A 62,431-nucleotide genomic window follows, 5' to 3' on the forward strand; every position below is an offset into this window, starting at 1 on the left:
TGTCCTTCCCAGGCCCCCTGCTCTGGCAGCTGGCACCGTTGAGCCACTGCCCTTGCCGCCCACCCCCTTCACACTCTCCCCCCCAGATGGCAGCAGGCCGGAGGTCTGCTGGGACGTGGCCACGGTGCAAGGGGAGCCCGGCCCTGAAGCTCTCTTCTTCTGGCCTCCCCAGGGGCCGTGGCCCGGCCTCCCTGGCGCAGGCCCCCCTGCAGGTTCCCGTCCTCCTGGAGATGGGACACACGGCTATTTTTGGGGTAGCGCGTGGAAGGGGACAGAGGCGGCTGGGGATCCGGCTGCCTCCCTGAGCGCGGCAGGTCACCGACGGTCGGCAACGGTCCCCGAGGCGGCGGGGCGGCCGGACCGCATTCCAGGCCTTCCTCCTGTCTGGGGGAAGCCTTGGCGGCACGTTGCCGAAGCCCCGCCAGGTGCTTGGCAGAGCCACCGCTCCAGGAGCCGCCGCCATTTCCCAAGGCCAACAGCTTTTCCCTTCTCAGGTCCTGCTGCCCTTCATGGCATCCCAGGAAGTGGCTAGGCGCCAGAGGGCTGTGGGGAGGGTTCTCTGCCTGAGCCAGCTCTGGATGTCCTCTTTGATGCTGGAGGTAAGGCGTCTGTGGCGCAGGCCACCTCTCGGCACCCCTCGCCCCTCCCCGGTGCCCCAGAGTAGCCGGTAGCTCTGGGCTGCCTGCGAGGGAAGCCTGGGCGCAGGGCAGGGGATTCGGTAAGGCTCAGCCGTGCGCCAGCCTCTTTGCCCCTCTCCCTGGGAGCTGCTCTCTCCCGTGCCTTTTCTCTCGGGAGCCAGCTCCGTCCCGGGCTGTGGGAGCATTTTGCAGGCCCGGCTCCAGCAGCCCTCCCTCCCTCCCCTGGGCTGCTGCCCAGCGGCTTCAGCGTGGAAGGCCTGCGGGGCGCTCAGGCCCTTCCCCTCCCCACTGCCACTGCCCGCTCCCGGCCCCCTGGCCCCAGGGCTCCTGCTGCAGCCCCGCAGGCGCTCCCTTGCCTTGCCTTCCCAGCACTTCCCTTGCCTTGCCTTGCCTTCCCATCACTTCCCTTGCCTTGCCTTGCCTTGCCTTGCCTTGCCTTCCCAGCACTTGCCTTGCCTTGCCTTGCCTTGCCTTCCCAGCACTTCCCTTGCCTTGCCTTGCCTTGCCTTCCCATCACTTCCCTTGCCTTCCCTTGCCTTGCCTTCCCTTGCTTTCCCTTGCGGGGCCCGCTCTCGGAGGCGAGGGCTTTCGTCCCATCGGCCCTGCTACCGCTCCTTCCTCTCTCCCACAGGCCGTGCCCTTCAGAAAAGGCAACTTCTTCCTCTTCAAAGAGAAGCCTGTGCAATTCCTGGGGCAGCTGATGGGGCACGTCACTCTGTCCTGTGCCGAGGAGGACCAGGGGATCTGCTGCGTGGCTGCGGAGGCGCTCAGTGCCTTGCACAGCTTCATTCTGCTGCGACAGGGTGAGAGATGCTGGGGCCTTCCAGCCACACGGGCCCAGGCGAGGCGCCGCACCGCCTCAGCCCCCCTCCTCTGCTAGAGGAAGGAGCAGCCAACTCCTGCGAGGCTGGAGCAGGGGAGCAGCCGTGCTGCGCCAAGCCCAGGGCCCAGGCAGCCCGCCTCGGAGGGGCGGCTTGGGGCCTGTCCCGAGAACCCTTGGGCTGGAGAGCCTGCGGCAGCAGCCTCCCGGGCTTCTCTCCTCCTCCCGAGCAGGCAGCCAGACCCAGCTCTCGTGCCCTTCGGCAGCCTAAGAGGGAGGCTTTCCCCTCCTCCCCCTGGAAGTGGGCCCACCACCATGGCTCTGGCTCCCCACGGAACGGAGAGCCGGGCGCAGAGCTCTCCCTCACACCCTCGCCTGCCGCCTCCAGCTCACCCTGTGTCTCCCCTCCTGCCCAGGCTGCCAGGCAGCACGGGAGGATCGAGAGCTACCAACGCAGCGGGAAAGCGCCAGCACTTTTTGGCCCAAGGAGCCCGCTGACGAGACGACGGTAACGAGCTTCTCCCTCACTTCTCTCCTTGCTCGGGCGAACTGGTGCGTCAGCCGTCGCGGGGAACGGCATGGCCTCCCGCCCGTCGGGCTGCGGGGTCCCGCCGCCTCTCCGCAGGGAGGAGCTTTCCCGAGGCTTTAACCCAGCATCAGTGCAGCAGCTCCAGCTGTCCCGGCCACCGCGAGCTCCGGTGGCCGGCAGAGCTAGCGCACCGTGACCTCGCCGCCCCGTGCCCCTCCTTCAGCCCACAGGGCAGCTCCCTCTCCTCTCCACACGCCCCATGGCTGCAAGCCCTCCGGAGCAGCCCCTGCTGCTGGCCCTTGTCCTGGGGCAGGAGGCCAGCGCCGCCCCCGCTTTCTCGCTCCAGAGCCACCCCCGCTGCTCAGCCGTGCCCCGCCAGCAGGGCACTCACTGCGACACCTCTTCCCTCCCTCCCTCAGGTGTTTGGGAGCTTCCTCCTCCCGAAGGAGAGGAGCGACTGCCTCCTGACAGTCTTGAGGAACATGGCGCACCCCAGGGTCTCTGACACCCAGACGGTTGCCAACGTGCTGGAGGTGGTCTTGAGACGCTCGTGCTCGGAGCTGACGGAGGTAGGCAGCGTGCGGCCGGATCGCCCTGTGCGCCTGCCCTGCGGGGGCCGTTTCCGCCGCCCCGAGTCCCGGGCTCGGGAGCGCCCGACGGGCGGCCTTTGAGGCCAGCAAGGAGCGACGGGAGGGAAGCGGTTCTCGGTGGCAGCCGGGCCCGTGGCTGCGCTGCACCCCGCTGCACCCCGCTGCCTCCGCCAGGTGGAAGAGATCACGCAGGCCATCTACAAGCAGCTGGCGCACCTCAGCCAGGAGCCGCTCCAGGACATCCTGAGGATGACCCTCGTCCAGGTGGCGCACCTGAGCCCTTTGGAGGTGACCGACAGCCTGCTGCGGGCTTCCCCGCACTGTGACGGGTAGGTGGCCAGTCAGCCTCGGGGGCAGCTCGGGACCTCTGGGGCCCGCCCAGGCAGAAGGGGGGGTGGCCGATGCGGCCCCCCTGACGGCGCGCTCGGTCTCTGCAGCACTGCCAGGGCCATGTGGAAGATCTTGGCCTCTGAGCCCTGCCTGGCGGACAGCGTGCTGAGGAGGCTGCTGCTCCTGCAGGAAGACGCCATCCAGCGCGACAACAGGCCATCCCAGGACGAATGCAGCCGCTGCCGTTTCCTGGCTGTGAGTGTCTGCGTGAGGCCTGCTCCCCGGCCCGGGGCTGCGTGCCCCTCTCCAGCCCGTCCCCCCCTCTCCGCCTGCCCCCAAACCCGGACCTCCCCAGGGGCGCCTGGGCCAGGGGCCTCGGGGCCACAGCCAGGCAGGGCAGCACGTGCTGCTCGGCCCCGCAGCACACGGGCAGGCAGCCTGCCCCTGCCTCTGCCGCCCTTGGCGGCTCTCCTCCCTCCTCGCCACCGCCGCCTGCCTGCTCGGCCGCCGGGAAGCCCGGGGCGGGGGGGCTGCCTGGGCAGAGCAGGCTGTGGGGCTGGGGAGGGTGAGCCCCGGGCAGCCAGCAGGGCCCGTGGGGCCGGCTGGGCCGTTCCCTCTGGAGCACGAAGGCTCGGCTCGCGTGCCCGCACTACGAAAGGGAGCCGAGCCCCGAGAGCCCCCCACGGCTGAGCTCCGGGCCAGGCCGCCGAGCCGGGCTCTGCCCTGGCATCTATCTCCCTCAGCTCAGGGCAGCGCCTGAGGCCCCCAGCCCCAGGCAGTGCCGCGGGACATCTCTGCAGCGAGAGCGCTCCCTGGTTGTTTTCCGCAGGTAGCTAGTGCCATGCACGAGATCTTCCTGGTGCCCTCCAGCCGAGTCTGCATGAGCGTCCTTGTCGACGAGCTCTTCGTGGCTGTGGTCCTCCAGATGTCCTTCAACTTGAAGAGCCCGGGGTGGGGCTGCTGCATCACTGGCAGCCGCAGGAGGGAGGCCAACCTTCCTCCAGTCTGCCCCATCAGGTGCTCTGTCCCTGCTCCCTGGTCTCTGCCCCGGGCCCAGCGCTGGGGCTGGGGCTCCACGGGTGACCGTGGTTTGCTCTGTGTGCAGGAGCGTGGTGAGCACCATGCAAGCTCTGTTCCACTGCCTGGGCGGCGCCTCCCTGGCCAAAGACATCGGGAGGCAGGGGGCCTGGGACGCGCTCCTGAGCCCCGAGACCTACCCCACCGGTATCGCCGTGCTGACTAGGTGAGAGCCTTCTCGGTTGTCCTCGTCTCTCCCGGCGTTTCTACCCTCGGGCCGAAGGACCCCCCCGCAACAATCGCCTTCCTCGCGGCCGGTGGGGCACAAGCAGCCAAGGCAAGGCACGAAGGCAGCCTTGCCCCGTCTGGCCTGGCCTGGCCTGGCCTGGCCTGGCCTGGCCTGGGGGGAATGGCTGGGGCTGGCAGCGCAGCCCCAGAGAGGTTTGCCTGCCCAGCTGGCTGCCGCCAATGCCTTTTTTCCCCCCGGCCAGGGTGCTGCGGCGTGAAGCACCGGCCTGCTGCGCCTCCCTGTTCGCACAGGTGCTCAGAGGTCTCTGGGTCTACCAGGACATCGGCACCATGGCCGTCTTCGTCGAGGTGGGCCTGGTGGCGAGCGCTGCCTCTCTGAGGGCAGGCGGGGGGAAGCTGGGCTGCGGGCATGAGGCAGAGGGCAGAGGCAAGGCGGTGAGGGCCCTCTGCGGGCCCTCCTGCCTCCCGCTTGGGCTGTGACCAGCCCTGGTGCCTTGCCCCAAGCCAGCCGGGAGCTCTGCTGGCCGTGCCAGGCTCTCACTCCGCTGCCTGGTGCGTTTCAGCTCCTGGACGACGACGACTTTGAGCGCGTCGACGGCGCCACCCTCGACATCCTCTGGTTCCACCTGCGGAGCGAGAGCTTGGTGCTGCGCAGGATGGCAGTCGCGAGCCTCGCCACGCTGTCTGGGAGACCCAAGAAGGTGAGCAGGGGCAGCCGGGCACAGCGAGGGTCTCCGCCTGGGGCTGGGCTGCAGGTGGGGGTGCGTGCAGCAGCTTGCTCGGGCTGTGCCGCGAAGCGGGAGCGGTGGGAGCGAAGGGTGGCTGCTGCCCCGCCGTCCCCCATTGGGTGGCCCCGAGCGCTTCAGGCCAGGCCCCGGGCTGTGCCGCACACGGGCGGACGTCTGCCCGACCGGCGCCGCACCCTCTACACGCAGAGCGGGTCTGCCAGCTCGGTTTCTTTTTGCGGTCACAAAATGAGATTGCCTGTTTGGCGTAGGCGGTGACTCTGCAAGGCCTGCTGCCAGAGGTCGTGCAGCGACTGCAGGACGACGACTGCGGCATCAGGACGGCAGCCCTGACTGTCCTCAGGAACACGCTCTGCCTGGTGGACAGGCAGACGGCTGTCCCCATCGCGCTGCAGCTGCTCACGGTGCTCCTGCCGCTCTTCGAAAATGTAAGGCGGCGGGAGAGCAGAGGCTCGGTTAGCATGCCTGCAGGGGAGGGGGGCTCGCGTGCGTGGCCCAGGGCCCGTGCGTCCCTCTCCGCACGTGTTCTTCTCTTGCCGCAGAGTTCTTCTCCTTGCCCTCACCATGGGCTTGGAGGAGCCAGGACTGAGGTCCTCCCCTCCTCCTTCTCTCCTCCTAGGAGTCCAGCTCCGTGCGCGAGCACTCCGTCCTCCTCCACAGAGATGCGGCGGCTGTCGCAGTCGGCACCCACGCAAAGCAGGTGAGGAAGGAGGTGCGGAGGAGCCTGATGCCCCTGTTCTTCCACCTGCACGACAAGGACTACAGCGTAGCTCAGGTGGGCATTTCCAAGCACTTGGAATGTGCCTCAGTCGGGGCCCAACCTGCAGAGTCCCTGGGGAGGGCTCAGAGCCCCTCCCTGCCTGCGGCCGCAGAGCTGGCAGCAGCTGAGAAGGCGGGCAGGGGCTCTTCCTACCCCTGCCCTGCCTGACGCAGCAGAGCTTGGCAGCAGTGCGCAGCCACAAAGACCTATGCCCCAGAGCCCCCGTGGGCTTCCCAGCGTGCTGCAGGTGTCTAAGGCCAGGGGGTGGACCCCCAACCCTTGCCAGCCCCCCGCTCTCGCTCTGCCCAGGGACCGCCAGGTCCTGGCCCCTGGGCGGCGGTGCCATCTCCCCGTCTCCGGTGCTCTGCAGGCCTCTCGGGAAGCCCTCCTTGGAGCTGCCAAGCTCCTGAAGCGGAGGCAGCTCCGGAAGCTGCTGGAGACGGAGCAGACCTGGAGGGTTGCTGAGCGCCTGGTAAGGACGGCCCCGAAGCCCCACAGCCAGCCTGGAGAAGCCCCTCTCCCCCGGTGCCCAGCGCGTGGGGCTGGCAGCTGTGCCCCTGCGCCGCTTGCCGGCAGCGCACACGGGCTCCCTTTCCCCCCCCGGCGCCCAGGGGTGCCCCGCTGGGCCTTGGCGGCAGGGTGGCACCGCGGCACCCCGGGGAGCACCCTGTCCTCGGCTCCCTCCAAAGCCCAGCACCAGCCCGCTGCTGGCTGGATGTCGTGGGTGTCCGGGCACAGGAAGGTAGGGGAGGCCAGCCTGGGCCTCAGGGGAGGCTCTGCGCCAACCCGGTCCCCTCGTGCTCTCACCAGCTGGCGGAGAACAGCAGCAGAGCGGAGGAGTACCTGGACCAGAGCCTGCCGTACCTGCAGAGCCTGCAGGAGCCCTTGCGTAAGGCAGCCGTCAAGTTCCTTGGTGAGCCACGAGCCCGCCGAGGGTCCCTCCCTGCGCGCCGGTGGCTTAGCCCCAGCCACGGCTGCTGCCGAATCTGCCGGGCGGCTGCAGAGCCCCGACTGCCTGATGCGGGTCTGGGCGCCCGCGGGGCTCCCTGCCGCCCTCTCCCACTCCTGCCCACGCAGGGGGGGCTGGCGGGAGCCTCGTCAAGTCCCCGGCAGCCTTCTTGGGCTTCACGCTCAGGGGACCGCCCTGGGGTCAGCCTTGCCCAAGGGGAGGAGGGTGCGTGGCCAGTCCTGTGGGGCAGGTTGGGGGGAGCTGGGCCGCTGGGGTGGGCAGGCCAGTGGGATCTGTGAGGGGCTGTGTGTGCCTAGGGCTCGCTGGGCAGCGGCTGAGGGATGGGCCCCAGGAGAAGCTGCAGGTCATCCACGAGGGTGAGTGAGGGCAGTGGGGTGTCTGCGGGGGCTGGCAGGGAGCAGGAAAGACCCTGGGTAGGGAGCGCAAATCCCTGCCCCGGCCAGGGAGGGCTCTGCTCCCTGCGCGGGTGAGGGGTGGCGTGGACAGAGCCGGGGGAGATTTCAGGGGCACGTGGGGCAGCGGTGGGCAGCCCCTTCTGGCCGATGCCGGAGCCCCTGCCTCCCTGCAGGCCCTGGCCGATGCCGGTGCCCCTGCCTCCCTCCTGGCCCTGGCAAGAGCTGTGGGGGCTGGGGTGGCCCTGGCTGGAGGGGCTCCTTAGGTCCCCACAGATCCGGGCCCTGACCTCAGCTCCGTTCCTTTCTGTCCCAGCCCTTCAAGGCAAGGCGAACGACAGCAGCCCCTCAGTCTCTTCCCTGGCGCTTGAAACCCTGCGGATGCTGGGCGCTGCGGTGGAAGAGCCTCCCTCCGGATTCAGCCTGCGAGCGCTGCGCTACCGGCTCCGGAGGGCATGGAGGAGGATGACCCGCACCCTGGGAGATGGCTGGCTGTGCTGCCGGAGCTGTGTGCAGGGCTGAGCCCGGGGTGCTCTGCACGCTGGCTCCACCTGAGCAGCTGGAGCTGCCCGCTTGCCAGCAGCCCAGGGCCGTGCAGGACACACCACCGCACCCTGCGTTGCCCAGATTCTCCAGATCCCAGCCTGGATGGACGCCCGCGCTCCCCAGCACTCCCGTTTCATGGGGAAGGGAACAGGAGGGCCACGGCCCACGGCTTCCATGGACGTGCTGGCTGTGAAGCCGCAAGCAGCAGCCACGTGCAGCAGCGCTTTGGACTGCGACCCAGGAAGGAAACGCGCATCCTGCAGGGCGCAAGCAGAGCCCTGAGCGCAGCCGGCCTGCGTGTCTCCCTGCCATTGGTAAAAAGACCGTGGAACTTCACGTGCTGTTTGAGCTCTTCTCCGCCGTACCGACACCTCCCTGTCACCCCCCGGACACCCGTAGGGGACCTACTCCGCCAGCCCTGCAAGAGGCCCTGTGGAGCCCTGCTGCCTGCAAGTCCCCAGGGGAACCCTGCAGGTCCCCTGGGCACGTCTGTGGAGCTCTGCTGCCACCCAGGCAGATGGAGGGACCACACCGGGTCCCACTTGCACCCCTGGGCAGCCCTGCTGTCCCCAGGCCGCCACAAGAGCCCCAGCAGAGCCCGCACATGGCCCTGTGGAGCCAGGCTTCTCCCCAGACCCTGACAGCGTCCCGGTAGCACCTTGCATGGGGACTGGCAAGGACTGGGAGAGGCCCTGGGCTTCTCTGGAGGGTTTGCTTAGCCCCGTGCGTACACCTGCGAGGGCTGTGAGAAACCCTGAGCTTCTCTGGAGGGTCTGCTTAGCCCTACGTATGCCTGTGAGAGGTTCTGGAAAACCCTGGGCTTTTTTGGTGGGTCTGCTTGGCCCCACGCATATCCCTGCGAGGGCTGTGAGAGGCCCAGGGCTTCTCTGGAGGGTCTGGTTGGCCCTATGCGTGCCCTCGAGAGGGCTTGGGGCAATGCAGAGCTTCTCTGGAGTGTCTGCTTGGCCCCACGAGTGCGCTTGAGAGGGCTGTGACAGGCCCTGGGCTTCTTTTGTAGGGTCTGCTTGGCCCCACGCATGCCTCAGCGAGGGATTTCAGAAACCCTGGCCTGCTCTGAAGGGTTTGCTTGGCCCCACATGTACACCTGCGAGGCCTGTGAGAAACCCTGGGCTTCTTTGGAGGGTCTGCTTGACCTCATGCATGCCCCTGTGAGGGCTGTGAGAAACCCTGGGCTTCCCTGGAGGGTCTTCTTGGACCCATGCGTGCCTCTGTGAGGAATTTGAGAAACCCTGGGCTACTCCTGAGGGTCTGCTTAGCCCCACGCGTGCCTCTGAGAGGTCTTGGAGAGGCCCTGAGATTTTTGGTGGATCTGCTTCTCTCAACGTTTATCCCTGTGAGGGTTGTGAGCGCCTGAGCTTCTCTGGAGGGTCTGCTTCTCCCTGTGTGTGCCCCTGACAGGGTTTGGAGAGATCCTGGACTTCTCTGGAGGGTCTGTTGGGCCCCACGCGTGCCCTTTTGAGGGCCGTAACAGGCTCCGGGCTTCTCTGGAGGGTCTGCTTGGGCCCACGCGTGCCCCTGCTACGGCTGTGAGAGGCCCTGGCCTTCTGTGAAGGGTCTGCTTTTCCGTACGTGTGCCCCTGACAGGGTTTGAAGAAATCCTGGCCTTCCCTGGAGGGTCTGCTTGGCCCCACATGTGCCCTCGAGAGGGCTTGGATCAATGCAGAGCTTCTCTGGAGGGTCTGCTTGGCCCCATGCGTGCCTCTGTGAGGGATTTGAGAAACCGTGGGCTTCTGTGGAGGCTCTGCTTGTCCTCATGCTTGCCCTTGCGAGGGCTGTGAGAGCCCCTGGGCTTCTCTCTTCAGCAGCAGGTCCCTGACCAGGTCCCGGCCAAGCCTGCTAGCTGTGTACTTGTGGGAAATCGTGCATGTTGGTGCCAGTTGCTTCTCCACCTTCTTCTCACCAGAGTGGTATTGCCTCCCCAGGCACCCATGGGGTGCTCAACGTGTGGAGAGTGGGCTCTACCAGTGGGAGTGTGGGCAGGCGTGGAGGCCCCCAATACGAAACGGAGCCATAGTCAGCCATGCCTGTGGCCCGCCATGACAGCAGCCGCTCGATGTCAGACAATACCTTGCTGTCTATTGTCCCTGGGATGGGATGGGGCCCCCCAGGGGGATGGGATCTGGACCCTCAGGGGGACAGGGACAGGACCCTGCAGAGTCAGACTGCAGCTAGACACCATGAGTTCTCAGGAGCTGCAGCTCAGAGAAAGCCAACTGTTCCCAAAACACCTCCTCGAGAAGGCACGTCAAGCAGAGCTGGCGACTATCAGCAGGCTAGCAATTGCCCACAACGCTTCAATGGCAGGTGTAGGCCCAGCTGCTCCATTACTATCACCAGGCATTCTCATCCGCTTAAAATGCTTAGATTTTCAGTTCTTTTTACAATTACCGTGAAGTTCAGTTTTATCAGTGTTTAGGAAATTAGGAAATGCTCAGTGCTGGAAGCTCAGAGCAACGTGGCATCATTCTTTTCATTGCCATGTTTCGGCATGTCTGTTAAGACTAGTAATACTCAAATGTGATGAGCACTTGACAGGCATTGAGCCTGTTGCTACACCCCAGAAGCGTTACTGCCCGGACAACTAGACAATGTTCACACACATCTCTGGGGTGTACGGCAGAAGTGAGATGTTCAGAGGTCATCGCCTGTTTTCCCAAGTGCACGGGATTGAGGTCATTTTCTTTTCAGCAGCTCCTGTGTCGCTGTGGTTTAGACTTGTGACCGTAACAGTGCTGATAACGCACTGATGGTTTGGCTGCTGCTGAGCCGTGCACACAACCAGGCAGATGACCCCACCTACCCGAAGAGATATTCCATGCCACATCATACCGCCCTCAGCAGTCAAAAGGGAGGGGAGGGGTTTTCGGAAGGTTAGCCAGCTTTTGCTTGGCAAGTGGTTGGGCACAGGTCTACCCCATGGGTTGTGGTAGGTGCTCGCCTCTTGCCTTTGCATTACTTGCTTTCTTTTCTTTCTCTCTTCTTCCACTTCTCCTTTGCTTGTGAAACTGTTTTCATCCTGACTCACCAGGCTGCTCGCTTTTACCCTCCCTTTCCTCTTCCCCCAATCCAAGCCAGCTGTTGGGTGGAGCTTCGCAGTGCTGGGGTTAACCCTCAGCACCAAGGTCTTCTGCCTTCTGTCAGTCAACACTGGTAGTGAGCCACACTCACCTCTCCCGTTCAGCATCTTCCACCTGTGATAGCCATGTAGGAAATGACTGAAAATACTGGAGTGAAATTAATCAATGGTTTTTGAGGTGGGTGACTGTATTAATGGGGATGCAAGGAACTGTTAATTGGCTGATGAAGAATAGAAGGTGACACACCATCTAGAAGAGACACCACTTGTCTTGCCCGCAAGGAAGGGCTCCATTCTCTCTCCCCAAAACATCCTTCTTCCTCTTTTTTATTCAGGAGAGAATCAAACCTTACTCTCAAAAATGAGGGTCTGTTGTGGTTTAACCCCAGCCAGCAACTAAGGACCATGCAGCAGCTCACTCACTTCCCCCCCACCCAGTGGGATGGGGGAGAAAATCGGGAAAAGAAGTAAAACTCGTGGGTTTAGATAAGAACGGTTTAATAGAACAGAAAAGAAGAATCTAATAATGATAATGATAACACTAATAAAATGACAACAGCAATAATAAAAGGATTGGAATGTACAAATGATGCGCAGTGCAATTGCTCACCACCTACCAATCCATGCCAGTTAGTCCCCGAGCGGCGATCACCCCACCCCTACTCCCCCCAGTTTATATACTGGGTGTGATGCCACATGGTCTGGAATACCCCTTTGGCCAGTTTGGCTCAGCTGTCCTGGCTGTGTCCCCTCCAAACTTCTTGTGCCCCTCCAGCCTTCTTGCTGGCTGAGCATCAGAAGCTGAAAAATCCCTGACTTTAGACTAAACATTACTTAGCAACAAGTGGAGAGATCAGTGTGTTATCAACATTCTTCTCATACCTAGCTCAAAAACACAGCACTGTACCAGCGACTAGGAAGACAATTAACTCTACCCCAGCTGAAACCAGGACAGGGTCTTCATTCAGGGAAGGTTTAATCGGTCTGGAAGAATTCCAAAGGAGAGACAGTTTACAGAAATAAGACGTTCACACACACACACACCCCCACACACACACACCCCCGCCCCGTTTTCCTCGTTTGGCTTGCGGCTGTAGGCCGAGGCCTCTGGTATGCTGTGAGGCGAACGGCCTGGCAGGGGAACGGCCGGCCGCAGCAAAGGCAGACCGTCAGACCCCGCCTGAAGAGATCAAACCCCGCTTTTCTGTTCGCTTCCTTCACCTGCCCGGGGCTGCTCCGAGGCAGAGCAGAGCCTGCAGCGCGGCCGGGGTCCAGCCCGGGCCTGGCGGCGGAAGGGGCCCTCCCGTCACGGAAGGCCGGGCCCGCGGAGCATGCTGGGAGGCGCAGTCTCGCCGGGGCGGCGGGCCGGGCGGCCATCTTGTGCGTGGCAGCAGACCCGGCGGCGCGAAGCCCACGCCAGTCCCCGCCGTCTGTAGGGGGGAGCGGGCTTCCCGATGGGAGCGGGCGCTGCTCCCCGTCTCTGTCGGGGCCGGGCGCGGCCGAGGCCGTCCCCGTCGGCAACGAGATGGCATCGGAGACCCTCCCGCCATGGCGGCGCTCACATCACCCCCACCTCCGTCTCGACCTCCCTCCCGTCATGCACGGCGCGTCCCCGCCTAGCGCCGGTCAAGCGCTGAGCGCTGATTGGCCCCGCGGGGGGGGCCCGGCCGGAAGCGGAGAGATTTGAACGCTAACGGCCGCGCAGGCGGCGGCCGCCCAGCCAGTGAGTGCTGCTCTCCGCCGGTGCCCGCTCCCCCTCGGCGGCCGCGGCCTCTCGCCGGTGCCCTGACGGGCAGTGCCCGCTCTACGCTTCTCGCCGGGCCGCCCCGGCCGCCGGAGGGCCCCCGCCGCAGAGCTCCGGTGAACGGTGCTGGCGTTTCGTGCCGTCGGCCTCTGGGCCTCCCGAGTTGTTCGTTTAGTGAGTTTGCTGCTGGGGTTGTAGCAACTGGCACCTCCCCGGGCCACGGGAGCTGGCCCGGGCGGGTTCCGCCGGTCATGCTGGGAGTGGAAACGCGCGAACGCCTGCTCCCGCTTTCTCCTTGCAGGTGCTGAGAAGAATCGCCAGGTCTCTGTTCCTCTCAGAATGTCTGCAGATGACTATGAGGAAATTCTCAAGTACTATGAATTGCACGAAACAATTGGAACAGGTAGGCTTGGTCTGTGAATGCAAACAGGTGCGTGCGGTCTCTCTAACCACTCTAGTATTTATCCGAATGTGGATTAACTGTTACTGCAGAATCTACAGGTCACGCTTCAAGTGTGTATTTCGGGGGGCAGAGCTCTGAAAACGTAATTGGGAGTTGGTAGCAGTGATCGGTTCTTCCTCCAACGCAGACGCTGCACACTGTGTGCACTACGTACTCCACTGTAACTGTGAGATTATGGGCAACAAAGCATGTCATCGCGCTTTGCTCTAAATGTCTCTTTTTTTCAACTCCTAGGTGGGTTTGCAAAGGTAAAACTGGCACGACATCTTCTCACTGCTGAAAAAGTTGCAATAAAAATCATGGACAAAGCTGCTTTAGGGGTAAGCCAGAAGTTACTTGAAAGTATTTTAAAAGCTTAGAAAGTATTTAAAAGCTGTTCTTGTGGGATGCAACATGTTGAAAGGCTGCCTGCTTGTCCCGTTGGCCACGGACAGATGCTGTGGACTTGAAAGAATTTTAACAGAAGACCACAAATCTCGTGCCCTCTTGTGGAGAGGGCAACATTCTCTGGCTGTAAAATTGAGGAAATCAAAGATTATTACAGTAATTCAAACAGAATGCTGATGAGAATACTAACTATTTTACATCTGCTGCTCTGGGTTTTGCCAATCGATGTGCCAGAATGGTAGGGGGCTAATGGTAGGGCTGTTGTTGGATTGAATTTGAGCAGTTGAACTGTATGCTGTCATATGCATGCTGTGAAATTTTGCATTGCACAATACTCTGATGCTTACTGGGATGTATAGATCGTCAAAGTAGTCAGCAATTTCATAGCTTGCTGTTGTGGTCTCTTAGGATGACTTGCCTCGTGTTAAAATAGAAATTGATGCCATGAAGAACTTAAGTCACCAACATATTTGCCGGTTGTATCAGGTGATAGAGACATCCAAGAAAATATTCATGGTCTTAGAGGTAAGAAAAGGTGTTTCTGCCATGGCGAATAGTCCTGGTTTTAGCTGTCGTGGTAGATGATTACAGAGTTCAAATGAAACAATTCTTAAAAAGTGATCTCAATGATGAGTGTGTTCAAGATGCTGTAGTTTAAAAACGAAGGTGGTAATATGTTCTATGTCTTGCCTTCTTGTAAAAGCTGCCCTTTGCTGTTTACAGTACATGAAATAACTTTAATTCCTACCTTGCGCTTCAGTTATTTTAAAACAGCATCAGCAGGATGTGCAGGACCCTGGAACTGCCCCGTGGTTGTCACCTCCTGGGCAATTTGTATTGCCTGTGACATTAGGGTGATGTATTCGTTGCAACAGGTTAGGCAAGAGTCAGACTTATCAGCTTCTTTTGTCTGCCACAGTGCTGACCTAGGGCATGCCTAGGGGCACTTGCGTCCTACTGTGATAAAGCGGAGGGAATCATAGAATCATTTGGGTTGGAAAAGACCTTCAAGATCATTGATTCCAACCATCAACCATGCCCACTAAACCATGTCCTGAAGTGCCTTGTCTATGCGCTTTTTCAATACCTCCAGGGATGGTGACTCCACCACTTCCCTGGGCAGCCTGTTCCAATACCTGACAACCCTTTCAGTAAAGAAATTTTTCCTAATATCCAATCTAAACCTCTCCTGCTGCAACTTGAGGCCATTTCCTCTCATCCTATCTCCAGCCACCTGGCAGAAGAGACCAGCACCCACCTCGCTACAACCTTCTTTCAGGTAGTTGTAGAGAGCGATAAGGTCTCCCCTCAGCCTCCTTTTAGCCAGGCTAAACAACCCCAGTTCCCTCAGCTGCTCCTCATAAGACTTGTGGTCTAGACCCTTCACCAGCTCGGTTGCCCTTCTCTGGACATGCTCCAGCACCTCAATGTCTTTCCTGTAGTGAGGGGCCCAAAACTAAACACGGTACTCAAGGTGCGGCCTCACCAGTGCCGAGTACAGGGGAACAATCACCTCCCTGCTCCTGCTGGCCACACCATTTCTGACACAAGCCAGGATGCTGTTGGCCTTCTTGGCCACCTGGGCACACTGCTGGCTTATATTCAGCTGGCTGTCGACCAGCACCCCCAGGTCTTTTTTTGCCAGACGGCTTTCCAGCCACTCCTCCCGAAGCCTGTAGCACTGCATGGGGTTGTTGTGACCCAAGTGCAGGACCCAGCACTTGGCCTTGTTGAACCTCAAACAATTGGCCTTGGCCCAAATTGAATGGAAGAGTGTCCTCTAGTTGCTGTCCAGTGCTCTCGTTGTTTAGATTTTATTACTGTATTCTAAATGTATTCTCTTTTTCCTGTTTTCATGCAGTACTGTCCTGGAGGAGAGCTGTTTGATTACATAATTTCTAAGGACCGCCTTTCAGAAGAGGAAGCTCGTGTATTTTTTCGGCAAATTGTTTCAGCAATTGCTTATGTTCACAGCCAGGGATATGCCCACAGGGATCTCAAACCAGTAAGCCTGAATAGTGGTCATATTTGCACAAATAATAATGAACACCCACTTTTATTTCTCCATTAGGAACTGGAGTAAGTTATGCCTTCTCCATTCTCTTGTGCTTAGAGCTCTTTATCTAACATCTTCTGAAAGAGCATTACTTCTACTTGCTACTATGTTCTTCAGCTGAGCTGGATGTGACTGTATCTGAGGAAGGAGCTTCCTCTGAAAGAGAAGCAGAACAACATGCTCCAGCTGGGAGTGCAGACTTTGAACGTTGCTTAGGTGTTTTTGTTATCCCCTTTGTTTCAGCTTGCACCTGGAGAGAGTCTTTATGGCGCCAATCTGTTGCGCAAACTGTTTGGTGTCACTTTTTCCTTTGGGTGTGAAAACCAGCAGTTTGAACAAGTGGTGGCTAGTCAGAGGCTGTAGGGGGAGATGCATGCTACTGGACCCATCCTGTGGCTTTGCTGTTATTGCAGAGTTTAAGCATAGGTTTAGGGAATTGAAGACTTGAGTCCATTTCTCCTTGAAGGGTTTAGAAATTTGCATTTTTAGGGATGCTGACATCTCTGAGAAAACAAAATACTCAGTGCCTGAGTGTTTTCCTAGATGGCGATGGCTCATGAAGTCTTTGTCTCCAAGGAACTTCTCCCCAGATGAAGCATTGAATGTACCTTTTGGACGGAGTTGGCTTGTAGCTGGAGAGCTGATGGATTCATACGATCATGTGATAACTTGGGTGGGAAGTGACTTCTAGGGGCTTCTGCTTGAACATCCAGCTCAAAGCAGTGTCAGACCAAGTTTCTTGGGGCTTTATCCAGTCACATCTTTGACCTCTCCTGAAGATGAGGCAGTGCAATCTCTCTGGGAAATCTGTTCAGGTCTTCACTGTCCTTATGAGGAGAAAGGCTTTTCCTTATTTCCAGTCTGAATGTCGTTTGGTGCCTGTTGTCTGTCATTATCACATCATGCACTGCTGTGAAGAGACTAGGTCTATCTTCCAGCCCTCCTTGTAGGTATTAAAAGGCTGCCGTGAAGTCTCCACTGAAGCTTTCTTGTCTACAGGCTGAACGAATGTCTTTCCCTTAGCCTCTCTTCACTGAGCAAGTGCTCCAGCCCCCTGAGCAGACTGGTGGCCATCCACTGAGCTTACTTCAGTTTGGTGTCTTTCCTGTGCTGGGGGGTCAGAAACTAGATGCACTATTCTAGCTGTGCTGAGCAGAGGACTAGAATAACTTTCCCCAATCTACTAGCTGTGCTCCTTTTAATACAGCCCATGATATTGCTGGCTACCTTTTCTGGCAGAGCAGACTGCTGCCTCACATTCAGCTTGCTGTTTATCCCCCCCAGCCAGGCCCTTCTCAGCAGATAGCAACTAGTATTCCCCATCTGGAATATGGGATATATTTGTTAGCAACAGATCAAAATCTCCAGAGGAGAGCTTTGGGTAAATTCTAGCTGCTAATGACAAGAAGAAATAAAGTGAAAGAAAACGTGGTTTCTTGGATACTTAGGTTATAGAAGCATTCATTACCACTTTCTCTTTTACCAGGAAAATCTGCTGATTGACAAGGAACATAATTTGAAGCTGATAGACTTTGGACTTTGTGCAAAGCCAAAGGTAAGAGTATCAGTTGCTTTCACAGACTAGAGCTAAATCAGCTGCTGCACACACATAAAAAATGCATGTTTGACTTCAGAGTGCAATGCATAGACTTGCCCAAAGACCCTAAATTCAAGCTATTTGCATAGGTGTCATCCAATCACTAATTACTTGGTAGAGCCTTAACTGTGTGACAGCGCAGTTAACTGCATGTTATGGCCAGACTGTTAGACCGTTTTCTCCTCTTACACTTCATCTTTTATCATAATCTAAGGCAGAGATGATCTTATCTGTATAGCACTTGCTGTCACATAGAAAGGCCTATAATATAAAGCTAATGTTGGTGTGCGTTTTTCCCTAATAAGTTTTAGTGGTGTATGTCTTTTTTGAAAAGATTTGTATGTACGTGGAGATTGTGGATCGAATCAAATAGCTTATTCCAGTTACAGTTACAAATCCTCTGGTTCCATGTGCTTGTACTAAGTTGTTTCCTGAATTTAAAATTGGTTTCCGGGACCCCTTTTTGTTTGGCAGCTTAGCATGTGAGGTGGGTGCTGTTAAGAAACAATTTAATGGGAAGAAGGTCTTACTGAAGAGAGTTATTTGTCCTCAGGTAGTTTTACTTGGCTCACATTAGAACATCTTGCAGGCAGTCAAGACTATTAGACCATCATCTTCCGATCTGCTTAGAGCAAAGCCCAGGCAAGTAATAACATGGATTTAGTGTCTTTAGTGAGTCTTCATGAAGTTATTGCATTAAATATTGATACAAATAACCAGCTAGCCTCATGCCCAGTAGCTCTTGGATCATTTCTTCCCAACTTCCATCTCTCTTCTCTTTGCAGTCACAAAGGGAGGTATTCTTACCAGAGGAGGAGCTGCGGAAAGGACTGCTAGGGTAATGCATGAATGAGCAGCTTGGGATCTGAATGTTTATAGGATACTCATGGTCTTAGACAATTTTTGCCTAGTGAAGCCATACGTTACACCAAAGCAAAATATGAGGTGAATGTAGATGCACAGCAGAGGAAAATGAAGGCTCTGAGGCCTCCAATATGTCATTGCTGGAAGACTTAAGTTGTCTTAAACCCAATGCTTCTGTGTGATCGATATTCTGTGTTATTCTAGGGTGGCCTTGATTACCATCTGAACACATGCTGTGGAAGCCCAGCTTATGCAGCACCAGAGCTGATTCAGGGCAAAGCTTATATTGGCTCAGAGGTATGTAGCACAGTTTTGGGTTATGTTTCTTTCCCTGCTATGATGTATTTAAAGGTGGTGACATTCAGATATGCTCACTTGGTTTCTCTCTCGAATACCCCTGGATAACATTGCCTAGGTAGTTCTCAGAAGCTGCATGACTAGCCTCAACAGTCCCAGCCTGGAACAGCACATGGTGCTCTTGGCCACAAGTCATGTAGTTGGCTAGTTCATCTCTGACTAATCCTTCGCTCTCTCCATTTGTTGCTCCATATTTTAGTGCCCTATGAAAGAGTAACTTAAACTCCTTCCTTCTACTGCACATTCTTTCAAGCAACCATTTGTTCTGTTAATTATCTGACTCCTGTTGCAATTTTTTGTGCAGTCTCAGTATCTTGTGTGCTTTACCAGGCCTGCCTTTAGCTTGGAATTTGTGTATGAAAACTTGCTCTCTTTGTACCTCACAGTATAGTAAAATTTGAGAGAAGAAAAAATGTGGAGTTTATCCAGGTTTGATTCCATGTCTAGAACGTTAGGACCTGCTACTTGCCTTTGTCAAACCATCCAAAATGCTGTAATTGCAAGCCCCTCAAACTTCCTAAATTGCTGTGCTGTTGGATGGAGTCAGTCTTTGTACCACTGTCCTTGGCCTCTAACTCCTGCTTTCTTTTTTTTGTTTTTGTTTTCCATGAAGTCCAGTGTTTTTCAAGCCTCCTTTTTCTTATGTTCTAAGTGGGAATTACAGTATGAGGCAGTATGAGGCACATGGATCTTGTCATGCCTATACAAAGAGAAGAAGCAGTAGGGCTTTAGAGTTGATTGTAACTGTGCTGACAGCTGTTGTAATCCATAATATGTTACTGTATAAAATCCCTTGTGATGAGTTTGATTTCATTTTTTCCAGTGAGGTCCTTGTAGATCGAAGGTAATGCAGCAATTTGGTGACCTAAGGAGAAGATATTGGTTTTACTAGTGCTCTAGCTTGAGTGAATTGAAAATTGAATTTAAGTTGTGTGCTTTCACTTGGAATTTAAGAGTTCTGTCCAGAATTAAGGAGCTTACTTTTCATGAGTTGTATGTGGGCTTTGCCAAAGGGGGACAATATTACTTGTCTCTAAGCCATTTTAGACAGATCAGGTTTGTGAACTTCCACTCACTTTTATTTTTTAGGCAGATATTTGGAGCATGGGAGTACTGCTGTATGCTCTACTGTGTGGCTTTCTCCCCTTTGATGATGACAATGTCATGGTTATCTACAAGAAGATAATGGTAGGTATTGATGGTGCTAGAATACACTAGGAACGGACATTTCTAAGCATTATGAGGACCGTTGCTTTTCTGATGGCAGAACCTGTTGAGCTGTGCCTAGGGCAACAAGGCTTATCTGCTGAATTTTGTTACACTTTGCTACTTTTCCTATGAATATTTTGTGGATTTGTTTCCATCTTTGATCAGCCTTTGCAGTACTCTAGCTTGGTCCTATAATATGATAGGAAATTAAGTTTTAGGAGAGGTATTTTCTTGCTGGTGGGCTGAATTTTTGTGTCTGAGCCTTTGTCTGGCTTCTCCCTGTATTGTATGGAATAGAATTGCAAATACATAATTTGATTTACCAGAAATAGTGTTCTTAAAATGTCAGCTATTCTCATGTCTAGGAGAAGCAAGTTCTGCATCTGCTATTATGCTTTCCTCCTCCAAAATGAGGAGGAAATGTAAGACATCATAATCAATAGGAAAAGGTGAATAAATAATAAGTAATAGAATTCAGTAGTTTGTTCTGTGTCCCTGTAAACTCCTCCTGATGCAGCTAACCAGCTGCTGTTCTTCACCATACACGCGCCTCTACCAACCGCTTCTAAGCTGCCATAAAATTTATGTTGATAAAGCTTCCAGTAAGTGAGTGGGATGAGGCGTAACTGTGTTGGGTAAGGGCTTTGGCTTACTCTACCTCTTTCTCCTTCTCTCACCCAGATTCTGATATGTCTGAAAAAAAAAAACCAAACCCAAAAAACTCCTTGAGAGTGTTCAAGGACTACTCTGGTAGGAGGCAACTGACAGCTGATCTACACACAGAGTGTTTTCTGGGGTGCTTAACAAACAGAGCTCTATAAAGTGCAGAATTAGTTCATCAAATGGCATGGCTTTTTAGTCTAGAATTGGAGCAACTTGAGTACCTTGACATAAGATCTGTAGGAAGCTCAGTTTGAGTTGTTGTAAAGAACTTTTTTTAAAAAAAAAAAAGAGGGGGGGAAGCAATGGCTAACTGATCCAAAGAGATTGTGTGAAAGTGCTGATACTCAGGTGGGTCACCATTAAAATGATATTATCTTCCTACTTGCATAATCATAGAATATTTTGAGTTGGAAGGGACCCATGAGGATCCTCGACTCCAACTCCCTGCTCCTCACAGGACTACCTAAAACTTAACCATATGGTTAAGAGCATTGTCCAGATAACGTTAGCAAGCATGTGCAATTTCTCAGTAAAATCACTATGAAGAGGAATCAACTAGGTTGTCGATCAGACTTGAGCTGCCTTTCCCTCTCTGCTTGTGGTGTGAACTGTGTTGTCTACCCATAATGTTAGTATACATTAAGAACTTGTCCATTTGTAAGCATAGTTTTCTAGAATGACAGAAAATCCTTTATGCTGGTCACTACGCCGAGATGCAGGACCTGGTAAGTGATCTCACTATTTAAGGTATTCATTACCTTAAACTTGTCAATAGTTGAAACGTGAACAGAGAGCTTAGATGTGCAGTGGAGATCTTAAGATCATCAAAGATGATTTCTGCATAGTTATAGTTATCTAACATGCACAGGAGCTAGGACCTGAGTTGTTTGGACTGACAGAATGTTGGCCAGTGAAACTTAAGTGAACTGAGATGACCAAGTTGTAAAACTTAGTCTGGGTGCAATTGAAAACCAATAATGTTAAGATACAGGCTTGCTATTTCCACTCTGAATTTGTTTTAATTTAATGTGGTTGTGAACTGAAAATTGCTTGAAATGAAGGTACTTATGCACTATTGTGGAATTTAATTTCACACATTGTAGATCCTGAAATTTATTGTGATCTCGACTCGGAACTATTGTTCCAAGTCAATGTAATAATCTGCTGCTTGAATCTAATTAGGATTGTATGACTTATATGCAATGTTTCTTTTCCTGGAATGTTCCATGTCTCTTTATTTGGGAATAATTGAATAAATGCCTTTACTTTTTGAATGAAGAATCAAGCACATGGTGTAACTTCTGTAAAAAAAAAACCCAAAAACCAACAAACCCCAAACTTATTTCTGGTGTGATCTTAAGCATCTGGTAGTTATTGCAAGCTATTTACCTTCCAGCATTGCCCTCAGTCAAGTAGATGCTAATTCTGTTTTTCCTTGTCTCATGTTCTGTAGCAATGTATTAGAAACAAAATGCAGATTACATGTCTTACTTGACTTGGCTTAGTTTAAGAGTAAAGCTGCATTGTGAAACAGCCTACAAACTATTTATAAATAGTTCATTAATGCTATCTGTAAAGATGTAACTTAAGTTCTTTAACCCGTGATGTCAGAGTAATAGATACTCTGCTTAGAAATGTATTTTGCATATAGTACCAACTGTTTTGTTGGTGAATTTGGTTTGGTTTTTAGCTACTGTTGCACCTCAGATCTGAAAGCCATTTTCAAATTTATTCTAATCAAGATTTAAAAAAACCACCAGTAAATAATTTGGTTGAAAGAAACTTACCTGTTAGATCTGTAACTTTTTTCCTGTCTGCAATATGAATAGAGATCAAAACTCTAGCACTAGATGTAACCTATTAAAAAAAAAAAGCTAAGTGTTGAGGATAGTTTATTTTTAGTATCTGAAAAGCAGTGATTTCAATGAATATTCACATTTCAAAGTGCTAATATCAGTTGATGCTCCAGCATGTTTGCACTTCTAAAACTTCAGTATCAAGTTGGTATGATGAAACAATGCAATAGATAAGGAGCAGGTTAGCTGTAAAAGTGGACTGAGATGGAAATGTCACACAAGCTAAGTAGGTGAAAACTGCAGCTGATAATTCAAACATAGTATTTTCCTTACTAATACAGTTGGATTTTAGTACTACCATTAAATTTATTCAAGTCATTCTAAAAACTAAGTTTGCATGTGTGTGCTGTTCTTCCTTTTTGACCAAATACATATGTAACTATCATCCAAGTAATTTAGTAGTTCATTCTGAGCTAGCTGTTCAAGGTTCATTCTAAATCACCATCTTTTCTGCAGAGAGGAAAATACAGTATTCCAAAGTGGCTCTCTCCTGGCAGTACACTACTACTCAACCAAATGCTGCAGGTAAAAGTATTACTTCTATTCAATAGGTCTATAAGGTACTATTGCTAGGTCAAAACATTACAACATTGAAATACGTTAAAAAAAAAAAAGTTCAGTGTTTAAACAAGTTGAATTCTTACACATTTTTGAAGAAAAGATTAATATCTTCTGCTGAAAATTCTTTGGGAAGAATGATTGGGTATAGAAATAATTAAGCAAAATTTAAATGATTAAACAAACAGTTCAAGCAGTCTGCATTTGGTTATCCTTAATTGTGCCATATAAATAAGTGCTGTTTTATAAATGAGGTTATACATACTGACTATGCATTTGGGCTACATCTAAGCAATCTAGCCAGTGCTAAATATTCCTGGAACATTTGTTGTATCTGTAAGTTCTGTAACACAGAATCACAGCTCATGTGTTTGACCTTCCTTTTGGTGAAGCTATGAAACAGTATTGGTTTCCATTTGAGCTTCTAATCACCCTAAAATTCTGAGTAGAAGACAAGTTTTTTCTTCAGTTCTTCTTAACAGTGAAGTATCAGCTTGGTTTTTGTTGCCCACTAGGTGGACCCAAAGAAGCGGATTACAGTTAGAGATCTATTAAGTCACCCTTGGCTCGTGCAAGGTTATTCTGATGCTGTTCAGTGGCAAAGTAAATACCCAGTAAGTATGCTTGTCAGGTGATTACTCAAGTATTTAATGTAATCTTTACTGACTTGCTACCGTCCTCACAGTATGGGGGTGCGAAGACATTTCTCCAAAGATGAACTTTGAGATGGCCATGGTTCCTTTCTGATTGTTCTTGCTGTCAAAATATTATTACTTTCTCTCAATTTCTCTTGAGGAGGAATTTCGAATGTGTTTTCATTATTGTCCTGGATCTGGCTGGAAGAGAGTTAATTTCCTCCTAGCAGCTGGTACTGTGTTTTGGATTCAGTGTGAGAACAATGTTGATAATGCACTGATGTTTTAGTAGTTGCTATCCTAAGTCAAGCATTTTTCAGTTTCCCATGCTCTGCCAGTGAGCAGGTTCACAAGAAGTTGGGAGGGGACACAGCCAGGACACCTGACCCAAATTGGCTGAAGGGATATTCCATACCACAGAATGTTATGCTCAGTATATAAACTGGGGGTAGTTGGCCAGGAGGGGCAGATCACTGTGCGGGCATTGATGAGTGGGTGATGAGCAATTGCATTGTGCATCACTTGTCTTTTCTTGGTTTTGGTTTTTTTTTTAATTATTTTGTTATATTCCTTTTCATTACTATTATTATTATATTTTATTATTGTTAGTATAGCATTTTATTTTACTTTAGTTATTAAATAGTTCTTATCTCAACCCACAAATTTTACCTTTTTTTCTGATTCTCTCCCCCATCCTGCTGGGGGTGAGGGATTGGCAGGGAGTGAGCAAGTGGCTGCATGGTGCCTAGTTGCTGGCTGGGGTTAAACCATGACAGTTGTATTCTGCAGCTGATGCTTAATTTGCAAAATAACTGACTTCTCATCAATATGTGAAGTATTTCTGCATATGAATGACCAGTTGATTCTCCAGGCTGCTTGGTCAATACTGTAAGGTGCAAAATGCAAATGTTTTGGAGAGCATGTTAGACGTGATTATGGTTTATCTTGTATCTAGTCCTCACTGAAAACTGCAAGTTTGAATAAAAATTTGACCTCATTGAAAGTACGTTTGTACTGTCTCTCTGACTTGTTTTACTTGTGTGAGAGACTAAGGTAGTATGGAGGGCTCGGGGGGGGGGGGAGGAATCCTGCTGTCAGTAGTAAGCACTGAGAAGTTCCTTCATGTTTGCAGCCAATGCTGCTCATTAGCCACTGGATGACACTGTTTCTCTAGATAAAGAACAGCTTTACTGTGCCTGCAGCGTCAGTTCTAACTGGCTCTAGAAAAGATATGCATGTCTGATAGCTTTGAATATTTATGGAGAGATGAAGGTGTAGCTTCCATTCTAGTAAAAATCTCATCTGCTGTCAAGCTTTCTTATTTGAATTCACAACCTCTCACCAAGGAGGGGTCACACTGTGAAGTTGTTGAAGTTTTATGAGTTTTTCAGTCTGTTCCCTACAATATTTAGCTGTGGTGCTAACTACTTAAAGTATGAGGTCTAAAATCATGGTTGATTATTGACTCTACCTACTGGATTTCACAACAGTGTCACAGTCTGATATATGGATTATGAAACAACTTGAAAGCCTCATGCTTCAATATCTGTCATGTTATTGCAGCTTGGACATATTGATGAAGACTGTGTAACAGAGCTTTCTGTGTTTCATAAACAGAGCAGGGAGAGTATATTGGAATTAATATCAGAGGTAAGAAGTATATATCTATATTTGTAATGTATAGTAATTAAACAGTAATACAGTAAATAAATGTACTGTATTAATAGACTAATGCTTACTTATTCTCAAGTATGACATTTTTAATACTTTTCAGATTTAAGGACCCCCAGCAGAACTCCAGAATCTAGCTGTAGCTTATAACTACAGTTCTGAAGTTCAAATTTGTGTGTTTTTCCTTTTCCTCCTTTAATTGCACTTGTGATGTTTCCTAAACCTTGCTGTTATTTCCCACCAAGGTAAAATCCTTCTGAATGTCTTAAAATCAAAATAGACTTACAGAAATTTGTAGTTGAACAACAGATGCCATTTGCTGGCTTAACTCTTTGCTTTGAAATCATTCAATAAGTAAGAGGGGGGGGGGAATAAAAGAATAAGAGAAAAAATATCAGAGCATCACCCAGACAGACAATAAAATACATTTTTTGGAGTTGCTATTCAGAGGTTTTTTTTTTAAAAAAGTATGTTTAGTCACTTTTGAATATAAATGACAAAAATTGAACTGACTGCTTCTAGAAGAATTGTACAGATGTTAGCAATGACATTGCAGGCTGTAGAAGAGACTTAAAACATGATGTGTCGTCCAGCTTTAACCTGAATCTGAAAATTCTCCCTAGAAACTGAATTTTTTGCTTCTTTGTATATGGTAGCAGTGGTATAGTTCTTTGCTTTGGAAAAACCGTTAGGTTTTCCATGTAACTGTAGTAGAAACAGACTTTTAAAATGTGTGTGATACTTAAGATGGATTTGTGGATTTAATGCTACTTGTTCTTCAGTTATAGGAAGTAATCTGAATAATCTGTCTACATGGGGAAAAGTCCTTCCAAATAGGTTTGTGGCATTTGCATAGTCCTTTACTGGAGGACTTCTAGTCCCTTATAACTAATTCAAACTAATTGTACTGTGCTGCAAACCTCTCAAGCATTGTACCCATGTTCCTCACACAAGCAAAGTTGCTGAAAATCATGCAAAAATTTGGTGCTGCTCGTGGGGGAAGAATGGAGGGGGACTTCCAAAAACTTGAGAGACTGGTTGAAATATTGGCTAAACTGAATAAGAGCTTTGCCATTCACTTCAGTGGATAGATTCTGGCCCCAGTATTAGTTTTCATGGTAGTGAGCGTGCTACAAACTAACTTGCAAAGAGCAACAACCATAGTCTGTTTCTTGATCTCAAACACATAATGTGACTGAAGTCTGAAATTACACTTAGCTGATCAAACATTAGGGATGCACATCAGGTAGAAGAACTTGCAGAAACGCAGAAATTTTCAGAAGGCTGAGCTTTCTTTGTATTTACAATGTTTCCAAAGAAGAGATTAAAATACTTTTTTTTTTTCCTCCCCCCTGCCCCCAGTGGAAATATGACCAAATGTCAGCAACATATTTCTTGCTTCAATCCAAGAAGGCTCGTGGCAAGCATGTTTGCTTAAGGGTTCCATGTCTAACAGGGCATGCCAGTACAACACAATCAGCAGGCCTCAAGGTAAGTTTTCAAATTCAACAGGACAACATGCAGATTAAAATGCTGGTCTGCAGTAACAAAGCTCTGCCTAGGAAAACAGGCTGATGCCCTAAACATCGGTAAGAGAGCATGTGTGCAGTCTGCCAAAGGCTTGGTCATTAAATAGTTCAGTCTCCTTATTAACATGTTTTAGCAAGCTGGGTTGCTTCTATGAATTGACATTACTGGAATAACTATCTGGGAGGACATGGTGCATTATGAGTACTGCACGGAATCTCCCCTTGGCTACTCATAGAAATGGACTAAAATTGCCCATTGTCTGGCCTATATGATCATTCCAGATTTTCCTCTGTGATGCCTAACTTCTTACTGCGCTCTTTTACATTTGTCTAAATATTTTTGTACCATGCTAGTTGCATTTATCATGGCTTAGTAAGGAAAGTCTTCTGAAACATCCTGGCATGTCATCTGGGCAGCCTACTTTGAGATTGTATGGGTACTACATGAGCTGATGGTCAAAGCAGTGGGACCTATTCCTTCCTTGTCTGTTTCCTTTTAGAACACAATCCCAGAGAGGTTTCTGTTTATTTTGAGTAAAGGAAATGTGTTGCTGATGTTTTTCTGATGAATTGGATTCTCAAGAGGTTTTATATATTGTATGGTAATTTCAGTTCCTGTGGTTTGGTAGCAAAGTGCAAATAGGATACTTCAGAACTTGTCTAAAGTTGCAAAATTGCTTGCAATATCATATATAATAGGCAGTTATATGTGATGCTGGTGATACTCATCTGTGTTTGACAAACTCAAAAGTGTTCAGTAAAATTGCAGACTTCCTATTAGCCATTCCCCCTTGAACTGTAGACACCTGTGTGAAGTTGTTAACTAGCTATCTGAATGTGTTCTCTGCATAGAGCCAAGCACTCAGAAGAAGTACTTTCTTATGTATCTGATTCAATTGCATATATATCATTTCAGTTCACTTGTACAACTGCTTTGAAACACAGATGAGAATTCTAAGATTACCAGTGCTGCATAACAGATCATGCATCATAAGTGTTGGTGAATATGCATAATGTGATTTCCATGATCATGGTGGGTTAGTCTTCTACACTCAGATGATTTTAATGTGGAGGTTCTCTAGGTTCAGTAGCGATGGTGCTGTGAAATTACTTCATCTCTAGTGGTGTCCCAGGTAAATTGATCCGGCTACTGCTACTATTTAACATATGCATTATGCCTTCACAGGTGATTGTGAAAATCATGTCTACACAACACAAAAATCCATTGTTCCTTCTACAGCACTCAGGACACATTTAACTTACCTGCATGTAGATTCTGTGAGTGAATGTCAGTGAATTTGCTGAAATACCCAACTAGCAAAGTTCTCTAGCTAGAGCTGGTCTAATGTGAAGACAAGCAAACAGAACCTTTAACTTAGCCAGTTACTGAATTTAGTGGCACACGCGTGTACATGATACTGCCTTGTTTCAAACAGTTTGATGTGGAAGGGTATTCAAAAAATTCACCGTGGCATGAATTTCATCTGGAACATGGTAGCCAAGGAATCCTAATCAGGCATTCATATTGTAATAGAATGTGATTTCAGCTACAATATCAGGCTGTTAGCTTCTTGGTTGTAGCTAGCAGCCCTCTGGTAAGGGCTCTTTAGTAAGTCATAATAGCAGGTCTGGTAGCATACCAGGAAGATCTGTTTCTATTCCAGTAGTAATGAGCGATCTGATGATTACAATATCCTTGATCATAGGCCAAGAGAAACTTACCTGCCATCAGAACATAGCTTCCTAAAATGGTATCCATTCCAGCTGAGGACTGAGAATTTAAAATAACTGTATGCAATTTCACTGAAGTGGTATAAAACAAGTCCTTGGGAAGAGTTTCCTGGAAATAACAAAAGGTGTTAGAAACTAAGGATACTGTGATATATATCTGATTGTATGCGATGTAAAGCCGTGAAGGTTAGCAATCTTGGCTGAAGTTAGGAATCCTGTGATTTAATAAATGATGTTATTGGGGGCTAGCAATTAGATGAAGGGTTCTGAATGCTAATTCAAGTACTGTTGCAGATTCCATAATCATATGTTTTGAATGTAATGTGTTTGCCTTTATCTGGCCCCCTTTCAGACTTTACTGCATTCTTGTCTTGCCTTCCTTCCAGCTTATTACTTGGCTTTTGGTAAAAAAAGCTTGTGGTCCAAGTCTTGAAATCAAAGGCAAGTATTTTTTGTGAGTTGCTTCTCTTCTTGGCACCGGTCATGAAAGATGACTTGGTAATGGTGCTTTGAGAATAATTTCACATCTGCTTTTGATACAAATGACAACTCCAAAATGAAAATATTAAAGTCATATTATAAAACTTAGGTCACTGGCATGAGAACTTCCATTAGCTGTTAACCATAATTAGGAACTTAGAAAGAATAAGATTCAGATTTTAATGACACTTTTCTGATGAAATCTTACTTTTAATTGTGCAGTGGAATCTCAACTGAATCTTCTTTTCCAGTGTGAAAAACCTATGACACATGAAGATATGCCAGACTCCAGTGAAGTGCCACATGCATTTGGATCCATGGAATTTTCTGATGAATCTTCACTGTTTGAAGAACCTCTGTTAGAAGAATATAATCTAAATACTCGCAGAACAAAGCAGGTGTTTGCAGATTAATTACTAGTTCCTTTAAAAATATAAATAGATATACTATTCTTAATCCCCCCAAAAGTCTTATTCTCATTGTACATAAAACTTATTACATATTTAAACATTTGGTGAACCCTAGCCAAGGGGAGTTACAAACTGAGTAAAGAAATGTTTTAAATATATTGCTGAACATAAGTTGTGGCTTCCTTTAGCTGTAGGTCATGATTCATTTGATGAAAACTTGAGCTTTGACATTTGAGTTGCATAAAAACAGCATCTAAGGCATGAGTAAATGAGACAATGAGGATTTTAAAACTGATGGGAAAACAATAAGGTACTGTAAACAAGATCTCTGAGCTAGGCTAGAGCTGGACAAGTCTTTGAAGGTTCAACCTGTCTGTATTAGACAAAAAAATCAAATGAAGCAATTAAAATTATACAATTAAACCAAATGAAAATTCTTAGCTGTGTTTAGATGAGCTGGTGAGGACTAGTCTTAAATGTGTGGGCTGAAGAATTTAGAAGAGTAGATAAAGAAATGGCAATTGACTTGAGATGTTTATTAGCAAGTTATAGAGGGAATTAGAAGTATTGAAGAGTTTTTAACTATTTTGCTCAATAGGCAAGCATTTTATGGTATTTTTAACCAGCTTCATTTTTAGAATTTCCTTGTCTGTAACATTCCTGAATGTGATCAGAATACAGCAAAGGATGTCTTTTTTTGTTACATCTCTTGTAGCATTCAAGGCATGATGCTCAACTGGATGATACGGAATTCACACTGTCAACTCCAGTGACAAGAAAAGTGGCATCAAAGAAGCATGAAAACAAAGAGAATGTTGATACAGAGTCAGCTTTAAGAAATGAAATGCCCTTTGCGCTTCCTGCTCCAAAGACTCCTTTTGCAAAGAATCGGATTGAGGCGCAAGTACAAACCATACCCTTTCAGACACCTGGCTTCCAAGGTACCTTGAATGTAACTAATGAAAACTTAAAACTTAGACATTGCTTAGGAAGTATTGTAAATTCAAATATGAACACAGTACTTGTGTATTCTACACATCTGTTTCTGGAGGATTTAACTTTTTTTGCCATATTCATGAGCCTGGTTCTTCTAGTACATCTGGTAAGGTGCTGCAAGAGGTTTAACCGTACATCAGGGCATGTTACTTGTATGTTAATTACAGAAGTCATTGCTGCTTACGGTATCACACATGCATGCCTTTTGGCACACTCTGACATGGAGCCAAGTACTGTGTTCCTAAAACTTGCATCTGGTTCCACTTTTCCATGAAGGTTGAGAACACAATTTCCTCAACACTCTGTTTTTAATTTGTTATTACCTTGAGTGAAAATAAGGGTATACTTTTAGTCAAGTCTGCTTCTATTGCTTCTTCGAAGAGAAATCTAACTTTTTGGATTTCTCATGGTAGTGTATCAGCATTTTCACAGTAACATTTTCACATTTTCACAGTCTAGTGTGGCAGTGAAAATACTTCTGTTAACAATGTACAGACCTTACAGTTATGTGATAGACAACAGATGTCTGTCTAAATTATGTCAGCTTTTCTGAGTTACTAGAAATTTCTGTTCTCAGCCTGTCTAGCCCATTCTTACGAAAAATGATGGATCCTGTATGTACGTTACCATTTCCTTCACCATTGAGATAAATGTTTTTGTGTTGATACTGTAAATGATAACTCTGTCCTTCAAATGCCAAGGACTCCTTACAGTAGGAGACTCTTCTGTTCCACAAGCTAAGGAACATTGTTCAGAAACAGTAAGTATTTGCAGGCTGATTCAAGTTATAAGGGATCTTGGACATACTGCTGTTCAATGACACCCTGTGTAAAGTATTTAAGGAAGTGCACTGCACAAACCAGTTGTTTGTATGAGTCTGATTTTTGTCTTAAGATTGTATGTGACACCATGAAATCAAACTTCGCAAGTTAACTTTAAAAAGCAGAAGTTATGTACTCTATCTGAAATGGGAAATGCAGAAACACAGTTCCAGCTCATTTTAGAGATATTTCTGAGGATTAAACAATGAAAAGCTAATTCTTTGTTCCATTGAAAGATCTTTGATTCAGGAGAGGTAATATTAATACTTTCTTAGAGATAGAAAAGTGGAAGTATTCATTGGAAATTTTGAGATCATCATTGTCTGGGGACAGGAGCAATTCTGTAGAGAGCTGAAACTTCGAACATTGAATTGGATTTAATTGTAACAACTCATTTGATGACTGCTTCACTTGATGTTTGCTTCTGCACATTCAAAACCATGCTCTGCAGAACTCTGTCAATGTGTGCGTAGAGAACTTTTTAGGCTATTATGTAGTGTGTACTATTAAACATGGCTATATAAACTCACACCATATAAGGGAAATGGCTTTGTGAAGAACTATTTGACACAGTGAACTGCTTGGTATTTATTCTGGGACCAGTGGCAGAGCAAGAAAGCAATTCTAATCCTCTTCCTTTCCAAATTTCTAATATTGAACTGCATTGGTCCCTCTAAGGCTTGACTTGTAGAGCCCTGGGGAAATCAGTTGCAGTGTTTCTTTGTAGAGTAGGGGTAGTATTGTTATTATATTACAAACATATTTTATCATTCTGAACATACAGACCTGAGATAGAAAAGGGGGCTGGTTTTAGAAATAAATTATTAATAATGAGAAATCCTTGCTGAAGAAAAGAAAATCCTTTACGCAAAAACATACCTGCTTTGGCTTGGATGCTTTCTTTCAGAGAGCCAGTTCACTAATGTCTCACCAATTAAGAAACCCACAAACCCAGCAAACACAGATGAATTGACAGCTGTTGAGGTTCTTCCCGAAAAAAGGTAAATGTCCTGTTATTTGTGTACACTTCTGATTTAGAGCAGGACGACCTTAATCCATGTACTGCCTAGGAAGCCTTGTTACAACAGCAAGCTGTTATTTCCATCTCTTGGTAAAAACCTTCCTAAAACCTCTTTCTACATTCACTAGAAAATACTGAAGGCAGAGAAAAGTTTTAAAACTATAACTCAACTATCTTGAGAATATATTCCTATTTTCCATAATGTAAGTTCCTTCTTATTCCAATTTCCCAGAGTGCTGTGGTTTCTATATACATCTCTGGGTTTAAATCTCAACTGACTTTCAAACAGAAACTTTCATAATACGCTGCACTTGCTTTGGTTTTCTTCATTCCGTCAGGTCTGGTAATATTTTAGTGAAGTATCTGAAATAACTAATTTCTAAACACTGAGGAAAAATAACTGATTAATTTGTTCATGTAACAGGTGTCACTCAGTGGAATTGGATCTCAACCTAGCTCACATGGATAGCAACCAAAAGAAGAGAAAAGCCAAAATATTTGGAAGTATTGAGAGAGGCCTAGATAAAGTGATCACAATGCTGACACCAAGCAAAAAGAGACGATTCACTAGAGATTGTCCAAGGAAACTTAAGGTATGGTTGCTGGAAAAATCTTACATGAAAAAAAGTACAATTATTGAAAACATCCAATGCCTTTAGAAACGGTCCTGTGAAAACTTCTGTGATCTGACTTGCCTGCATTCTGCAGTAAAGTGCAGTTGTTCTTACTGCATCTCTATTAACGTGGTAATGTCCTAGTTATTGCCAAGAGATGTTGCATTAGTCTGGGCTTGGGCAAGTCACCAACAGATCAAGGGAGGAGTTTGGTCTTTGCTGTTTATATCCTATCTAAACTAAATGTGAGGGAAGCAGGATGGTTTTAAAGAAACCCTAGTTGAAAAATTTTGATCATATTAGTTGTATAGAGATATTGCTAGCTCTCCCACTAAAAACAAAACAAAAAGTTTTTATAACATTCCTGGCTTAGGTTCCTGTAGTCCAGGAGTGATATATCTGTTCCAAGATAGTCTTTAGATGTCAAGAGAACCTGAGATCAAACTTAGAGCCTAAATAACTACATCTTATGAAAGAATTTCTGACACTGTCAGCATAATTTTGATTTTTAAAGTTTTGATGTCACTGCATCTGAGCCAGTTGGCTACTTACTATTCTTTAAGTAGCCATAGAAAAAGCAATCCCTCAGACAGTGCATTGCACAGAGCACTTTAAAATTACATTAATAATTTCTACCTACCAAAGTTGACTCATGAGGTTAATATTAGCTTTGTAGAATACACATCAAATGGCTTTGGCATAATACCAGTGTAGTGAACAGAACTGTATGCATCACTCAAAAGCAACTGATATACTTCAAAAGTTATACAAGGAGGAATTTATACTATACACAAGGTGACATGTTTGAAGAACATGATTAGCATGAAAGAGGCAAGTGTGTTACTGAGGCATAAATAGCTCCATAGAGGTAAGTGATGTATGCCTTCAGCTGACTGGCTCCTGGAGCTGCAGCTGTTAGGACACCTACTGTACAGTAAGATCTGTCTGTCAGTAAAAGGATCACTTTGTGTTTTGCAGCCTGTGTAAATGGAATTCAGCTACTGTATTGCAGTTGGAAGCTTTTCCAAGACGCACTTGTCAGAGGCAAGGTGGCAGTCTTACAAGTTCAGGACATATGTTGGGCTACAAACCTGACCAACTCATCGGACAGGAGTCCAGACTGTGCAAATAATTCAAGAACCTGAGCAACTGGAAACAAAAGCTAGACCTTCTGTCTCTAAAAGCTTTTATCCTTCTGCATCAGTTTCCCTTGTCCATACTACATGCAAAGTTACTGATGCATGTCTAGGGACACTGGAGTATAATAGGAGAAGATAGAACTGTACCTCACACTGGTACAGCAGTTATGGTAGGGAGTTGCATATGTTCTCAGCTGAATAAGAGCTGTAAGAACCAGTCTTGTACTCAGGCTTTGCATCCTCAGCCTGTGTTCATTTCTCATGCTGTTTTATGATCTTGTCTTCTCTCTCTGCTTCTGTGACTTAAGAAGCTAGATAGAGTGTTTGTGGTGTATTACAGCTGGCATACACTTTCATTACATATGGGTGTCTGAAAGTTGTTCAAGAAGTCACTTATTGGACAAGTTCATTATATGAAGTATTAGATATTAAGACCCCTGTAACAGTAAACTTATGAGTAGTAAGTTACCTTTTTTCTTTAAACATGGTGACGCTTTAGTCCTAGGAAAGCCGCATGGCGTTGCGCCTGTTCCTTGATATCGGAAGTGCTCAGTTTCAGCTAGGCAACACACTATTGGTGATGTCCCAACCGTGGAGTGTGCAGCAGGGTGCTCTAAGCAGAGTCGTGTGGCTACCTTCTGCACACCTCTGCAGGAATCACCTCTGGCTATGTACAAGGTTTCTGATAGCCTCTGTGCTGCCCTGGCCCATCACTGCTACTCTGCATTTTATGATGGGTTGTAGTTGGAACGTGCTTTGATATTAATGGTCCAGCAGTTGTTGTTTAGTGTTCCTGTTGCTACTGCAATGTCTTAATTATGATAATTTGTCACTATGTTCTGAAGCAAAGGTGTTCCAAAGCTTTCTTTATGAAAACTTTTCATAATGTCTTCGGTTTTAGGAGAAAGATATTTTTGTTTGTTTTTTGTTTAATGAGCTGACTACTTTTAGGCACACTGTAATGTTACCACCATTCAGCGACTGAATCCAGATGAACTGTTGAATGAAGTAATTGCTGTTCTTTCAAAGAAGCATGTGGAATATGTTCAGAAGGGGTAAGTGTAAAATACGATGACTTCAACTGTATTTGTCTAAATAGTCAGTACTGCAATCCTTGACAAAGCGAAGTATGTAAACTTACTTTCTCAGCTGCACATTGTTAAATACAAGAATTTATAGAAAGCGTAGAGAGCACTGAATGAACTTGTGGAATGAAACTTGTCCACACAATGCAAAGCAATGTTAAGTGAGCTCTGATAGAATTCTTTGACAGATGTGAACCAATAATAGTGAGAGAGCTCTTAGAGGCTGATGTGAATTTTGTCTCTGTCTTGTGAAATTGCAAATACAAATGGTCTATTAGGGTACAGTGACATGACCAAATCGGACAATTTGGGGAGATAATGTAGATACCTTTTAACCCTCAGTCTTGGCAGTTAAAAGACATTAGCATTTAGCCAACAGACCAGTATATTTTAAAAGCTGCACAGAATCCACACACCTTTGTGTCAATTATTTTAATTTGTAGGATTTGTATTTTAATTTGTAGGATTTACTAAGTAGACTAAGGTACTGAAAGTAGGATTGGTTCCTAGTTCTGATCAAAGCTTAATATCTGTTTCCTGACTTCCCAATGAATGAAAGAAATGTTGTGCTTACTTATGAATATGCATTTTCTAAAGTTATTGAATATTTAAATATAGGCATTGTAGAATGTCAGAGTGTATTTCAACCTCTGATGCATTTCCAAGCTCAAAATCTGGAAAGATACTGAATTGTATGGAAACACGTTCTCCCATTGTAATGATTTAAACTTCCCATTCAGTTTTTCCACTTTTCACACCAGCTGAGCTGTAACCAGCCTCTCAGCAGTGGTGTCTCTGCAGAAAGGAGAGTGCTCCTGTCTAGGAAAAACACGGGAACATCTCCATCCTTCCAGCTCTGCACTCTGAGAATGGGGGTCTGTGGCTAGCAGTGGTTCCTATGGCTGGGTAGGATGTTGATGCTACATGTTGGTACTTGAGCACAACGATAGTCTTCTGGGACTAAAGTATTCAAAGCTCTCAGTTCACTAAATTCCTGGGTTGTTTCCCAGTATTCTGAATAGCAATGGGGTAATTTCTGTAAGGTGCTTTTATCAATTCAAAATTGCATTGCAACACAAACAGTTTGGTTATTCTGTTTTTCCTTTTGTTTCGTACAGTTATACCCTGAAATGTCAAACACAGTCAAATTTTGGCAAAGTAACTGTGGCATTTGAGTTAGAAGTGTGTCGACTCAGTAAATCTGAAGAAGTGGGTATCCGGCGACAACGACTTAAAGGTGATACCTGGCTCTACAAGAGACTGATAGAAGACGTTTTATCTAGCTGCCAAGTGTGACTGGCTGATGCACGTGCTGAGGAAACAGCAGTGTTGTACTTAGGCCTTTAATCATAATGTTTTAGTAAGGTCTGTTCAGAAAAGTAATTGTCACATTCACAGCTGTATTTGAAAAACTGTCATCTTTCTTGGGTTTTTAATCACCCCTCTTTGTACATGTCCTTTCTGTATGTTTCCTTTAATATCAAGTTTGTAGTAAATGTTCTGCAACTACAACTCTTCTGAAATAAAGTTCCATAAGCTGCTTTACCTTTTGTGTATTTTTGATCTATGTGGGTTAAAAAAGTATTGGTGTTTGTATGCTGAAGCTTGTTTTAGTATGTCTTCAGTTATCAAGTACATGTGGTACAGAAATAGTCATTTGCATAATTCTCTTCTTGTCTCTGCTTAAGTAGGATTTATTGAGATCATTAACTAAGTCACAGCTGTGGTTCTCAGAGTTACACTATATGCTCAGTGTTGTACAAAATAGGACTGTCTTCAATAAATGTGAAGTCAACAGTGCTAGGATTTAAACTATGATCCCATATAAAACATTACTGTATCTCATTACTATGCCTCAGTGATGCTTAACAAATGTATGTACTTTCTGATGCTCCTGTGTTAAGTGATCATCAGATCCTTGTGTTAAGAACAATAGCACCTTTGAACTGTTGTGAATGGAGAAGGCATTTGTAACCCTTACAGTCTACAAGGAGTTCAGAGTGACACCTTTAACAGAACTGGGTGCTAAACTTAAGCACTAAAAACAGAATCTGAAATATGCAGAACGAGTAACTACACATAAAAGTTGGTTGGGGTGTTAGGGTATCCCCTTAGAAAAAGGTACGCATTTCCCAAGCACTGGTGTTGTCTGTCGTGTAGCAGTATTTATGCCTTCAGCCTTGCTTTAGTAGCAACCACGTGGGGATAAATCCAAGCAGCAGTGGGAAGACATATCTTGAAACCTTTCTCTATGCAAAAATGTCCAGTATATCTAGACAAGTTGACAGTGTGCTGCAGATTTTTCTTAATATACATGACGGCAATGGTGGCACGTGCTGTATGTAAACCCCAAGTTATTGCTCCTTAACTAAAGCCTGAGGCTCACCTGTCAAGGGGTTGGGTAGGTGGACAGTTGAGTGTTGTTAGAAACTTCCAGTGACTTATGAGAGATATGGCTGCTAATTAAAACTGTCTGCTCACTATCCATGACCCTTAATGCATTAACTAGAGCGATTTGTTTGCTAAAGCAGTTACTGACCAAGGCAGAAGTGTCCATTTTATTCTAGTGCCAAGTTGTCTCTTTGCTGCTCTTTAGACAGGTTAAAGGAATAAGGACACTTTTAGTGAATTTCAAGAAAAGGTGGAAATGGTTGTGAGGTTATGTGGAAGGAGAGAGCTGCTGCTCCTTGAACCATTTCTGGTCAAGAACCTTTTTACGGAAGGGGTTAATAAGAGGGACAACATGAACAAGAACATACAATGACACAAACCTGACTGACAGATTGTAAGAGAGGCAGTAATGAGAACCAGAACTGATCGGTCACATTAATTGATAAGGGTGTGTGGAATGTGGTAATGTTTGTTTTGGTAAGGTTATCTGATCGAGGACCTTGTCAAATGGGATACTAAGGAAAAGGGGGGAAGTCGGGGTGGGGGGAAAAGGGATGCAAACCTAACAGACAGAAAGACAACAAACCAACCTGGTCAGTGGCAGTAGTGGATGGACTCTTGAGTAACTGCAGCACACCGGGACTTTGCAACTGGTGAGGCTGGGAAACGCGAGCGTCCAGGGTGTTGGAAGGGGTCGGTGGGATGGTGCCGGCTGATGGGGCGATGTGCAGGGCTCACAGCCCAGAGCCCGGTGCCGGCTGGTGGGGCGGGGGGGCAAGGGTCTGTGTCCTCCCCACACTGGGTGTGCGTGGGGTGTGCATGTGTATCCACCAGCAAACGTGAAGCCCGGCCAGTGGGTGAGTAGGAGTCCCCAGGTCTGGGCAGGGGTGTCAGGCGGGCGGAGGGTTGGTGGTGGTTTTGGGGGGGACTCACAAGCGTGGGGTGCCCGTGGGACGAGCGTGCGAGTGCTGCGTGTTTGCAGCGAGTGCCGAGCTGGACCGGCCGGCGAGCAGGGGACCCGTGGTAGGGTCAGAGGGCCGGGGGGGACAGGGGGGCCATGCCGGTGTGGTGCTCGGGGGACATGCGACCGTGCATGTGCTGGAGGAGGCAGCCAGGCTCCTGACATCCTTTAACTGCTAATATAGAAATGTAAACGGTGATGCTCACACAGTGCAGGAGATCTTACAAGTGGTATGTGACCAGCACATGAATTAAAGGTTTGTGTTGATGAAAGCATTGTTCTAAGAAACTAGTGCTTAAGGCTTCATACCAGCACTTAAACGCTTTCTGTACCTGACTCTAGCTGCAGTGTTAGACTCCTGTTCGGTTTTGGGATGTTGAAATTTGAGTCTGCTAAGTATCAGCTGGAGATCAGGTAAAATGCCAGCAGTGCAGCCAAGGGCTGTAGCTGATATGTTTCTGGAGCGCTGCAGTATTGTGCGAGCTCTGGTTTTTGCTTGCTTGCTTTCTGGTTGTTCGAATACAAACTTTTCCCCAAGAATTCGGCTTCTGCCTGGAACTTGATCTGAATTGAAATAAGGGTAGAAGATGGAAGGGCTGATTGAACAAGGCATATTGATAACAGTTTAGCTAATGAATAGCGTGATATGTGTTTTAGATCACCAATCACAACTGCAAAGCCCAGGGGCTGAAGAATTGAAACGTTCACTTGCTTTTGCATTCCTTGAGTTTTAATTTCAGGAATGACTACAGAAGTATCCTGAAATACCTGAACTGCAACTGTTTAGAAGCACATTCTGTGTAACTGTCTCCTCCCAATGGTGACAAGACTGATGTTATGAAAGGACAAACAGTAATTAAGATGTCTTGTTCCTTCCTTCTTTTTAAGCTAAAAACAACTGGGAGATAATTGATTCAAGTTGTCTTACAAGCTCTGATGTGTGAAATAAGGTTCCCCTTCATAGGCTACCATCCTGACTTTTTTTGCTAATATTCCTTGCTGTGAATGAATGACATCTGGTGATAGGAATCAGAGAATGGGCAAGAAGCAAGATTCATTTATGCTTTTTTTGAAACCAAACCTGCTACGATATCGGTAATTTTTTTTACTGAGATTGCTGGAAGTCTGTTTCAGCTGATCTCAGGTGGAACTCGGAGGCAAAAAGAAGGGTTAACAAATAAAGGAGCTGTGTGGATAAGAAGCATGGGTTGTGTGCCAAGCTTGTGGAGGCCTCTGCACAGAGGAATGCAGGACCAGGTTTGTCTTGCTTCCCTGCATTCAGATTACTCCTCTTGCAGGCAGGCAGTTTGTATAAAGTCACACGTATCAGTGAGTCTTGAAATCAACTGGTATGTTACACCTAGGAGGCTGTCCTAACTTCATTCCCTTGGCTAGGAACCCCTTTTAGAGTCTAAATTTAATTTATGTTCATTATTGTCCTCATTTTGGCTGGGATAGAGTTAATTTTCTTAGTAGCTGGTATCATGCTGTGTTTTGGATTTAGGATGAAAACAATGTTGATAACACACTGATGTTTTCAGTTGTTGCTAAGCACTGTTTAGACTAAGTCAAGAACTCTTCAGCTTCTCATGCCCAGCCAGTGAGGAGGCAGAGGGGGGGATGCACAAGAAGTTGGGAGGGGACACAGGCAGGACAGCTGGCCCAAACTGGCCAAAGGGGTATTCCATACCATGGGACGTCATGCCCAGTATGTAAACTGGGGAAAGAAGAAGGAAAGGGGGGATGTTTGGAGGGATGATGTTTGTATTCTCAAGTAACCATTACACATGATGGAGCCTTGCCTCCCTGGAGATGGCTGAACACCTGCCTGCCGATGGGAAGTGGTGAATGAATTCCTTCTTTTGCTTTGCTTGCGCACACAGCTTTTGCTTTCCCTGTTAAACTGTCTTTATCTCAAACCACGACTTTTCTCACTGCTGCCCTTCTGATTCTCTCCCCCATCCCACCGGGGTGGACTGAGCGAGCAGCTGTGTGGGGCTTAGTTGCCGACTGGAGTTAAACTATGACACTTGCACATGAATGTGTTTTTAGTGTTACCACTAAGATGAAGGCTTATCTCTCCATAACGCTGCCATTTGTCCAAGTATACAAGTACCCATGACTTACTGACATGTGTTTCGTGAGATTGAATTAGCCAAGTTCTTGGGGACTCCTCTTGGCTCTCCATTTCATCATCCTGGTGTCAAGTACTCCCCAGGCTGATCTTGGTTCATCTTCCTTTGAAAGCAGGTGATCAGATGGTCCCTGTTCTTGTAAGTCCCTGTATGGACTTCATGCAACAGCAACACTCTTTGTCCTCTTTCTACCAGAACTACTGTTCCTAGTACTTTGGGCTATGGATATGCATGTGCTTTCCATTGCACGTGTTCTCAGTTCCTCCCTTTGTTCATCTCTAACTTAGTGCTAACAGTGAATTTCTGTGACATCTTGTACAGCTTGTGTCCAGGCCACGAATAAAGATATTTAACAAGAGTAGTCCCAGACCATTGCTTGAAAAACCTACCAGAAGCTCTCCCCTCTTCAGCAGATCACCTTTCATCTCTTTATCACTTATCTTTGTAATTCATGGAGTAATCCCTATCCTTCCCAGTGTAATCGTATTTCCTATCTGTTGCAGTATGAAGTGCTCTTCAGAAGTGCAGATCAGTTCTGCTGTGTATTGCTTAGAAAACCAGTTCCCAAAGAAGTACTGGACTAGTTTTGATATTTTAACAAAACTCTGTTGCACGTTGATTTTACTTTGAGGAACAGACAGCAGTGAACCCTTCCTGCTTTACCCCTGCAGCCCATCTGTTCACATGTTTAAATTATTTTTCCATTCAAAACTTGATGTAAAGATTCTTTTCAAAGTCCCTGCTGTAAAATTATAACACAGAAGATATTTTTCATAGGAAACATTACCCTCTCATTGCTTTTCTTCTGTCTGCCTCTTTTCTGCAGATCTTGTCCTGCTGGATAGTTTTGCAGAGGAGCAGGCAGGTGGTGGACCGTGAGGTGTGAGGGTGATAGGAAACTGACAGAGAAATTGCAACTGGCCTGTGTTAAGTTTAAAACAGACCTGTGTAATTTGAGCAGACAAAAATGCAATTAAATTTTGAGGAGAAGGGAAAATCAAAATAAGTTTATGTACTGAAGCTAAGCTAGTTATTGAGTTTATAGAGTGAGATTTGCTATAGATTTAACACAAAGAAAAAACACACAGACTTGTTTTCCAGACTCGGTCAGGGTTGAGGATATTAGTCTAATTGCTTGCCCTTTGTTTTTGTTTTACTTAATTGAAGTCAATATACTAACTAAGGGAATTACTGTTCTGACATCTGTAATTCAGGAAAATAGTAAAGAGTTGAAAAAACAAGCAGGAATGCCATATGGAAAGCTTATCAAATGTCTGAATGCCACCAACCTTTGTTGGGAGAGACAGATAACTAAATTTTATTTGCTTCATTATAATATATTTGACAGCAGCTGCTAGTCTCTAAAGCTTCTGGGTGCTTGAGAGCTGTAGTAGTAAACCGGCTTCAAAAAAGCTTTGCGTTATACTGTCCTGTCCCCAAAGCCTGCTTAATGCCTAGGAGATGTTTTCCACGACCTCAAAATACCTCCATACATTCACAGTTGGGTTTCACCATCTGTCCCACATGGCACATGGCACCCACGTGCAGGTGCAGGCACTGCACCGGAGGGCATGGTGCTTATTTGCGATTCACACTGATTACTAATGATGGTAGAAGGAGATACCCCACTAACCAGTCCCTAGCTTGGTCGGACAGGTATGGAGGCACTTACTCACCGGCTAGTTGGGTGGATTCCTTCATGTTTTGAGCACAGGAGCATGAGGGAGACCCTTTTCTTTGGGAGCAAAGGCAGGCAGCACGTCTCTCTGGGCTGTGCTCAGAGGAGCGGGTTGAGGGAGGGGAATTGTCCCATCCCTGGGCACCGCTGAGAACCCACCTGGAGCGCTGGGGTTCAGACAGGGCAAGCCTCAGATTCTTTGTGTTTCTCTGAAATCCAAGTATGGTGCTGGTGAGCAAAGCAGGCAGAACACATTGTCCTGTACTTTATTAAACCTGGTTTTCACTTTCAGCATAGCAGCAGGCAGCTCCCAGATCTCAAGTACCTGCTGGACCGCAAAAGCCATCCAGGTCCACATGAAAGCTGGTTTTGACTTGGTGCACGGGTACATTTTCTTCAGTCAGATCTTTGTGTTTAAGAATAAAGTGACTCACTAAAAAATTCTATTTCTGAAAACATGTTTTGCTGTGGTTAAAACTTTGACTAAGCCAATGTTCCCAATAGCAACTTATTCTGTATGTTCTAAGAGAAGAAGGAGGGAAGATTGTACTGTTAGATAACAGTCTCACAGTCTGTGAACAACGTACTCAGCATAATTCACACAGGGGTTCATCAAGCTAAAAAAAATATATCAGGCAGACATTTATTTATTTTTGTCAGTCAGTTCTGGCAAAATCATGTAGACTCCGACACCCTGTGAACAGTTTCTTTGGTTTAATGTGAGGGCTGCGCTTCGTTAGAGAAAATAAAATAATCCACTGTCATTTTTGTTTTTATCATATTAGGTTTTTGGCAGAGAATTTATTCAGTTTCCAATATATAGTTATTTATGTGCTACTAACTAGCTTTTCTGCATTCCCTAGAGAAAGCTCCATTAAAACTCTTAATGTGACACCACATATTTTTAGTAGACTAGAAAATAGTTACAATTTTAATTTAAATTGAAATGACTGTGTAATGGCTGGACAAATCATTCTCAGATCCCTAGAGCTCTTAATTGTAATTCTCCATTGTTTCTATGCATAAATTTTCTTTTCAAGTGCTCATTCTGAAATACTTACTAATTTTTTTAATGTTCTGTACTCATTTAATAGTTTTTTATGCTTAACAACTTCATGATTAAACTTTAATGTTAAATATAAATGGTGGAAACAATAAGCCTATTCAAGTGTTGGGAAAATAAAGTGTGTTTATATTTTGAGGTGACTTTAATTCAAGGAACTTTTTTTTGCGGAAGGAAAGGGAAGGGAAAAAATGTCTTGCTGAGAGTAATGGGCAGATTTCATTGTGTTTCCATAGCAGAGAAGCAATAATCATGCTTTAACGAGCAGCTCTTGTTTAGCCCTTCCTACTGCCTTGAGTCATTATGACGTAAAATATAAATTTACCCAACAACCTCCTGAAAAGCAACCGAGTAGTTTGTCTCTTGCACTACCCATGTTCTGATTTGATTTGGGCTGCCCCGAGGGATGGGGAGGAAGGACTGAGGGGCAGCTCCTGCCTCCTGGGAGATGGCACCTGTCCCAGCTCAAGGATCCCAAGGGAAGCTGTCTGTCCCTGCTTCGCATGGGGTTACCTCGGTTTTCAAAGTCCATCTGAGGCAGATACACCTGCAAAGCCCTGTCCTCATCAGTAGCTCTTGGGGTTTGAGGTATCTTCATTGATCACGGCCCTGGAGAGGCTACGGTCTGCCCTTCTCCACCCTCAACACTATTTTTTGCACTGATAGCAAGTTTTCCTTCCAAACGCATCCTGCCCCACAGCTTTAACACCCTTCTGACCTTCCTCCTCCTCCTCCTCCCTGCCTGCTCCACCAGTTCTCCCTTTCTTCCAGAAGTCTTTGACCTTCTCGGTCCATGGCAGCTCCAAGCCCCTTCGCCTCCTACCCAAAGCCCCCCTATGGAGTACGCTCTTGGCCTCCCTTCCCCGGGTGGTCCTTACATCCCACGTCCCCTCTGGGTCCTCTGCTGCTTCTCACGGATTTCAGTTTCCCAGGCTCCCCTTCTCCCTTGTCCATTCCCCTGGTCCAGACTTGAGTCTTCTGAATTAATTGCCACCTTTCCTGAAGACAAAACAAAAAAAGTGAGACAATGACCATCCTTTCTAGGGCAAAAATCTCAGTTTTATCTGCTTGTAGGAAGAGAAATTGACAGACTGTTGGCTTCAACAGCAAGATGAGGTTGAACCTTTGGATCATCAGAAGATGTCACAATCCCAAGGAAGAACCAAATACCCCAAAATTCCCTACAGGAGACAATTCCTGTGTCACACTGCCGATGCTGGGCAGTATTACAGCTTTATTTTGTGGTATGTGCCACCATGCTCATAAAACCACGTGTGAACAGCACTGTCTACCCCAGGGCAGGTTGCAGCTTGCTCATACACGCATGAGATGAATGCTGGTGGAACTGGTGAGCTGAGGTACAGCAGCAGGTTTGGGACCTCTCTCAACCTATATCAGGCCTTTTCCTGGAGTGCGGGAGCTAGGTCTCCCTGCAAACGTCTGGCCAGAGGGAGGATGCCCTGCATTCAGGCTCGGAGGAGGTGCCTGTCAGCACAGGGCAGGGAGCTCACGGGGCTGAGGAAACAGCAAAAAATTCTGAGGAGTTTCACGAGTTTGAGGAGGAGCATAGGAGCAAGCACAGAAACTGGCACAACCATGTAAAGATGCCCCTGCAGCAGAAGGAAAAGTAATATATCTTTTCTCAGAGTGAGAGATGATCGAGATTGGCCTTGCAAAATGGTGCTAGCAATTGTGAGAATTAAATTTTATTTGCAGTTTGAAATTCCCCGTCAAAAGTGGTTTTCTTGAAAACCTGTAGCTATCTGGGAAAGAAGGAGGTAGTGGAAAATATTCAGCCTTGCGCCAGTAGTAATTTTCAGGGTTTTGGCTTCATAGGCCAGCTGGGAAAATGTAGCTGAGTTGCCGGATGTTTTGGCCTTGAGTGCTAGCAAGGGGAAATTTAGCTAAGATAAAGCAAAGCTCCCAAATGGGGAACAATAAAGTGGCTTCCTGCTGTTGGTAGCGGCATCCTCGTTTTGAAATGTGGAGATCTGCAATCAAAACTCCCAAACTCTCTGAGTATCACTGTGCAGTGATACTTTACAGCCTCCTATTGCAAATGTTCAGGGTAATACAGGTTCTCCTTTAATTAAAAGCTCAGCAGTTAGAAACTCATCTATTTTTAATTAATTGTGTAGTAATAGATTTTCAGTTTTGTTTAACTTGCGTGATAAAAAAGAGGTTTAATGTTAGGATCTGGGCTGCTTAGATAAAACCCTGTTCAGTACACACTTACATAATAAAACTGTAAAGCAAAAAAACAACAGAACGCCACTACACAGACATGCTTGGTTCTGGAGAAACAGTCCTGTGACAGGTGATTGTCGGGCACGTAGGGAAAGGAAAGGGATGCTGCACTAAGACAGGGGTGTTGGGAGGATCCTGACCTGCTGCGGCATGGGAGTCAGATGAGTGGTCTCCGATGTGGACCCCCCCAAAAAGCAGCAGCACGTACCGCAAGGCACACGGTCCGACGTGGGATGCTGGACCCAGGGGCAGCAGCAGGGACACCCGCCCCGTCCCCTTGCAGAAGCTCGCATTAGGTCGGGTGTTTTGGGGGCTTCCCCCTTGCTCAGGGGCTGACAGGCGTTTTTTAGGAAAGGCAGGAGGAGGAAGGGGTGCCCTGCAGCTGGGAGAAGGCTCCTGCTTTTCCGATCTTCTGCTCGCCCTCTGTTGCTGCCGCTGGCTCGGGAAGACCATGCCTGTCCTCCCCCGGGGCAGGATTCGATCCGAGTGCTTGGTCTGCTGGTGTCCCTTCCCCGTGAAAAGCTAGCCAGGAGCCACCGCAGATCATTCTGGGTGGAAGCAGAACATGATTCTTCTTGACTTTGTTTTCAGGGTCAGGGGAGATATTTTGTTCAACCTGAAGCGAAATGCATATCTTGACTTCCAGACAGATTTCCCTCAGAAAGGAGCTGATGCAGTAGCAAGGGGAGAGAAATCATTTCAATATACCTACAGTGGATGATTTTTAAAAAAAAAACACAAGTCAAACCACCCTAACATTTAAAAGAAACCCCCTCAGCAACACAGTCCCTTGCAGACCTGGGTTGGTTCTGGAGATGGCTGTGACCTCCATGGAGGTGTCCCACATGGAGATGCTGCTGTGACACCTCAGGGGCCAACACATCACAGGCTGCTGGGGATGGTGCCTTGGTTGCCCAGGTTGCTTTCAAGTCCCACATCCCTCTGTGTGTGGCTTTTCCCAATGTGCTGTGACCTTGCAATTTTTGACCAGATTTTAAGCTGTATAGTCAACTTTTCTTCCTTTTTTTTCTCTTTTTTTCCTATGATTTTTCTGCAACCAGTTTATAAACTTGTGGATCAGTGGGATACCCCTGTCCCCTTTTCGTGTTCCTGAGTTGGACATCCCACTAAAAATGAGGTGGCTGAGGCTCATGAGCTGTAAATCATTACTCAGTGGGAGAATATTCAGATAGAATATTAATAAAGTGATTGCCATCTTGCTATACTCTTCCTTGGACATCCCAGACCGGTCACAGCCAGATGGGCTGAATGGACCTGTATGACTGCTCTTATTTTTTACCTTTACTAAAAGAAGTTATTCTAACAACTTTTCATGTATATGGTTTCACTTAGCAATTGTCTTAGAGAAAAAGCTGATTTCTTCTTAAAGAGACAAATTCCAGAGCTTTTACAAACTCCTCACAAAACATAACAAGAGTGGCCAGTGAATTTTTGGTGTATCAGATGGAATTGATCAAACTTAATATCAAGGACTATGTAAGGTAAATTAATTCAATTGATTAAGTAGGGCTCAGGTGGTCATGGGTAGGTCACGATGATCTCTGGGTTGCTGCTGGTGTGCCAAGGTTTATTAAAATGATAAAGTTACAAAAGGAGAAGAACCTGCTCACTATGCACAGAACAGAAAGAAAGAAAAAAAGGTTAATCAACAAATCATAATCATATAAATGAGCACAAGCTTATCCTGAAAAGCAATTACTTTTCTGGGCAATTTCATTCAACAATGGTAGGCTGTGCTCTTGAATCATGTCTCTAGCAGAGACACAATTAGCACCAAGATGGCCTCATTATGTCCTATCAAATGTAAACAAAATAAAAAAAACCACCCTTGCAAATACATCCTATTTGGTGATTTTCATGTATTAATACTTTTTATGTTCATTTAATCATACAATGGATCTTTAAGGATATGCCTTGTAAATAATTAGTAGAACTCCATTTAATAGCAGTGCGCCAAACCTTTCCCCCAAAGGATGCTGCGCAATATGTTGTATTTTCCACAACCGGCTATCTGAATATTACTTTGGATGCAGCTTCTCTAATCTCAGCGTTGAGCTCACTACTGAAAGGAGCCAACCAGGATTTTGTCACGTTTGTAGTTAAAATGGATTTATATTTTTCGGAAGCTTTTGCATTTTCAACCAGAGAAAACCAGTATCTCTGCGTGCTCTGTCCCTTCCTGGCCGGTCAGACCACGCTGCCTCGGAGGTGTGAGAGAAGGCTGTCCTCCACCGTGGTCTTCATCCCGCTGAGCACGCACTGGGGAAATTGGAGGCTGGAGCTGCTCCTGGTCACCTGGGGACCACCACGGCGTGCAAGGGGACAACCACATGCAGCTCCTGCTTCTCCAGGAGGCCTCCACCGCTCTGCTGGCTGTGGTTCTCCTGAAAGCACCTCTGCCACCACTGCCTCTTTCCTAACATCTCCCGTGGCTTGTGATTTCTCAAGCAGCACCAGGCAGCAGCATCCCGCCACCCATCTCGCCCTTTGCACGGAACTGGGCAGCTTCTCTGACTCCATTGCCCTCCTGTGCATCAGCTGGAGGTTGCTGGGACAGGTCTGCAAAAGCCCACAGCTGTCGAAAGGGCAGAAGTTGCAGTTTTCTTCCATGCGGGTTTGCAATGGTATCATGCTTCTTTCTAGGAGCTGTATCTGTGCCAGAATCCAAAAAGTAATGCAACTCCTACATCCTTTGCAACCTCTTCTCCTGGACCATAACTTTTATTTTATTTTTTTTATAATTCTCTGTTGCTTTGATGTTCACTTGGGGTGGTATGGTCTTCTTTTGCACCACTCCTGAAAGACCAGCCTTCTTAGAATCAGAATCATTTAGGTTGGAAACGACCTTTAAGATCATCAAGTCCAACTGTAAACCTAACACTGCCAAGTGTTAGGTTCTTAGCACTTCCTGGCACCAGGAGCTGCCTCAGGTTTTCGCTCTGAGCATGTGAAGCAGAGAGGATTTGAGCACAGGTCTGTGGATGGAGACCCCAGCCAAGGTCCATTTGGGAGATGCCACTTCTCCACCCATGTCAGTTGTTGGGAAACACGAAGACCTGGGAACCCTCTGGGTGTGAAGGGTAGAAAAATGCTGAAGCTGCCTGTTTCACACCTTGCTGTTAGTACACGCATGCCAGAAGAAGAGGTCTGATTTCTGCTCTACTTTCTGGGTGGTCAGAGGGACACTTATCAACATCCCCAGCCTTGGCTTCCCATGCAGACGACAGTACCAGCACCTCCTGTTGCTGCCTGACTCCTTCCCATGGAACTGGGCTGGCTTGGCTGCCGTTCAGCACCGATGGAGGACAGAGCACATATACACGGAGCATATGTCACAACAGGCCCAGCGAGGGGCCATGACAAGCCACTGATTGTATACTGTCCATACAGACCACATACAGGTATGTGTGCTCAGCGCGTGTTTTTCTGAGTATGGAAATTGACACTTCTTGCTCCACCCTTACTGTGTTGCAGATCAGGTAAGACCATCTCTGCATAGCTGACTGATATAAACACAAGTTCCAGTTATTCAATCCTTCTCTAGAGATTTTTTTTTTGACTCTGTCCGGATGTTAACAAGCCGGACAAATGTTCAGAGAGGAACCTCATGAAGTTCAACAAAGGGAAATGCCAAGTGCTGTCCCCAGGGAGGAACAACCCCAGGTACCAGTATACCCTGGGGGGCACCCAGCTGGAAAGCAGCTGGTAGAAATTGCCCTGGGGGTGCTGGTGGACACCAAGTTGACCATAAGCCAGCAAAGGTGGCCCACGGCATCCTGGGCAGAGCGTCTCCAGAAGGTCGAGGGAGGTGAGCCTTCCTTTCTACTCTGCAGTGGTGAGACACATCTGGAGGGTTGTGTCCGGTGCTGGGCCTCCCAGAACCACAGAGGTGATGAAGGGACTGGAGCACCTCTCCTGTGAGGACAGGCTGAGAGTGTTGGGACTGTTCAGCCTGGAGAAGAGAAGGCTCTGGGGGATCTTATCCATGCGTATAAATATGTGATGGGAGGAGTGAAGACGAGGGAGCCAGGCTCTCTTCGGTGGTCAGGACAGGACCAGAGGCAGTAGGCACACACAGAAACACAGGAGGTTCCTCCTGAACATCAGCAAACACTTTTTCACTGTGAGGGTGACCAAGCAGTGGCCCAGGGAGGTTGTGGAGTCTCTGACCTTGGAGATGTCCAAAACCCAACTGGCCATGGTCCTGGTCACCAACTCTAGGTAACCCTGCCTGAGCAGGCGGTTGGACCGGGCGATCTCCAGGGGTCCCTTCCAACCTCCAGCATTCTGAGATCCTGCCCTGGATTTTTGTGGAAAGAGCAATTTAGGGAAACTTTTACCTTTTTCTACAAGAGAGGCAATAACATGACTGGGATTTCTAAGGCAATGGAAAAACCTTGATTCAGACAAGAACGGGGCAGCTTGTGGGTAACTGAGACTGCTGACAGAAAGCATATGTTGCAATACTTGGCAGCTCTATGAAAATAACGTGGGGGTGTTTTTCCCCCATAAACAAAGTATTACCAAGTGTCATGGAAAACATGAAAATCTGGGACAGAAACCAGGAGCCTCTCCATGTCTTGTGTTCCCAGACACGCACACATTTGTGCTGGAAAAAACGGGGCTGTTGACGCGCATTGTGTTTTGTTATTCTGGCCCTTATTTGGAAGCTGTTCAAACATTTTCAGTGATGTCTAGATAGGAATTTGTTTCTATCCCCTGGCTAAGCTTGTTGAAGCAAGACTGCCCACTTCTGTCATGATGCCGTGAGCATGTTCCTTTTCCCATCCTCATTCTGCTGCAACACGAAGGCATGTTTGCTATTTTAGTAAGGTGTAGTGGGACTGAACAGTGGATGCGTATTAAACAGTGGGGTTTTTCCCCTAAAAATGTTTTGTACATTCCCAGAGAATAAATTACTAGTCTGCTCTGACATGGATAAACATGCGTCAGGAGGAGTGCAGTTCAGTTAATATCATTACCATGTGCAGCTGCTAATATCTTTCAAAAAAAGATCAAAAAGACCTCACAAAAGAGCCTTCAGTTCAGGATGGCACCCTACAGTGGTAGAGGAGATACAAAGTCTGCATTCACATGTGGCTGTAGCCATATATAAAGAAGTCTGTACTTGTTACCTGGTCAGCAATTCCCATGAAAATAAAATGTAATACATTTAAGATCAGTTAAACTAGATTTGGAAGAATGCGTAGGTCTTGTAAGCTTGTGGTACGTACAGAAAGGATGGGCTGGTCGATCAGAGTCAAAGGGTTAAGCCTTGCATCTGAATCCCTGACAACACCAATGTGAATTTTCTTAGACATGGCCAGAGATTAAATGAATTTGGTTCTAATGGAATTGAAAGAGCGGAAAAAAAGCCCACACCAAACAAGCCTGAACTGCACAATGTTATGGAGAGAGATGTCCTTGGCTTTTAAAACTGTTCTAGAAGAGGGATATAATTATCTGGTAAAAACTATTGGTTATCATTTTCTATTAGTTCTATAGGACACTTCCATTATGGAAGGTCACTTTTCTCCAGCTACTATATTGCATTTTGTACAACAAAGTACTCATAGGATGTGACATTTGGTGTTCTGCAAAATAAATTACAATTCTCGTCCTGTGAAAGCAGCTAAAAATAGGCAAGAGAGAGCAGACAGTTACCTTGCAGCATATGCCATCTTTAAATGCAAGCAAAGACCCCGACTTTATGGGGGTGGGAGTCTGAACACTCGTGTGTACAGCCAGCGCTTTCTGACTTGCTGATGCGTGTTTTTATCTCGTGAGGGGGCCATGGCTCCGTGGTTAATAAATACCAGTTTCCACTCGTTGTAGCAGCTTTGTCTGCCTGCCTCTTGCACACAAACAAGAGACAGAGTGATCAGTCCTGTTTTATAGCAGCGGTAACACAAGGCAAAATCTTTTGGTTTTATTGCGATGAAATTTGGCATTTTGTTGGCCGACTGCTTATGTTAGGAAGTAGCTTCTTAGAACAGCCGTGACGAGCGGTATGCACGTGCCGTGAATGCCTTGAGGGCAAACACTGTGGTGTGACCTGGCTCCGTTTCACGCCCAAAGTCCGAGTGACATTGCATAGGTCCAGTGCTGGGCTCTACGCTACAATCCCGCTTTGCAAAGCTGAGGACGTGTCAGGAGCTTCCGACTTTCTGATTGTCGCCTCCAGGAGAAGCACTTCAAACATTTTTCCCTAATAACCAGATAATTAAAGGACTTCCCCTGACACCTACTCCTATCTCCTTGCCTAGAAAGAGCCTGATAAGTAAAAAGAAGAAGCGGCAGCTTGCTCGCAAGCCTAAATAGGGTATTTCCTAGGCAGGGCTTGCGTATCTGGCATTATCTTTGAAGAGGTGGTTGCTCTCGCCTTTGGTGCTCTTTGTTTGTGTTCTCCCCCCTGGTTTTTAGGTCTGGATTTGCTTTGTGGCAGTGCTGCTGGGCCCATGCCATTTGTTAGCCCTTGCACAACATCACCGTGCTGCACACAGGAGATACTCATTTCTGACTTATTACAGATGAATAAAAACTTGCATTAATAGTTAAAAGTAGAGTATTAAAGCTGTGCTTTACTCAGGGGTGATTGATGGCTTCCATTACACTCCATTAGATATTTTATTCTTGTTAAATGAAGAGCAGCCAACTTTGTCAAGTATTTTTAGTTCCCTCTGGTCTTATTGGCTCCATCTATTCTCAGGGATGTCCTGTAAATGGCCACATATGGCTTTGTGTCTGTAGGAGTGATGACCGTACAGCTGGCTTTCATTGCCCACCAATTTACCGGAGCCCCCTTTATTGTGAGCCTGACAGCACCAGGGAGCTTTGTAGAACTAACAAAATATATCTATTTTCTAATTGTCTATTTATCACCTTCCAGGGATTGGTGGGCCTCTCATCTGAAAGCAAAGGGGGGACGGCCTTGAACAATGATCCTTGTCAGGGCAGTTGCTCACTTTAAATTAGGGTCTCATTGCTAAATAACTAATTTAGTCCTGCTATCAGACTGAAAAAGTGGGTATTCAGTGCAAAGTGCCAACTGGGGAATTGATTATGTCTCCTCTTAGTGTGCATGATAAAAGCGCCAGACCTGCAGGCGGTAGGTAGCTCCCCGGAGGTCGGCAGCTTCCCGGCACGGACATTCTGTGCCAGACCACCGGGCAGGGGCTCCACAGGGTGGCTGGACCCTGGGAGCCTCGGCATGTGCCTCGGGTGCTCGGGACCCCCGTGCGGTGTGGGAACCGTGTCCTGCTCCTCGGGCAGGGGGTGGTAGAAGGAGAGAGGGTCACTGCTGCTGCCTCCGGTCTGGAGACGGACCGGGAGGGAGGCAGGGAACAGAGGTGGCTTGGGAACAGGGAGAGAGAGAGGGTCTGGGGTGATGGAGGCTGTTTGAGGCGACCCCAGGTTTTGTCCCCCAGAAGCGATTTGCCCAACGTCCCTGTCTGCTGTGAGACCTCTTCTCCCATCAGCATCCTCAGCAACTTTCATTAACAGCAAAATCTCTCCTGCGTGCCCAGGCTGCCCTTCCCCATCAGGTTCAGTTCCATCACGGAGCCGTGGCTGGACCACAGTTTGTCACCATGGATGAACAGAGCACCAAGTCAGGTGCTAAGCACCGAGGAGCCTTTTTCCCAGCTGTAGCACAGATCTGGACTTGCTCCGGAGCCGTCTAGAGGATGCTGGGGTGCTCCTGTAAGAGCTGCTCTGTAGGTGACTTATCTCTGCCTGAGGCAGACTGAGAGACGAGGGCTGTGGGTGGCAAGGGCAGCATGCACTGCCAGCTCCAGGGATTTTTATCCAGCAGGGAATGCATTAGAAAACTTTGTTGTATGAAACAAGAACAGCATAGGCTATTGATTATCAAAATAATGTTAACAAGAGGAGACTGTTGGAAAACACACACACACAAATATTTACATACAAATATTTATGTAAATATATATTTATATATTTGACATTATAATATCATACATTATGTATTTATAAAACTTAAATATTTATGTTAATTAACAAATACCTGGTTAGGGGTCTTGTAACTTTCTCCCATATGGTCCTTTTCACATGCAGCCTGAGCTGCTATATGCCTGCCTCTGCAAGTTTGTGAATTCCCCACTGAGAACTATGGTACAGATGCATGAGCACCCTGCAGTGCACTTATGGAACTTATTTTGAACACACACCACCATCACCACCCCCACCCCAGCTAAAATCTAAAACATGGCATTGACCTCATTGAAAGGAGGGCTGAAGTATGAAGGCAGGCAAGCAAATTGCCAGCCTCTCCCTGAGGTTAAACTAGGTAATACAGCAAGAAACCACTGGACTTTGCAGACAATGGAAGGGGGAAAGGTTGGCCTGCTCCAGCCGGGGGCTAAACTAGCAAGGCAAAACCAGGAGAAATTAGCAGGCATGATGGAAAGTGCAAGCGCACCCTCCCAGAAAAGAGACTGAAAGGGACTCACAGTGTGCCAGAGGCATTTGGGCCAAAATGACCGAACTAGGGTGTAAAATCAGCAAAACAGGGACCGACGTGGAAACAGTAAATGGGGATAAGTTGTTTATTTGGGAGGGGGGCACAAAGGTTGTACAAGACACAGCAAAGCACGCACTCGGGGCTGCCCTGCTGAGTATCGCGGCGCAGCACAGCCTGTGGCAGGAGAGCCAGTGGTCTCCTGTGCCAGACCAGCCCCCTGGGCAGGAGGTGAGCCCTGAGCATCCTACAAGAAGAGGCAGGATGGAAGGGAATGGGCTGAGGCCAAGTTGACAGCCACGAGGTCTGCGGGTACCCATCTGCATCACTGGCAGCATTGATGGGACGATTTCTAATGCTTTCTCCTTGGGAAAAAACCACTAACAAACACACGCACTGAAAAAGACATGGGAGAGACCTCCTCCATTCCAAAGGGGCTTTGCAAAGAAAATCCACCAGCTTTATTCCAGCTACAGTTTCAGCATAGGTGAGGAAACAAAAGGGATTAAGATCTGTTCCTGATCAAAGTTCTAGCAAGGGAAGAAACACTGTGCTTGTTCCTTTTCAGATATAAATCTCAGGAACTATTTGCCTAGCACTGTGAGCTGAGTGCTGAGCTGTCTGTGTGACCTCAGTGCTAATAACTGGAAACTCCAGTCTGACTCAAAGTACCCCAAGCTGTTTCCAGTGCACAACAGAGGTCCCAATGTATCCAGGAGACCCCCTTCCCCTCCGAGCCTTTCCTTCTCCTCTCCTCTCCCCTGCCCCAGCCCAGGCTTATCAACTGCAGAGAGAAAAAAAAACTTCACTGCAATAGCAGAGAGCAGAAATTTTTCACTTTGTTCTGCCTCTGCAGCACCTGGACATGCTTGATTCCCTAGGATAGGGATCCTTGGCTGCAAGCAGGCCAGCACAAGTGTGCACTAATGTATTTGGGACACACATCTCCCCATTTCTCTAAGTGTCCTAGGCTGGTGCTGCCTTTCCTCTGCCTCTGGTCCAAAGCTCAGAGAAGCAATGGGCAGAGGCAGGGTCTTTCTCACTCCAGGTCTCAGGTTCACTTGATGCTACTCAGGTTTCCTTTTAATCCTGGAATTCATTACTCTGGGGGGGGGGGACGACGACAGAATGCAATTGAAACACCTTTTCCTTCCTGCTCCCATGAGTTGGGGGGCTGGACTGCACCACAGCTCACGGGGTCCATCTGTGCATCCCCTGCATGCTCGCCTTGTGCTGCACCACCCCCATCACATCCCTCAACAGCAGCTGTGGTAATGGAGCACAGCCATCAACAGCAAATGCCAGCATCATCTCCTCAGCTGGCTTGGACAGGCCAAGCATGAATTTCTGCATTTCTGTTTTCTTTTGAAGCTTCAGTCTAGCAGGACACCCAGCGCTCAGCCATGGCATCTAACATTTGTGTCCTGACTTCGGTCGCTGCATGCTTTTCTATTAAAATGCCAGAGATGCCAGTAGGTTTGAAGGAAGCTGAAACTTTTGCAAAAATTAATGTCCATTTTCAGCAAAACTATCAACCCAACACAATGTCGTGGTTTAACCCCAGCCAGCAGCTAAGCACCATGCAGCCACTCACTCACTACCCCCCCACACCCCGTGGGATGGGGGAGAAAATCGGGAAAAGAAGTAAAACTCGTGGGTTGAGATAAGAACGGTTTAATAGAACAGAAAAGAAGAAACTAATAATGATAATGATACCACTAATAAAATGACAACAGCAATAATGAAAGGATTGGAATGTAGAAATGATGCACAGTGCAATTGCTCACCACCTGCCAATCGACACCCAGGTAGCCCCAGAGTGGTGATCCCCCCCACACCCATGCCCCCCCCACACCCACGCCCCCCAGTTTCTATACTAGATGTGACATCCCATGGTATGGAATAGCCCTTTGGCCAGTTGCCATCAGCTGCCCTGGCTGTGTCCTGTGCCAACTTCTTGTGCCCCTCCAGCTTTCTCGCTGGCTGGGCATGAGAAGCTGAAAAATCCTTGACTTTAGGCTAAACACTACTTAGCAACAACTGAAAACATCAGTGTTATCAACATTCTTCGCATACTGAACTCAAAACATAGCACTGTACCAGCTACTAGGAAGACAACTCTAACCCAGCTGAAACCAGGACACACAATGACAAGCTTCTTCCCTGGGACCTGCACACAGCAGCACCAAAATATGAAAACTCCTCCCCCCCTCCCCTAAAATACTGGCTTTGGAAATAAATTTTTCAAATCTGCCTCCCGTGAAAGGTTCTGATCCTTTCAGGATCCCGGCTATGCAAGGTCAGATTGGCAGAATAGAGAATATAACTTTCCAATTTAAAACAGATCCCCACCCCAGGCTGGTGGAGTCTCAGTGTTATGGAGGTACAGGACAGCAAGGCACCAAGTCTCTGTGCTGGCAGGCGCATGGATGCAAGGCACAGAGCAGCTGCCCTGCCGCTGTTTGCAGCTGCAGTACACCGCACCGGACCCGCAGCTTGGGGCAGCCACGAAAACGGGAAAGGAGCAGGCAAGCCCTACGCACCGTGATGCTGTCAAAGGCGTACTCTGTCATCACTCACCGGGACACGCGGTCTGGGCAACCTACTGTGACAACTCGTGACAAAGGCAGCGGTTCCCCATCAGCAACCCACAGCTCGCTGTGCCGAGCCCACAGCAACGCAGAGCACCCACGCTGCTGCTGTTCCTATCAAGAGGAGAGAAGATTATGGGCATCGCTGTGCCCATCCTGCCCAGGCTTTTCCGAAAGTGCTTCTGTGGTAATAAGCCATCGTGTGATACCGCAGAGGTCTTCACGGAGAAAAAAATGCAGAAGTTTTACTTACATCTGCTCAGATTGCTGTCAAATGGCTGGTGTGTGCTCAGCAGTGGAACAGTTCCTTTTCAGTCTTTCAAGAATACCTGTTTCCATCTGAAGCTTTTATGTATTTAGTACGTAAAACCAATAACCAGACTTATATCTGATACTCATTAGAAACTAGCAAAGTGGCTTGCGCTGATGACACAAAACGTTTGTGGAGGCGTTTGCACATGTTCAGATCGGCTTGGGTGTAACGGGCCAGGGAGCTGCCTTTGGTGAGGAAGGATGACCCCACTACACCAGAGCCAGAACAGCCAGGGGATGTTCGTGGGGATAATGGCGCTGCATTTTGTTCCCACCCGAGTCTGTGTACCAGCAGATGGTTTGGGGCACCCAAAATGTTTGACGAGTAGTCTTTCTACACCCCTCCCATTAAAATGTGCAGTTTATTCCCACTCTGGTGAGGGCTTTGTAATGCACCCTGAGCCCTCTTCTCATTGGCACCTGCCTCTCCTGGACATTTTGGATACCACCTCCCAAGGGTGTAGCTGGAAACCCCCTGGCCAAAACTGCCTTTTCCAGCCTTCCTCGCCCCTGACCAGCCTTGTTTATCCGCATAATCCGATCTGATGTTGGATTTCCTGTAAGAGCTTCTTTACTCCTACCTACCCACAAGGTAGTTAGGAAAAGGAGCAGGATAGGTGCGGGTGACCAAACAGCAGTCTAGGATGCAGCTCTCCAGCTGCCTGGATGCAGAGTCCTAGCTGTCCTCACCCCTGTGAGCAGCTGAATCAAAGCTGTATGCAAGGCATCAGGCATTTTCCTGTTATTGTTCCTTAGCATGCATTTTTAATTGGTTAATCACCATGTCCATACACTAAGCAAGCACTCCAGTTCCAGACCCCAACAGCCTCATGGTCTGTTCAGGCGCTGTATTTGGGAATTTCCTCCTTTCGTGTATCCTGCTGGGGAGGCATGGTGACTGTCTTCCGTAGGCTGACATCTTGGTTTGTCCGTCACTGCCTGAATTACCTTCTCAAGCCACTTTAGCCACAGCAGGGCTTCCCCCAGGACATGTGCTGCTGGCACTGCCTGCACCCACAGCTGTGAGCATCCCTCTGTGGGGTAGGTGGGTTCAGCTCCCATATGCCGCTTGGAGTTGTGTTGCACAAGGCATTGGGTAGAAAGTGCACATGTGGAACGTGTGTGTGTGCACATAATGGACCAGCCTTGTGTAAAGAAAGCACTGAGCAGTGCCTGGGTTGGTGCTGAAGCTCTTTCTCCTGCTGAAGCACCTTGGAGGTGCCCTGGTACCTCCGACCCTGTAGGGAAGTCCTGCAGGACTAAGCAGGGCTCTCCAGCTCGGACTGCCCAGCAGAAACATTAAGAAATGCAGGCAGGCACCTGCCTGCAACCTGCGGTCAGCATCCTGCAGGCATGCACCCTGCCTGTTGGGACGAAGGGTGCCGAGGGGGAAAAGGGGACTCCCGCTGCCCTGCTGCTGGGCAGGCAGGGATGGACCATCACAGTATGAACCTGGAGAAGGGGGCAGACCACCGGGAGCACTGGGGCTAGAACCAGCAGTGTAGCAGAGCTGAGAAATGATCCAGGTAAGAGGGATCTCAGCAGCCTGTTGGTGTGCACCCTGCTGCGAGGGTCCCTGCCAACCATGGGAAGATGCCAAGGACTCTGGCATGACCTCTGCCCTCCACGGATCCCTTTCCTGATACCCCTGACACTGCTTCTCTGACCCAAAATTTTCCATCAAAACCTCATAAAGTGGCTCTTTGCTTGCAGTTGCTTGGCTTTTCCTGCCTAACACAAGCTTCACTTTACTCTGCAAATCCTTAAATCTGACATGTCTGCATGTGCAGTGGATCATCTGCCTCCCTGCTGGATCATTGCCAGGCAGATGCTCACCATTCATCCGCAAGTGCAGCAAACAGGGACAGTTCCTCTAAAAGCAGACACAGATGGACTTGTGTGTTGTGTGGCTCTTCCAGGAGGGTGTGAGAGGTTCCTGTGCAGTCCTCAAGTGACCAGTGGGACAGCTCGAGTGGTTCTTCTAAGGGGAAAAATGACAACTGTGTTGTTCCATTTCTCTTATTATTTGGGAACCTGACTCTTTGAAGGAATCCCCCTTCTTGATGAAGGGCCTGGCTCGCAAAAGGCAAACTGTGACATCCATGGATTTTGAGGTCCCTGCCTGACCAAAGGATGATCTGACCACAGAGGGAGCCTGGGGAGGAAAGATAAAAACCAGCACTGGCACATTCCCAGTGCTGCATCCCTTTATGCTCTGGGAGAGATTTACAGATGCCCTCTGCGCCTTGATGCACACTCAAACCATCAGGAGGTAGAATGCACTTAAAGGATGACATCAAAATGTCAGTGATGATGCTTTATAGCATTTGTATTAATATTAACTAATAAACAGGATGTACATAAATATTTATAAAAATCATCATGAGAGATAAGCGTTAGCAGGCTAGTATAGACACCAGCTGTAAAACTGGCATGTCAGTGGGGAGATATAAAGAAGTCATTTGACATAAAATGAAAAACCAGGAGTCCATGGGACACAGTTGGACTTGGAGCTCAGCGTGGGATGAGGTGGCCACTGGAACCATCTGCTACATGCACAGCTTGCCACAGCTGCCAAGAGGGTGTGCAAGAGGGATGGGGAACTTTGTGGACCAGTGGGTGATGTGAGACATGTTCTTGCCCAGTGCTCCTGGGACTTACTCTGTGTCAGATCCATGCCTTTCTGAAAGGTTTTAATGGAGCCAAAGATAATTGCTTGAAAGCCGAAGGCAGGTCACAAACTATCCAGAGCCATACCCTGAATGGAGTCTGCCTCTGGGTGATGTAAGTGTTGACCTTCACATTCCCAACAAGCCCATCATTGTTGGACAGTATGAGGTCCAGCAGAGCTCCTCGTTGACTATTCTATCAGCTGAAGGAGGAAGTTATTGTCAATGCACTCCAGGAAGCTTCTGGATTGCTTATGTCCTTCTGTGTTGTCCCTCCAACAGACAGATATTGGAGTAGTTGAAGTCCCCATGAGGACCAGGGCCTGCAAATGCTGCTGGCTAACATACCTTTGCCCACTTGGTGAGATGGATCCCATCTCTCCCCAACAGGTGCTGACCTGTAAAAAAGGTCCCATGGTCACAGAACACAAAACCCTGTCACCAAAATGCTGCTCCTACCTGTCTGTAGAGGGTCTCATCAGCTTGTTCTTCCTGGTCGGGTGGCCTGGAGCAGACACCCACTACAATGCCCCCTGTACCTGTCCTCTCTTCACTCCTAACCTACAAACTCAGTATGCTCCTCATCCCTCCCCAGGCAGAGCTCCAGCTGCTCTCTCACATAAATGGCAACTGCCCCTCCTCATCTTCCCAGCCTGTCCTTCCTGAACAGTCTGAGTTCCTCCATTGCAAAACTCAGGTCATGGGAGCCATCCTACCATGTCTCCGTGATCCCAACAAGATCATAACCCTGCAGTTTCACACAGATCTCTAACTCGTCAGGTTTATTCCCCACACCACACGCATTAGTGTACATGCACTTTAGAGATGCACCCCAGCATGCTGCTTTCTCAGAAGGGGTTTTTCAGTATTTCTCCATAATTGTGCCTTGTAGGCACTTCATTGCTTATATGCAAGTGCTGGAGGTGATCCTGCTGAAGCCACATTTGGTTTGTGTTCTCTTCCTGTCACGTCACCCCATGCCCTTTGTTCATCAGCTCTGTCCACCACTCCCTCACAGGGCTGCTGGTTACTCTCTCCCTCCCTCATGATTTCTAGTTTCAAGCCCTCCTTACCAGGTCAGCCACCCTGCTGGCTAAGGTACCTTTGCCCACTTGGTGAGATGGATCCCATCTCTCCCCAACAGATACTGACCTGTGAAAAAGGTCCCATGGTCACAGAACCCAAAACCCTGTCACCAGCACCAGTTCCACAGCCAGTTATTGACTTGTCCTATTAGTCCCCTTCTCACAGAATGGTTTGGATTGGAAGGGACCTTAAGACCATCTTGTTCCACTCCCCCTGCTATAGGCAGGGACACCTTCCACTAGACCAGGTTGCTCAAAGCCCCATCCAACGTGGCCTTGAACACTGCCAGGGATGGGGCAGCCACAACTTCTCTGGGCAACCTGTGCCAGTGACTCACCACCCTCACAGTGAAGAACTTCTTCCTCACATCAAATCCAAATCTACCCCCTTTCAGTTTAAATCCATTACCCCTTGTCCTATCGCTACATGCCCTTGTAAAAAGTCCTCCTCCATCTTTCTTGTAGGCCCCATTTAGGTACTGGGAGGCTGCTTTAAGGTCTCCCCAGAGCCTTCTCTTCTCCAGGCTGAACAATCCCAACTGTCTCAGCCTGTCTTCATAAGAGAGGTGCTCCAGCCCTCTGATCATCTTCGTGGCCCTCTGTTGGACTTGCTCCAATAGGTCCATGTCCTTATGTTGGGGGCCCCAGAGATGAACGCAGTACACCAGGTGGGGTCTCATAAGAGCAGAGAAGAGGGGCAGAATCACATCCCTCAACCTGCTGGTCACGCTGCTTTTGTTGCAGCCCGAGATACAGTTGGCTTTCTGGGCTGCAAGCACACATTGCCAGCTCATGTTGAGCTTCTCGTCAACCAACACCCCCAAGTCCTTCTCTGCAGGGCTGCTCTCAATCCACTCATTGCCCAGCCTGTATTTGTGCTTGGGATTGCCCCGACCCGTGTGCAGGACCTTGTACTTGGCGTTGTTGAACTTCATGAGGTTCACACGGACCCACCTCTCAAGCCTGTCAGGGTCCCTCTGGATGGCATCCCTTCCCTCCAGTGTGTCAACCGCACCACACAGCTTGGTGTCGTTGGCAAACTTGCAGAGGGTGCACTCAATCCCACTGTCCATGTCACCGACAAAGATGTGAAACAGCGCCGGTCCCAATAACAACCCCAGAGGAATGCCACTTGTCACTGGTCTCCATTTGTACATTGAGCTGTTGACTACAGCTCTTTGAGTGCAACCTTCCAGCCAATTCCTTATACATGAAGTGGTCCGTCTGTCAAATCCATGTCTCTCCAATTTATAGACAAGGATGTTGTGAGGGACAGCATCAAATGCTTTGCACAAGTCCAGGTAGATGACGTCCATTGTTCTTCCCTTATCCACCAACGCTGGAACCCCATTGTACAAGGCCACCAGATTTGTCAGGCACAATTTGCCCTTAGTGAAGCCATGTTGGCTGTCACTAATCACCTCCTTGTTTTCTATGTGCCTTAGCATAGTTTCCACGAGGATCTGCTCCATGATCTTGCCGGGCATAGAGGTGAGACTGACTGGCCTGTAGTTCCCTGGGTCTTCCTTTTTTCCCCTTTTAAAAATGGGGGTACGTTTCCTCCTTTCCAGTCAGTGGGAACTTCCCCAGACTGCCACGACTTCACAAATATAATGGATAGTGGCTCAGCCACTTCATCCACCAATTCCCTAGGACCCACAGATGCATCTCATCAGGTCCCATGGACTTGTGCACCTTCGGGTTCCTTAGATGGTCTTGAACCTGATCTTCTCCTACACTGGGCAGTTCTTCATTCTTCCAGTTCTTCCCTTTGCCTTCTGTGACTTGTGTGGTGTGGCTGGTGCGCTTGCTGGTGAAAAATGAGCAAAAAAGTTTTTGAGTACCTCAGCTTTCTCCATATCCTAGGTAACTAGGTCTCCTGTTTCCTTCTGAAGAAGGCCCACATTTTCCCTATTCTTTTTTTCATCAATATACCTATAGAAGCTTTTCTTGCCCTTGGCCAGATTTAATTCTATCAGGGCTTTAGCTTTCCTAGTCTGATCCCTGGCAGCTTGGAGTTTCTCTGTAGTTCTCCCAGGCTACTTGTCTTTGCTTCCACCCTCTGTAGGCTTCTTTTTTGTGTTTGAGTTTGTCCAGAAGCTCCTTGTTCATCCACTCAGGCCTCCTGGAGGTTTTGCCTGACTTCCTATTTCTTGGGTTGCATCACTTCTGAGCTTGGAGGAGCTGATCCTTGAATATTAACCAGCTTTCCCGGGCCCCTTTTCCCTC

The 62,431-nt window shown here is 47.8% G+C and overlaps 1 protein-coding gene across 2 annotated transcripts; it reads left to right on the forward strand.

The window, feature by feature from the left end:
* The first annotated feature begins 12,476 nt into the window (after nt 1–12,476).
* Nucleotides 12,477–36,104, forward strand: MELK (maternal embryonic leucine zipper kinase). Of its 2 annotated transcripts, XM_075019422.1 has the most exons (18): nt 12,477–12,602; nt 12,730–12,831; nt 13,126–13,211; nt 13,687–13,803; nt 15,140–15,283; nt 16,821–16,889; nt 18,000–18,092; nt 19,242–19,340; nt 22,337–22,405; nt 22,954–23,052; nt 24,637–24,723; nt 26,107–26,235; nt 28,736–28,882; nt 29,610–29,835; nt 31,619–31,712; nt 32,157–32,325; nt 34,437–34,540; nt 35,689–36,104. In XM_075019422.1, the coding sequence occupies exons 2-18, from the start codon at nt 12,768–12,770 to the stop codon at nt 35,864–35,866; spliced, it is 1,974 nt and encodes a 657-aa protein (XP_074875523.1). In that variant the 5' UTR covers nt 12,477–12,602; nt 12,730–12,767; the 3' UTR covers nt 35,867–36,104. The 2 variants fall into 2 exon arrangements, with proteins under 2 accessions (XP_074875523.1, XP_074875524.1); XM_075019423.1 differs by lacking the exons at nt 34,437–34,540; nt 35,689–36,104 and adding an exon at nt 33,325–33,659.
* The last annotated feature ends 26,327 nt before the right edge of the window (nt 36,105–62,431 follow it).

Source organism: Buteo buteo, chromosome Z (genome assembly GCF_964188355.1).
Source record: "Buteo buteo chromosome Z, bButBut1.hap1.1, whole genome shotgun sequence".
Classification (NCBI taxonomy): domain Eukaryota; kingdom Metazoa; phylum Chordata; class Aves; order Accipitriformes; family Accipitridae; genus Buteo; species Buteo buteo.

What these genes read in the sequence shown, in the direction of transcription:
- MELK (XM_075019422.1), top strand. Translation starts at nt 12,768, where the DNA reads ATGTCTGCAGATGACTATGAGGAAATTCTCAAGTACTATGAATTGCAC. An exon ending in TGGACAAAGCTGCTTTAGGG is followed by an intron (nt 13,212 to 13,686) that starts GTAAGCCAGAAG and finishes GTGGTCTCTTAG; the next exon opens with GATGACTTGCCTCGTGTTAA. An exon ending in AAATATTCATGGTCTTAGAG is followed by an intron (nt 13,804 to 15,139) that starts GTAAGAAAAGGT and finishes GTTTTCATGCAG; the next exon opens with TACTGTCCTGGAGGAGAGCT.